The sequence below is a fragment of the Aegilops tauschii genome, chromosome 1, assembly GCF_002575655.3.
Source record: "Aegilops tauschii subsp. strangulata cultivar AL8/78 chromosome 1, Aet v6.0, whole genome shotgun sequence".
NCBI classification, from domain to species: domain Eukaryota; kingdom Viridiplantae; phylum Streptophyta; class Magnoliopsida; order Poales; family Poaceae; genus Aegilops; species Aegilops tauschii.
Window position 1 is genome coordinate 257,732,289 of NC_053035.3, and position 71,676 is coordinate 257,803,964.

At 44.8% G+C, this 71,676-nt stretch overlaps 5 protein-coding genes across 5 annotated transcripts; 2 read left to right on the forward strand and 3 right to left on the reverse strand.

Moving 5' to 3' along the window:
• Positions 1 to 15,915: 15,915 nt before the first annotated feature.
• LOC109768967 (putative ripening-related protein 5) lies at positions 15,916 to 16,446 on the forward strand. Its single transcript, XM_020327705.1, has one exon. It carries the CDS (start codon positions 15,916 to 15,918, stop codon positions 16,444 to 16,446), a length of 531 nt encoding a protein of 176 aa, XP_020183294.1.
• A 4,401-nt stretch (positions 16,447 to 20,847) lies between these two features.
• LOC109768960 (CDT1-like protein a, chloroplastic) lies at positions 20,848 to 25,795 on the reverse strand. The gene is made up of 8 exons (XM_020327697.4): positions 25,617 to 25,795; positions 23,955 to 24,307; positions 23,744 to 23,863; positions 23,435 to 23,663; positions 22,380 to 23,045; positions 21,597 to 21,774; positions 21,406 to 21,493; positions 20,848 to 21,296 (listed from the first exon to the last, which is right to left on the reverse strand). Exons 2-8 carry the CDS (start codon positions 24,290 to 24,292, stop codon positions 21,239 to 21,241), a joined length of 1,677 nt encoding a protein of 558 aa, XP_020183286.1. The 5' UTR covers positions 24,293 to 24,307; positions 25,617 to 25,795; the 3' UTR covers positions 20,848 to 21,238.
• Positions 25,796 to 25,865: 70 nt separating this feature from the next.
• LOC109768961 (uncharacterized) lies at positions 25,866 to 28,946 on the forward strand. Its single transcript, XM_020327698.4, has 3 exons — positions 25,866 to 26,906; positions 27,246 to 27,412; positions 28,485 to 28,946. The coding sequence occupies exons 1-3, from the start codon at positions 25,992 to 25,994 to the stop codon at positions 28,690 to 28,692; spliced, it is 1,290 nt and encodes a 429-aa protein (XP_020183287.1). The 5' UTR covers positions 25,866 to 25,991; the 3' UTR covers positions 28,693 to 28,946.
• Positions 28,947 to 29,746: 800 nt separating this feature from the next.
• LOC109768962 (uncharacterized) lies at positions 29,747 to 31,759 on the reverse strand. The gene is made up of 3 exons (XM_020327699.4): positions 31,521 to 31,759; positions 30,569 to 30,606; positions 29,747 to 30,090 (listed from the first exon to the last, which is right to left on the reverse strand). The coding sequence occupies exons 1-3, from the start codon at positions 31,594 to 31,596 to the stop codon at positions 29,977 to 29,979; spliced, it is 228 nt and encodes a 75-aa protein (XP_020183288.1). The 5' UTR covers positions 31,597 to 31,759; the 3' UTR covers positions 29,747 to 29,976.
• A 20,952-nt stretch (positions 31,760 to 52,711) lies between these two features.
• Positions 52,712 to 54,109, reverse strand: LOC109768964 (NDR1/HIN1-like protein 6). The gene has a single exon (XM_020327700.4). The coding sequence runs from the start codon at positions 53,771 to 53,773 to the stop codon at positions 52,973 to 52,975; it is 801 nt and encodes a 266-aa protein (XP_020183289.1). The 5' UTR covers positions 53,774 to 54,109; the 3' UTR covers positions 52,712 to 52,972.
• Between the last annotated feature and the right edge of the window lie 17,567 nt (positions 54,110 to 71,676).

Consider the following 71,676-nt stretch of genomic DNA (forward strand, 5'->3'; position numbering starts at 1 on the left):
GAAAAATCAAAAAAATTCACACAACACTCCTGTTGTTCTACGTTTACACGAGAAAAAAAATTTGAAAGCAATAAGAGGCAATGGATATCGTTTCGTCCCCAAAGGTGGGACGTCCCTACCGAAAACCATCATGCTTGTCGTGAGAAGCTCCGGTTTATGAGAAGCATATACCCATACCTGCCCCACATGGGACAAAATTGGTACCACGGCATGTTGATGCCGCTCCATGATAGCATGCCAAGTTTCTTGAATTTCAGGTGAGTTTCGGATTTACTAGAATTTAAAAACAAGGCATCTCAATGTTTTGCCGGCAATCAACGGTGCCCCGGTGTTTGAAATTCATTCCCATTTCTTGCATGGGACCTAAGCATGCACCCAAGGACAGAGATTTGATTTTTCAACCAATTTATATGCACTAGATCATGTGCATGTAGTTCAAATTTATATTATGCACATAAATGCATCGAAAACTCAGTTAATGCATAAAAATGTCCAAACGAACTCCGAAAAATCAAAAAAATTCAAACAACACTCCTGTTGTTCTATGTTGACACGAGAAGAAAAAATGAAAGCAATAAGAGGCAATGGATATCGTTTCGTCCCCAAAGGTGGACGTTCGGTACCGAAAACCATCATGCTTGTTGTGAGAAGCTCCGGTTTGTGAGAAGCGTATACCCAAACCTGCCCCAAATGGGACAAAATTTGTACCACGGCATGTTGATGCCGCTCCATGATAGCATGCCGAGTTTCATGAATTTCAGACGAGTTTTGGATTTACTAGAATTTAAAAACCAGGCATCTCAATGTTTTGCCGGCAATCATCGGTGCCCTGGTGTTTGAAATCTATTCCCATTTCTTCCATGGGACCTAAGCATGTACCCAAAGACACGGATTTGATTTTTCAACCAATTTATATGCACTGGAGCATGTGCATCTAGTTCAAATTTGAATTATGCACATAAATGCATTGAAAACTCAGTTAATGCGTAAAAATGTCCAAACAAACCCTGAAAAATCACAAAAATTCACACAACAGTCATGTTGTTCTATGTTGACACGACAAAAAGAAATTGAAAGCACTAAGAGGCAATGGATATCGTTTCGTCCCAAAGGTGGGACGTCCCTATCAAAAACCATCATGCTTGTTGTGAGAAGCTCCGGTTTGTGAGAAGCATATACCCAAACCTGCCCCAAATGGGACAAAATTTGTACCCGGAATGTTTATGCCGCGCCATGATAGCATGCCAAGTTTCATGAATTTCAGACGAGTTTTGGATTTACTAGAATTTAAAAACCAGGCATCTCAATGTTTTCCCGACAATCAACGGTGCCCTGGTGTTTCAAATTCATTCCCATTTCTTGCATGGGACCTAAGCATGCACCCAAGGACACATATTTGATTTTTCAACCAATTTATATGCACTGGAGCATGCGCATGTACTTCAAATTTGAATTGTCCACATAAATGCATTGAAAACTCAGTTAAGGCATAAAAATGTCCAAACGAACCCCGAAAAATCACAAAAATTCACACAACACTCCTGTTGTTCTATGTTGACACGAGAAAAAAAATTGAAAGCAATAAGAGGGAATGGATATCGTTTCGTCCACAAAGGTGGGACGTTCCCTACCGAAAACCATCATGCTTGTTGTGAGAAGCTCCGGTTTGTGAGAACCATATACCCAAACCTCCCCCAAATGGGACAAAATTTGTACCACGGCATGTTGATGCCACTCCATGATAGCATGCCAATTTTCATGAATTTCAGATGAGTTTTGGATTTACTAGAATTTAAAGACAAGGCATCTCAATGTTTTGCTGGCAATCAACGGTGCCCTAGTGTTTGAAATTCATTCCCATTTCTTGCATGGGACCTAAGCATGCACCCAAGGACACATATTTGATTTTTCAACCAATTTATATGGACTCGAGCATGTGCATGTAGTTCAAATTTGAATTATGCACATAAATGCATTGAAAACTCAGTTAATGCATAAAAATGTCCAAACGAACCACGAAAAATCAAAAAAATTCACACAACACTCCTGTTGTTCTACGTTTACACGAGAAAAAAAATTTGAAAGCAATAAGAGGCAATGGATATCGTTTCGTCCCCAAAGGTGGGACGTCCCTACCGAAAACCATCATGCTTGTCGTGAGAAGCTCCGGTTTATGAGAAGCATATACCCATACCTGCCCCACATGGGACAAAATTGGTACCACGGCATGTTGATGCCGCTCCATGATAGCATGCCAAGTTTCTTGAATTTCAGGTGAGTTTCGGATTTACTAGAATTTAAAAACAAGGCATCTCAATGTTTTGCCGGCAATCAACGGTGCCCCGGTGTTTGAAATTCATTCCCATTTCTTGCATGGGACCTAAGCATGCACCCAAGGACAGAGATTTGATTTTTCAACCAATTTATATGCACTAGATCATGTGCATGTAGTTCAAATTTATATTATGCACATAAATGCATCGAAAACTCAGTTAATGCATAAAAATGTCCAAACGAACTCCGAAAAATCAAAAAAATTCAAACAACACTCCTGTTGTTCTATGTTGACACGAGAAGAAAAAATGAAAGCAATAAGAGGCAATGGATATCGTTTCGTCCCCAAAGGTGGGACGTTCGGTACCGAAAACCATCATGCTTGTTGTGAGAAGCTCCGGTTTGTGAGAAGCGTATACCCAAACCTGCCCCAAATGGGACAAAATTTGTACCACGGCATGTTGATGCCGCTCCATGATAGCATGCCGAGTTTCATGAATTTCAGACGAGTTTTGGATTTACTAGAATTTAAAAACCAGGCATCTCAATGTTTTGCCGGCAATCATCGGTGCCCTGGTGTTTGAAATCTATTCCCATTTCTTCCATGGGACCTAAGCATGTACCCAAAGACACGGATTTGATTTTTCAACCAATTTATATGCACTGGAGCATGTGCATCTAGTTCAAATTTGAATTATGCACATAAATGCATTGAAAACTCAGTTAATGCGTAAAAATGTCCAAACAAACCCTGAAAAATCACAAAAATTCACACAACAGTCATGTTGTTCTATGTTGACACGACAAAAAGAAATTGAAAGCACTAAGAGGCAATGGATATCGTTTCGTCCCAAAGGTGGGACGTTCCCTATCAAAAACCATCATGCTTGTTGTGAGAAGCTCCGGTTTGTGAGAAGCATATACCCAAACCTGCCCCAAATGGGACAAAATTTGTACCCGGAATGTTTATGCCGCGCCATGATAGCATGCCAAGTTTCATGAATTTCAGACGAGTTTTGGATTTACTAGAATTTAAAAACCAGGCATCTCAATGTTTTGCTCGCAATCAACGGTGCCCTGGTGTTTCAAATTCATTCCCATTTCTTGCATGGGACCTAAGCATGCACCCAAGGACACGTATTTGATTTTTCAACCAATTTATATGCACTGGAGCATGCGCATGTACTTCAAATTTGAATTGTCCACATAAATGCATTGAAAACTCAGTTAAGGCATAAAAATGTCCAAACGAACCCCGAAAAATCACAAAAATTCACACAACACTCCTGTTGTTCTATGTTGACACGAGAAAAAAAATTGAAAGCAATAAGAGGAAATGGATATCGTTTCGTCCACAAAGATCCCTACCGAAAACCATCATGCTTGTTGTGAGAAGCTCCGGTTGTGAGAAGCATATACCCAACCTACACCAAATGTTGATGCCGCTCCATGATAGCATGCCTAGTTTCATGAATTTCAGACGAGTTCTGGATTTACTAGAATTTAAAAACCAGGCATCTCAATGTTTTGCAAGCAATCAACGGTGCCCTGTGTTTGAAATTTATTCCCATTTCTTTCATGGGACCTAAGCATGCACCCAAGGACACATATTTGATTTTTCAACCAATTTATATGCACTGTAGCATGTGCATGTAGTTCAAATTTGAATTATGCACATAAATGCATAGAAAACTCAGTTAATGCATAAAAATGTCCAAACGAGCCCCGACAAATCACAAAAATTCACACAACACTCCTGTTGTTCTATGTTGATACGAGAGAAAAAATTGAAAGCAATAAGAGGGAATGGATATCGTTTCGTCCCCAAATGTGGGACGTTCCCTACCGAAAACCATCATGCTTGTTGTGAGAAGCTCCGGTTTGTGAGAACCATATACCCAAACCTCCCCCAAATGGGACAAAATTTGTACCACGGCATGTTGATGCCACTCCATGATAGCATGCCAATTTTCATGAATTTCAGATGAGTTTTGGATTTACTAGAATTTAAAGACAAGGCATCTCAATGTTTTGCTGGCAATCAACGGTGCCCTAGTGTTTGAAATTCATTCCCATTTCTTGCATGGGACCTAAGCATGCACCCAAGGACACATATTTGATTTTTCAACCAATTTATATGGACTCGAGCATGTGCATGTAGTTCAAATTTGAATTATGCACATAAATGCATTGAAAACTCAGTTAATGCATAAAAATGTCCAAACGAACCACGAAAAATCAAAAAAATTCACACAACACTCCTGTTGTTCTACGTTTACACGAGAAAAAAAATTTGAAAGCAATAAGAGGCAATGGATATCGTTTCGTCCCCAAAGGTGGGACGTCCCTACCGAAAACCATCATGCTTGTTGTGAGAAGCTCCGGTTTATGAGAAGCATATACCCAAACCTGCCCCACATGGGACAAAATTTGTACCATGATATGTTGATGCCGTTCCATGATTGCATGCCAAGGTTCATGAATTTCAAATGAGTTTTGGATTTATTAGAATTTGAAAAAAAAGGCATCTCAATGTGTTGCTCGCAATCAACGGTGCCCTGGTGTTTGAAATTCATTCCCATTTCTTGCATGGGACCTAAGCATGCACCCAAGGACACAGATTTGATTTTTCAACCAATTTATATGGACTCGAGCATGTGCATGTAGTTCAAATTTGAATTATGCACATAAATGCATTGAAAACTCAGTTAATGCATAAAAATGTCCAAACGAACCCCGAAAAATCACAAAAATTCACACAACACTCCTGTTGTTCTACGTTTACACGAGAAAAAAAATTGAAAGCAATAAGAGGCAATGGATATCGTTTCGCCCCCAAAGGTGGGACGTTCCCTACCGAAAACCATCATGCTTGTTGTGAGAAGCTCCGGTTTGTGAGAAGCATATACCCAAACCTGCCCCAAATGGGACAAAATTTGTACCCGGAATGTTTATGCCGCGCCATGATAGCATGCCAAGTTTCATGAATTTCAGACGAGTTTTGGATTTACTAGAATTTAAAAACCAGGCATCTCAATGTTTTGCTCGCAATCAACGGTGCCCTGGTGTTTCAAATTCATTCCCATTTCTTGCATGGGACCTAAGCATGCACCCAAGGACACGTATTTGATTTTTCAACCAATTTATATGCACTGGAGCATGCGCATGTACTTCAAATTTGAATTGTCCACATAAATGCATTGAAAACTCAGTTAAGGCATAAAAATGTCCAAACGAACCCCGAAAAATCACAAAAATTCACACAACACTCCTGTTGTTCTATGTTGACACGAGAAAAAAAATTGAAAGCAATAAGAGGAAATGGATATCGTTTCGTCCACAAAGATCCCTACCGAAAACCATCATGCTTGTTGTGAGAAGCTCCGGTTGTGAGAAGCATATACCCAACCTACACCAAATGTTGATGCCGCTCCATGATAGCATGCCTAGTTTCATGAATTTCAGACGAGTTCTGGATTTACTAGAATTTAAAAACCAGGCATCTCAATGTTTTGCAAGCAATCAACGGTGCCCTGTGTTTGAAATTTATTCCCATTTCTTGCATGGGACCTAAGCATGCACCCAAGGACACATATTTGATTTTTCAACCAATTTATATGCACTGTAGCATGTGCATGTAGTTCAAATTTGAATTATGCACATAAATGCATAGAAAACTCAGTTAATGCATAAAAATGTCCAAACGAGCCCCGACAAATCACAAAAATTCACACAACACTCCTGTTGTTCTATGTTGATACGAGAGAAAAAATTGAAAGCAATAAGAGGGAATGGATATCGTTTCGTCCCCAAAGGTGGGACGTTCCCTACCGAAAACCATCATGCTTGTTGTGAGAAGCTCCGGTTTGTGAGAACCATATACCCAAACCTCCCCCAAATGGGACAAAATTTGTACCACGGCATGTTGATGCCACTCCATGATAGCATGCCAATTTTCATGAATTTCAGATGAGTTTTGGATTTACTAGAATTTAAAGACAAGGCATCTCAATGTTTTGCTGGCAATCAACGGTGCCCTAGTGTTTGAAATTCATTCCCATTTCTTGCATGGGACCTAAGCATGCACCCAAGGACACATATTTGATTTTTCAACCAATTTATATGGACTCGAGCATGTGCATGTAGTTCAAATTTGAATTATGCACATAAATGCATTGAAAACTCAGTTAATGCATAAAAATGTCCAAACGAACCACGAAAAATCAAAAAAATTCACACAACACTCCTGTTGTTCTACGTTTACACGAGAAAAAAATTTTGAAAGCAATAAGAGGCAATGGATATCGTTTCGTCCCCAAAGGTGGGACGTCCCTACCGAAAACCATCATGCTTGTCGTGAGAAGCTCCGGTTTATGAGAAGCATATACCCATACCTGCCCCACATGGGACAAAATTGGTACCACGGCATGTTGATGCCACTCCATGATAGCATGCCAAGTTTCTTGAATTTCAGGTGAGTTTCGGATTTACTAGAATTTAAAAACAAGGCATCTCAATGTTTTGCCGGCAATCAACGGTGCCCCGGTGTTTGAAATTCATTCCCATTTCTTGCATGGGACCTAAGCATGCACCCAAGGACAGAGATTTGATTTTTCAACCAATTTATATGCACTAGATCATGTGCATGTAGTTCAAATTTATATTATGCACATAAATGCATCGAAAACTCAGTTAATGCATAAAAATGTCCAAACGAACTCCGAAAAATCAAAAAAATTCAAACAACACTCCTGTTGTTCTATGTTGACACGAGAAGAAAAAATGAAAGCAATAAGAGGCAATGGATATCGTTTCGTCCCCAAAGGTGGGAGGTTCGCTACCGAAACCATCACCCTTGTTGTGAGAAGCTTTGGTTTGTGAGAAGCGTATACCCAAACCTGCCCCAAATGGGACAAAATTTGTACCACGGCATGTTGATGCCGCTCCATGATAGCATGCCGAGTTTCATGAATTTCAGACGAGTTTTGGATTTACTAGAATTTAAAAACCAGGCATCTGAATGTTTTGCCGGCAATCAACGGTGCCCTGGTGTTTGAAATCTATTCCCATTTCTTCCATGGGACCTAAGCATGTACCCAAAGACACGGATTTGATTTTTCAACCAATTTATATGCACTGGAGCATGTGCATCTAGTTCAAATTTGAATTATGCACATAAATGCATTGAAAACTCAGTTAATGCGTAAAAATGTCCAAACAAACCCTGAAAAATCACAAAAATTCACACAACAGTCATGTTGTTCTATGTTGACACGACAAAAAGAAATTGAAAGCACTAAGAGGCAATGGATATCGTTTCGTCTCAAAGGTGGGACGTTCCCTATCGAAAACCATCATGCTTGTTGTGAGAAGCTCCGGTTTGTGAGAAGCATATACCCAAACCTGCCCCAAATGGGACAAAATTTGTACCCGGAATGTTTATGCCGCGCCATGATAGCATGCCAAGTTTCATGAATTTCAGACGAGTTTTGGATTTACTAGAATTTAAAAACCAGGCATCTCAATGTTTTCCCGACAATCAACGGTGCCCTGGTGTTTCAAATTCATTCCCATTTCTTGCATGGGACCTAAGCATGCACCCAAGGACACATATTTGATTTTTCAACCAATTTATATGGACTCGAGCATGTGCATGTAGTTCAAATTTGAATTATGCACATAAATGCATTGAAAACTCAGTTAATGCATAAAAATGTCCAAACGAACCACGAAAAATCAAAAAAATTCACACAACACTCCTGTTGTTCTACGTTTACACGAGAAAAAAAAAATTGAAAGCAATAAGAGGCAATGGATATCGTTTCGTCCCCAAAGGTGGGACGTTCCCTACCGAAAACCATCATGCTTGTTGTGAGAAGCTCCGGTTTATGAGAAGCATATACCCAAACCTGCCCCACATGGGACAAAATTTGTACCACGATATGTTGATGCTGTTCCATGATTGCATGCCAAGGTTCATGAATTTCAAATGAGTTTTGGATTTATTAGAATTTGAAAAAAAAAAGGCATCTCAATGTGTTGCTCGCAATCAACGGTGCCCTGGTGTTTGAAATTCATTCCCATTTCTTGCATGGGACCTAAGCATGCACCCAAGGACACAGATTTGATTTTTCAACCAATTTATATGGACTCGAGCATGTGCATGTAGTTCAAATTTGAATTATGCACATAAATGCATTGAAAACTCAGTTAATGCATAAAAATGTCCAAACGAACCCCGAAAAATCACAAAAATTCACACAACACTCCTGTTGTTCTACGTTTACACGAGAAAAAAAATTGAAAGCAATAAGAGGCAATGGATATCGTTTCGTCCCCAAAGGTGGGACGTTCCCTACCGAAAACCATCATGCTTGTTGTGAGAAGCTCCGGTTTATGAGAAGCATATACCCAAACCTGCCCCAAATGGAAAAAAAATTGTACCACGATATGTTGATGCCGTTCCATGATTGCTTGCCAAGGTTCATGAATTTCAAATGAGTTTTGGATTTACTAAAATTTGAAAAAAGGCATCTCAATGTTTTGCTCGCAATCAACGGTGCCCTGGTGTTTCAAATTCATTCCCATTTCTTGCATGGGACCTAAGCATGCACCCAAGGACACATATTTGATTTTTCAACCAATTTATATGCACTGGAGCATGCGCATGTACTTCAAATTTGAATTGTCCACATACATGCATTGAAAACTCAGTTAAGGCACAAAAATGTCCAAACGAACCCCGAAAAATCACAAAAACTCACACAACACTCCTGTTTTTCTATGTTGACACGAGAAAAAAAATTGAAAGCAATAAGAGGCAATGGATATCGTTTCGTCCACAAAGATCCCTACCGAAAACCATCATGCTTGTTGTGAGAAGCTCCGGTTGTGAGAAGCATTTACCCAAACCTGTCCCAAATGGGACAAAATTTGTACCACGGCATGTTGATGCTGCTCCATGATAGCATGCCAAGTTTCATGAATTTCAGGCGATTTTCGGATTTATTAGAATTTAAAAACGAGGCATCTCAATGTTTTGTCGGCAATCAACGGTGCCCTGGTGTTTGAAATTCATTCCCATTTCTTGCATGGTACCTAAGCATGCACTCAAGGACACAGATTTGATTTTTCAACCAATTTATATGCACTGGAGCATGTGCATGTAGTTCAAATTTGAATTATGCACATAAATGCATGGAAAACTCAGCTAATGCATAAAAATGTCCAAACGAACCCCGAAAAATCACAAAAATTCACACAACACTCCTGTTGTTCTTTGCTGACACGAGAAAAAAAGTTCAAAGCAATAAGAGGCAATGGATATCGTTTCGTCCCCAAAGGTGGGACGTTCCCAACCGAAAACCATCATGCTTATTGTGAGAAGCTCCGGTTTGTGAGAAGCATATACCCAAACCTGCCCCAGATGGGACAAAATTTGTACCACGGCATGTTGATACCGCTCCATGATAGCATGCCAAGTTTCATGAATTTTAGACGAGTTTTGGATTTACTAGAATTTAAAAACCAGGCATCTCAATGTTTTGCCGGCAATCAACGGTGCCCTGGTGTTTGAAATTCATTCCCATTTCTTGCATGGGACCTAAGCATGCACCCAAGGACACGGATTTGATTTTTCAACCAATTTATATGCACTGGAGCATGTGCATGTAGTTCAAATTTAAATTGTGCACATAAATGCATTGAAAACTCAGTTAATGCGTATAAATGTCCAAACGAACCCTGAAAAATCACAAAAATTCACACAACACTCATGTTGTTCTATGTTGACACGAGAAAAATAAATTGAAAGCAATAAGAGGCAATGGATATCGTTTCGTCCCCAAAGGTGGGACGTTCCCTACCGAAAACCATCATGCTTGTTGTGAGAAGCTCCGATTTGTGAGAAGCATATACCCAAACCTGCCCCAAATGGGACAAAATTTGTACCCCGGAATGTTTATGCCGCGCCATGATAGCATGCCAAGTTTCATGAATTTCAGACGAGTTTTGGATTTACTAGAATTTAAAAACCAGGCATCTCAATGTTTTGCCGGCAATCAACGGTGCCCTGGTGTTTGAATTTATTCCCATTTCTTGCATGGGACCTAAGCATGCAATCAAGGACACAAATTTGATTTTTCAACCAATTTATATGCACCCGAGCATGTGCATGTAGTTAAAATTTGAATTATGCACATAAATGCATTGAAAACTCAGTTAATGCATAAAAATGTCCAAACGAACCCCGAAAAATCACAACAAAATCACACAACACTCTTGTTGTTCTATGTTGACACGAGAAAAAAAAATTGAAAGCAATAAGAGGCAATGGATATCGTTTCCTCCCCAAAGGTGGGACGTTCCCTACCGAAAACCATAATGCTTGTTGTGAGAAGCTCCGGTTTGTGAGAAGCATATACCCAACCTGCCCCAAATGGGACAAAATTTGTACCACGGCATGTTTATGCCGCTCCATGATAGCATGCCAAGTTTCATGAATTTCAGACGAGTTTTGGATTTACTAGAATTTAAAACCAGGCATCTCAATGTTTTGTCGGCATTCAACGGTGCCCTGGTGTTTGAATTCATTCCCATTTCTTGCATGGGACCTAAGCATGCACCCAAGGACACAGATTTGATTTTTCAACCAATTTATATGCATTGGAGCATGCGCATGTAGTTCAAATTTGAATTATGCACATAAATGCATTGAAAACTCAGTTAATGCATAAAAATGTCCAAACGAACCCTGAAAAATCACAAAAATTCACACAACACTCCCGTTGTTCTATGTTGACACGAGAAAAATAATTGAAAGCAATAAGAGGCAATGGATATTGTTTCGTCCCCAAAGGTGGGACGTTCCCTACCGAAAACCATCATGCTTGTTGTGAGAAGCTCCGGTTTGTGAGAAGCATATACCCAAACCTGCCCCAAATGGGACAAAATTTGTACCCCGGAATGTTGATGCCGCTCCATGATAGCATGCCAAGTTTCTTGAATTTCAGACAAGTTTTGGATTTACTAGAATTTAAAAACCAGGCATCTCAATGTTTTGTCGGCAATCAACGGTGCCCTGGTGTTTGAATTCATTCCCATTTCTTGCATGGGACCTAAGCATGCACCCAATAACACAGATTTGATCTTTCAACCAATTTATATGCACTGGAGCATGTGCATGTAGTTCAAATTTGAATTATCCACATAAATGCATTGAAAACTCAGTTAATGCATAAAAATGTCCAAACGAGCCCCGAAAAATCACAAAAATTCACACAACACTCCTGTTGTTCTATGTTGACACCAGAAAAAAAAATTGAAAGCAATAAGAGGCAATGAATATTGTTTCGTCCCCAAAGGTGGGACGTTCCCTATCGAAAACCATCATGCTTGTTGTGAGAAGCTCCGGTTTCTGAGACATATACCCAAACCTGCCCCAAATGGGACAAAATTTGTACCACGGCATGTTGATGCCGCTCCATGATAGCATGCCAAGTTTCATGAATTTCAGACGAGTTTTGGATTTACTAGAATTTAAAAACCAGGCATCTCAATGTTTTGCAGGCAATCAACGGTGCCGTGGTGTTCGAAATTCATTTGCATTTCTTGCATGGGACCTAAGCATGCACCCAAGGACACAAATTTGATTTTTCAACCAATTTATATGCACTGGAGCATGTGCATGTAGTTCAAATTTGAATTATGCACATAAATGCATTGAAAACTCACTTAATGCATAAAAATGTCCAAACGAACCGCGAAAAATGACAAAAATTCACACAACACTCCTGTTGTTCTATGTTGACACGAGAGAAAAATTGAAAGCAATAAGAGGCAATTGATATCGTTTCGTCCCCAAAGGTGGGACGTTCCCTACCGAAAACCATCATGCTTGTTGTGAGAAGCTCCGGTTTGTGAGAAGCATATACCCAAACCTGCCCCAAATGGGACAAAATTTGTACCACGGCATGTTGATGCCGCTCCATGATAGCATGCCAAGTTTCATGAATTTCATATGAGTTTTGGATTTACTAGAATTTAAAAACCAGGCATCTCAATGTTTTGCCGGCAATCAACGGTGCCCTGGTGTTTGAAATTCATTCCCATTTCTTGCATGGTACCTAAGCACGCACCCAAGGACACATATTTGATTTTTCAACCAATTTATATGCACTGGAGCATGTGCATGTACTTCAAATTTGAATTATGCACATAAATGCATTGAAAACTCAGTTAATGCATTAAAATGTACAAACGAACCCCGAAAATTCACAAAAATTCAGACAACACTCCTGTTGTTCTATGTTGACACGAGAAAAAAAATTGAAAGCAATAAGAGGCAATGGATATCGTTTCGTCCCCAAAGGTGGGACGTTCCCTACCGAAACCATCACCCTTGTTGTGAGAAGCTCTGGTTTGTGAGAAGCTTATACCCAAACCTGCCCCAAATGGGACAAATATTTTACCACGCATGTTGATGCCGCTACATGATAGCATGCCAAGTTTCATGAATTTCAGACGAGTTTTGGATTTACTAGAATTTAAAAACCAGGTATCTCAATGTTTGCGGCCGAGTGACGGTGGCAGGGTGTTTGAAATTCATTCCCATTTCTTGCATGGGACCTAAGCATGCAACCAAGGACACATATTTGATTTTTCAATAAGTTTATATGCACTAGAGCGTGTGCATGTTGTTTAAATTTGAATTATGCGCATAAAATGTCTGGAAAACCCAGTTAATGTATACAAATGTACAAACGAACCCTGAATAATTCCAATTTTTTTGACGACACACCTATAGTTGCATGTTCACTGCAGATAAAAGTTCTAACAATTTAAACACCATCCTTTGTAGCTGTGACCCCATTACGTAATTCAAATGATCAAGACGATAAATCAAGTAGATCGCACACAGTTTATTATCACCAACCGTGTGAGATGCAGCACAAAATATCTTGTAGCACCGTTGGTGTATAGTACCCAAATTATGCAATGACGTGGATGACCACTGTAACCAGGGAAATTCGAACCAAAATTTTTGATGTTCAAACTCAACACACACGGGTTAAGCTATCTGAATCGTTTGTGATGTTCACATATCGTACCCAGTTCTGAATAAGGGACCGTGTGTGATGACACTTTGTGCGCCAGTTTTTTGGCTGAAGCGATTCCAAATTTTTGGCTTCCGCGGAAATATCTACCTCCCCGCCCCCTCCCCCTTACCAATGTGAGGAATAAATTGAATTTGGCTGTAGTAAATACATGAGAAACAAATACAATTGCTACAATTGGCTGTAGTTAACTGTTTGGTTAACTGTCTGATCTTCTATTAGGAGTATGTTATATTGTGCAATGTGGTGCTCAGTTAATGTTTGGTTCATTTTTTGTGGTGTTAGTTAACTGCTTGGTTCAATTCTGCAATGCGATGTCCAATTGTCGTGGGTAGAATTTTGTATTGTTCTGCATGTGAGGAATAAATCAAATTTGGCTGCACTTAATACATGAGAAACATATACAAGTGCTGTATTTCCTAGTTCTTAATCATGCTTGGTTTGGATAAATGGGTTTTCCGTGTGGCTTCAATTAATCTGATGAATCTGCAATGTGATTATTTTTCATCAACATATTTTACTGACAGCATGCGAACCCTTACTTAACCTGATGACTAACTACCTTATATGTGTTGCAGGGAAACAATGGGAAGCACTGAGGTTTACAATCGAGGTTAGCACGTGCATGGTCCGTTGTCTAATAGCACATTATTGTGCAATTGTAGGAACCATTCTAATATTTAGGTTTTTAACAATTTGGTCTTGCACATGTAGGTCCTGCTGTCAGAGGTTTTGACCCACTGTTCGACCTTTTTGCATATGGGGAAATGAGTTGTCCATGAATATCAGTCAAGTCAAGAAACTCAGAAAGATTGTTAGGATAAAGAAATTAGCGACAAAAAATAATAAAATCTTTGTCTGCACAATGAAGTAGACATCAGTTCACTACAGGATGGTACTAACTATTATACCTTGCCTTTTTTATTCCTTTGCCCCATTTTCAATATAGAGAAGATATTTATGCACATCCTTGTTTTCAGGCCTTTCCAAAGCAGTTCACTGATGATTACCTCTCAAACCACTAGTATGGTCAAGAGGCGAGGAAGGTATTCATACAACACCCACGGTTCAATATTGAAGTGTTACTGAAGAGGACGAAGGATGGACGGTCAATCATCCACAGACACTGGCCTAAAGTTACAAAGACCTTCAACATCAATGAAGGCTCAATATTCGCCTTCTGCTTCAGCAGTTTCCCAGATGAGATACATCTATCTATGTACCGTCTATGATGCTAATTTCGAAAGGTTATAGATGTTGCATGTGAAACTTGGTCCCGGTGTAGTTGTGTAATGGGATAGCTGAGTGCTGAAGCTATATGATGTTGTACTCTGATGTATTTCAATTATGAAGATGAAATATATTGTGTGCTTAATATGAACTGTCAATTAGATTAATAAATGGATTATGAATATAATTAGCCTGCTAATTGGGTTTTGCTATTGCAAACGGTTGTTGAAAAAATACCGTGGGCGATGACCTCGGGCAATGCACATAGTTTATAGGAATAAACCGTGTTGGATCAATAAACAATCACACACGACTTTCTCTTGAAAACTGATTGCGTTAGGCCACCTTGCGCAAACGTTTACCACATGCAAACTGTGTGTGATGGACAGCCTTTGCCACACAGTTTCTTTCACGGACCGTGTGTGATATATTCAATAACGCAAGCGATTTAACGGGAAAAATTGTGTGTGATGTACCTGTGAAGGAAACGTTTTTCTTAGAGCGACTGTGTGGGATGTACATACGAACGAAAATATTTAACGGGGACTGATTGTGTGGGATGTACTTGCGAGCGGAAACAATTTTGTCGTATAAATGTATTTTTTAGCTCTACTGTATGTATTTCCGTATTTGAGCGCTCGCCGGTCGCACACGACCTCATTTTGCTGAACGTGTGTATCAGGAGGGCATTTCTCCGACAGTTTCTGGGTCGTGTGGGAAGGACCCCCCTATCGCCCACATTCACTTGGCGACGGTTTCAAATGCCGTCGCGGAAAGGGGTTAAAAACCGTTTGTTTAGGAGCTCGTTGTATTAGTGTTGATAGATCTTTTGAGGAGCTCAGTTTTAGTAGAAGGACCAGAGATGCTCGTACTGTTACTCTGTTAGTCTCGACCGGAAGCACCAGGGAAAGGGTGGAAGAATGTTGCTACCAATTCACTCAGCTCCTTAACCTATTCTGCAGTATTTTATCATTGGCCCAATCATGTCTTCCCGACGGGTAACATTGAGACACAGAATATGTCCGTCCTATTTATCAACTCATTTGCTACGTTGCAGACTGACATGTATGAACTTATCAACGATTTGCTGTGGAGAACATGCAGCTATTTTGTATTCATAACTGAACTGGCAGATGCAGCAACAGGGAGATCACTATATAAAGTCGACCCTGCAGCTCTCTAACCACGCAATCAATCAAGAGGCAAACAAACCAGCGTAGTAGCAACGGAGAATAAGAGGGTTACAGTTCAAGAGTTTTCAGTAGCTAAGATGGTTACCGCAAGCGCTCTGGCCACCATGGCAATCTTCCTGCTGGTGGCCCTCTCCACCTCCCATATCGCGTCCTCACTCCGCTCGGGTGTCGGTGTCTGCCGTGCAAATGGCTATCTTCCAGGAAAGTCGGGCAACTGTGAGAAGAGCAAAAACCCGGACTGTTGTGAGGATGGCAAGAGATACCCGCAGTACCACTGCTCACCCCCGGTCACCGTGGCCACCAAGGCCATCCTGATGCTGAACAGCTTCGAGAAGGGCAAAGATGGTGGCGGCCCATCGGAGTGTGACAATGCCTACCAGAGCGATGAGGAGCTATCCACCGGCTGGTTCAAGAGCATGGCCCGTCGCGGGCACCGTATCAAGATCACCGCCAATGGCAACTCCGTGTACTCCAAGGTGGTGGACGAATGCGGCTCCGTGTATGGCTGTAACGACTATCACAATTACGAACCACCATGTGCCAACAACATAGTCAACGCCTCTCTAGGAGTGTGGAACGTGTTGGGGCTCGACCAGAACGTCAGCATGGAGGGCATCACCTGGTCTAACGAGTGAGCACTTCGTTCTCAAAACAAACATGGGCGCAGGTTGCTGGCTGAGCTCGTACCACTTTGCCGGTCGAGTGTCATGTAATATAAATTTGGGAAAATTGAATTTATACCCTTAGTTGGGTCACCCTCGACTGATTTGCCCCTAATTTCGCAAAACACGCGGTCTTGCCCAGCTCACATCGCTTTGCTTGCGTTTTTGCCCTTCCGGCACATCTCCGTCCAGTCAGCGCCGTTTGACCGCAAATGACGCATTACTGTGGACATTTTTGCCCCTGTCGGTTCTATACTTAATACCCCTTCGTCCTCAATGTGCTAGCGCAAGGAAACAGAGCAGAATGAGAAACCCGGCGAGGAAAAAAGAGTGGGAGGCAAGGCGTGGTGCGGTAGAGCAAGGAGCGGCAGCGCATGGCGAGCTCGGGCTCTTCCATCTCCTCGCCGGTGGTCGGAGAGGTAAGTAAAACTCCGGCAACGCTTCTTCCTCCCCCCTAATGCATTCTAGGGTTTGTAATAATTGGGGAAATTTCTGATTTAGGTTGATGGGGTCGGGATTGTGGAGCATGTCTCTGAGTTCTATCTTCCAGATGAAATTTATTGCGGATTGGAGCATTTATCAAAGCATCGCTGCTCTGGACATGGCCTTGTTCCTGCCCGGCGTGTTGCGTGGGGAGGAGCTAACACTGGCCGCCGTTTTTTAGGGTGTCCTCTAGATGTAAGATCTTGTGAATTATACCATATTTTAGATGGTGTTTATGCAATCTCTAATGTTTTGTTAATGTGATGTTCAAGCAGTTACCACATGAGTGTCACTGGGTGGTTTGGGTTGATCCTCCTCCTCCATTGTGTGCTGCCCTTAATTTTGAAGACCTGCACGCAGAGCTAGAGCAAAGCTGGATCAGAAGCCACAAAATGCAGAAGCAAAATATGGAGTTGTCAAAGAAAAATCTTGCTTTGAAGAAGACAGTGAGAGAGAGAGAGAGAGAGAGAGAGATGAGATGCTGCTAGTTCTGGCATTGTTGTTTGTAGGAATGTGTGTTGTTGTGTTTTTTGTGTTGTAGTTTGTAGCAGTTGTTGAAGAAAGTGTGTGTGAGAGAGATGTATTGAATGTTGTTTATGATGCACTATTGTATGCTAAATTTGAATATCATTATTCACTGCTGATGCTTGTGACATTGTACCAAATACATATTTATTCCATATCATAGTGCCAAATTCAGCAAACTCACATTGAACAAAATATATCAACCTGATAGAGCACACAATGTAGCAAATAGAGAAACACACACTAGCAAAAAGAGCAACCAATTTTACCAAATAGAGCACATATTGTACCAAATAGAGCAACCTGATAGAGAAAAGTGCATGGATGCATGGTTTACCAGTGATCTGCCATTGTCTCAACTGCAAGACCAATGTTCTAAGTCAACAGGATACCTCCATTCTCTTTTCTCACTATCAGTAGCAGTCACCTCTTCCTCTGTTGGGTTGCTCCTCACTATACTCATTTGCAAACCTTTTGTTTTCTCCATTAACACCTTCATTACTGCTGGTATGATGTAGTGCCCAATGAAATGGTTAGAGGCAATTATGTTTCTTAAGTCAAATTTCTCCATGATATACTGCCTTATCCTGTCTAGCAGATCAACTATGTGCAGGCTCTTGTATTTTTTGATTCTGGAGTTGAATGACTCAGCTAGGTTGTTATTGACATAGTCAACTTTGCTCATCTCATTGAAATCAGCTCTCGCCCATATTTTTGTGTGGTGTTCCTCTAGATATTCCTTTACTTTGGGCTTGATTTTCAACCGGTTCAAGTGATAGTTGTGTTTCTTGATGCTACAAGTTAGTGAGCATGGCCACAAATTATCATCATAAAACTTCCCCTTGAATTTCTTGTTGAAATTTTGGGCCAAGTGCCTCATGCACTCCATGTGCTCCACTCCAGGCTAAACATCCTCAACAGCACTTTCCAATCCCTTGCAAGCATCAATATGTATCACTAAACCTTCTGGATGACCTATTACTTTCTTTAGGTTTCTAAAAAACCAAGTCCAACTCTCAATTGACTCCACTTCCAGAACACCATATGCAACAGGAAACAACCAGTTGTGTCCATCTAGAGCACATGCTGCCACAAGTTGCCCTCTAAACCTACCAGTCAGTGCAGTAGCATCTATAGCTAGGTATGGCCTACACCCCTCCAGAAAACCCTTTTGACATGCTTTGAAGCACACAAACACCCTTCTAAAGCACTCCTTGTAGACCTTCTTGTTATTTATCTTGTACTCAACTATGTGCTTGTCAATGTCCACAATACTGCCTGGTGATGTCCTCTCTACTTCAGCTTTGAAAGTATATAGCAGCTGAAAGCTATCACTATACTTTCCATACAGTTTGTCAAGTGCAATCTCTTTTACCATGGTAGCATCTGTCATATGGCACCTCCACACCATATTTCTCTAACAACCTGCTCTGAATTTCCTTACGACCAATTCCTGGATTTGCTCTGATCCATGCCATAGAAGCATCTGCTATCCATCTTCTTTTTGCAGCTCTCAAGCTCTGAGATCTATTCACACTAGGACATGTATGCTGATATGGGTTGACTTTAATCTGAAACAAACCAAAAAAAACAATGAGATTAGTATAGAAAATGCAATACCTGAAAATAAACTAAAACAAAAATATAATACCTAAAACAGTGTGCTCTTCCTCATTAAAGAGGCATGCAGTCTCCACTTGCATCTCTCATAAGCACATTTGACAGTAAACCTTGTTGGATCACTTTTCAGAGTAAGGAACTCAGTTTCAGACTTGATTGAGAAGCTTGAAACTGCATTTCTGCAGTCAACTGCACTAGGGAAGACCACACCTTCATCAATACATGGATTTTCCCTGTCATACATCTTTACAGGTTTGTCCTCTTCTGCATCTTCAAAAACTCCCATCTCAACATCCTCTTGCTTCTCATCATCATCTGCATCTGAAAATTCTGCAGGAATGTACTCTTTATCTGTTGCGTCTCCATCATTATTGTGCTGGACATATCCAGGATATAGAACCTCATCCTCCACACCAGGTGCATCAGCCAATGCCTCCTCCACAACAGGATCAAGTGCCTTCTTTTGGTGTTCTTGGCTTTCATTGACACTTGCAGTTGCATAAGCACTTGGTGTTCTAGGAGCACTTGGTGTTCTACTACTAGCCCTAGTTCTGGATGCAGATGGCCTGGAACTAGATGTGTTCACACATCTCTGACCTCTAGTTCTTTGTATAACTGTGATTTCCAAATTGCATGACATAGTTGCTGCATTACTTGCAAACATTAGACCTAACTCTGCATCAGACTACACAGGGACCCAACAAAGTTTGGAACTATCCCAATATCTGATCTCCACAGAATCAAACAAGCCCCATGGATACTTGGCACAAATTGCAGCCCTAAAATTAGTATATGAACTAGTGATGTCCACAACTAAAGGAAATGTGAATCCACAATCTTTTCCTTTTGTACCAGCAGAAACTAGAACAGTGGTCTCCATTCTAACTGAAAGAAAGAACGCTGTAGCTGGATCCATCCTATCATATAACACACAATATCCAGTGAGAAAACGCACAAACTCTAGCCTAAACCCTAAATCCAAGCAAATGTCCTATGAAAAAACTGAGCAAATCAGGTCCGATACTAACCCTGGGGGAATTTGCCGTGCAGATCCGCCCCCGCTTGTCGCCGTTGGTGCAGATCCACCACAGGAGCTTCCCTCGTCGCCGTTGGTGCCGCCGCAGCCGCCACCGCCGACGCTTTCTCCACTCTCCCCCATCACCTTGCAATGGATCTGGCCGCCGGTCGGCGCCACAATTTAGGGATCGTGAGAGGGAAAGAAAGAGAGAGCAAGAGTGGGGAATGAGAGAGTGTAAGTGAGCACGGGGGCAAGCAGTTCTCCCCCATCACCTTGCAATGGATCTGGCCGCCGGTCGGCGCCACAATTTAGGGATCGTGAGAGGGAAAGAAAGAGAGAGCAAGAGTGGGGAATGAGAGAGTGTAAGTGAGCACGGGGGCAAGCAGTGTCCAAAGTAACACGTCTTTTGCGGTCAAACAGTGCTGACTGGACGAAGACGTGCCGAAAGGGCAAAAGCGCAAGCAAAGTGACTTGACCTGGGCAAGACCGCATGTTTTGATAAATTAGGGGCAAATCAGTTGAGGGTGACCCAACTAAGGGCACAGAAATAATTATCCCTATAAATTTCATTGTCAGATTATGTCTTATACGATTGCGTGATTTTATAAAATAAACAGTGCAGCCTATGGTTTAGCACGCATGAGAAGCTCTTGTGCGTGACCTTCAAGCATATAATAGTGAGCAGTGTGGTGCATAAAGAATTTGGTAACACAAAACATGCGAGAAGCTTGAGAAAGTTTATGATCATTTCCAAGGGATGCTGAACAAGTATAACAAACACAACATTCACATTTGCACGAGTAACTTAAGTGGTCACAGAGCAGATACCAAAGACAGTTAACACCATAGAAAACATTTTGTCGAATTCTACAGAGCGTGCAAGAGATTCTCTTGCACGGTTGCATCTAAGTTACAGCATTCAGCAAATGGTAAGCAACCAGAGTTCAGTGCTCCATTCAGCAAAAGCATGAAGAAATTATCCGCGCTTGTTGATGCTTAGTATTTCAGTAAAGCACTCGATGTGCAATCCAGATGATTCCATATGCTGGTCAAATCCCGAGAAATCAGCACATACAGCTTTTTTTGGGGGTTCTTCGGCTTTGCACAGATTGTCTCATCTCAAATGACTTCTGTGAGTCTTTCCCGAACTGACTTCTGATCTGGTATTTGCTTAATGCTGACATGGGTAAAAAACGGTGTCAATACTTAATGCCTTCAATAAAATATTTATAACTACAGAACACATAAAATTATGCTAACAAACAAAACATCAGATGGGGCTTTGCCTGTAAAGAATTTCTCCACCACGTAGCTCCTTTGATATCCAATCAGGAGAGAGATCTTCTAAGATATGCAACTGTTCTTCAATCTCTCCTGTTAAGTGACAGGCCAGATATGGGAAAGAGAAAGGACAATGAGTACAGCTTTGAGAAAGATTGAGTACAGAAAGGTTGGAGCAGCTAGATCAGCTATGTACCTGTCTCTTCTATCTCCAAGTTATTAGCAAGAATATTGTGAAAGAGTTCCTGTTTAGTGATTAGTGAATTCTTGGTAGATCCAGAGATGCCACAGACTATGTCGAATGTGACACGTAAAGAATCTAGCTTTTCCTGGGAATTCATTGAGGATACTTGATTGGTTTTGTTATCATTTTCCTGCAAGTAAGGTGCTAGGTAAGTACATGAAATATGGAAAATGAAGACAATAACCAACGATGACTAGGTAAGTACTCCCTCCGTGAACTAATATAAGAGCGTTTAGATAACTATTTTAGTGATCTAAACACTCTTATATTAGTTTACAGAGGGAGTACATTCTTTCTTATACAGTGCATTTTCACCCTGCAGTGTGCCTCAGCTCAAGTTATGATATCACAAGATAATTGGCATTTTACTGCTAGTTACCAGTACTCTAATATGCTGACTAATTTCGAAGCATAAATTTTTAAATCAAATGAATATACCTTTCGGCATTACTTCAACAACAACAAAATTACTGCAGAATTGTTTAGTACACTGCCAGCCTTCTTACTCGCTAAGAGGTTTATTCGATACAATTTATACTAGAATCATGTTTATGAGAACAAAATGACATATATGATGCATTGCACAGTCAAAAATTTAAATGAATGAGATTGCAGCAAACATATCTGTTATGTAGTTATGCAATTCCTGATGGCATTTAAGAAATTCATCTTCCAGTATGCATTAACCCATATGCGAAAACACATATATCCAGGCATAAGAATAAAGTCACATACCACGGTAAAAGTAAATGCTTCTTCTGGGAAAAGGCATTTTCCAGTTGTGACCTCAGGTTCTGTGATAGAAGTCACCCCATCCTTGTCAAGTTTTGAAGTGTCAGGATCATGATCAGAAGGGCTTTCAACAAACTTTGATGGTGAGAACATTATTAGTGATCTGCGGGCTGAATTGGTAGATCGTGGTTCAGAGCCAGGTCTAGTTGAGGTTTCATGTTTCGCAACTGGAGTGGGCAATGGCCTTTTTGGTGTCTGCATTGCCGGTGTTTCAGCCATCGATGGTGAATTTGAGATGCCTTGCTTTGGTGTACTGTTTTCACAGAAAGAGATCGAACGGCGGCTTGGAGTATCAGAAATATTGGTACTGACTGGAACCGAGACATGCTTGTTAGAGCTTCTATCTGGACCTCCGGTATCATCAGCACCCAGGGAGGCCACTTCTACTGGATCAGAAAGTAGTCGAGTCTTTTCAGTAACTTTAGTAATACTCTTCTGGGACATAAGTTTTTGAAAAGATTGTGGGAAGTGAGAAGCATTTGAAAATCCATTTTCCGAGGAAAATTCAAGAACTCCTTCAGCAGAATGGCCATTATGCAGTGCATCAAGATATAGCTCCTCCCTTAAATTAAAGGGTTCTGGTAGTGTGGCCTCAGGAATATCGATATCCTGCATACATAAAAATTCCAACAAGAATGCTAAGAAAATTATCATGACCATAAAAAGGGTTATTAGAGAAGAAAAATAAGGAACTAGAGTTGAGAGGCTTGGGGGTGCTCCAAGCATGTTACAGGACATGTCATACAGCGAAAACTATTAAAGATGAAAAATAAGGAACTGCGGTTCAGAGGTCTTGAGGTGCTCCAAGCAAGTTACAGGACATGTCATACAGCGAAAACTATTAGAGATAAAAATAAGGAACCAAGTAAGTTTGAGGATGAAACAGACGATGAAGCTGTTGGGAACTGCGATTGAGAGGTCTTGAGGTGCTCCAAGCAAGTTACAGAGTGTGTCATACAAAAACAAAGGAAAACTAGCAGTTGAACTAAGTTTAGTACCTTATGATGAGATCCCAAGAAGCATAAAAGCTTTGAGCGAAAAGCCTCACAAATTGCAATGGCTGGAGACTCTTGAGGATTACTACATTCCACAGCGTCCTTCAGAAGTGTAATTTCCATGTCAGCATACATGCATAGGCTTTTCAGATCATGCAAGAGTATCCTATTTATCTGGATTGCTTCTGGGAATAAATGCTTCATCTGGGCCAAATGAGAGTACAAGAACTTTCTGCAATGAAGAACAAACGTATCAGACTCCAATATATGGATAATGATTTACAGACAGACATTTCTCGTTGTCATTAATACCTCTTAGTGAGTACTTCCACCTGGGTTGCAATGTTGGTAAATGTAGTCATCTTCTTCCTCAGGCGCAGCAACCTCATAGAACTCTCCATCCGGTTGAAAAGAGTAAGCAAATTCTTGTGTCTGACATTGTTAGAAAAAGAACGATGGACAATCAAGGCTAGGCAGCAAAAGGATGCATCATATATGAGATGAAAATAGAAAAATGTCTCACTTCTCAAGAAGTTCATTTGAAACTGGTGATTGGCTGCCATCAGGCAAAGCAAATTCATTATCATCTTCATCGTCTGTTTCATCCTCATTTCCCAACAGCTTCTCAGCTAATCTGTCCTTGTACCTCTCTGAAAGTAAATTAGTTTCCAATGAGCTGACAACAATCTCCTCCCTTCCAGACTCAGGCTTCTCTGGAGTTGGTGATTCAGTTCTTCTCCCAGAATCATCCATATCAGGTTTCATCTTCTGCATAGTTGCAGGGCTAGTTGAATTGCTATCATTATGCATTTGATTAAGTCCTTTTTCGAGGTCAACTTGAACACTTTTCCCCTCGACCATTCTCAGCTCCAAGCACTACAATAATCGACTAATGATGTATTAGACATCTTTCTTACAGTAATGTGTTCTAAAATCAAACAGAGCACAAATGGGGCTTGCATACAAGTACATCGGTAAGTTGCAATAAAAGGTAGAGTATAGCACTATGAGAACATAGAAAAATAGCCATATCAACCTCTTTAGTCATAGTATCTGCCAGGTTTACTAAATTACTGGTGACACACCGATAAGAACTAGTCCTCATGTCTCCAACACAAACCATCTTTACAAACAAAAATGCAGAATTTCAGATGCAAAGTCTCTACTTGTGTAAATATATCTGAAATGTAAACTAGCACCAAATTATGCTAGCCCCAACTGCAGCAAGGATGGGAGAGAGGAACTTGGGGTTTGGTATAAGTTCTACAAAAACTAGGGGTTTGGTTTTGCTGTGCGCTTAACAGGGAACTCTGAAGCAGAGAGGAGAGGATAGAAGAGGGCTGTGACTATGGAGTGACAGAGAACAGAGGTGGCGGCTGTGCAAAGAAATAAAAGGAGGGGAACCCTAAACTTCCCCTTCTGTGGTCTGTGGGGTGAGCCAAACCTTGCACGCATTCTGGCAAGTAGTTCTAGCCTAGGAGGTTCCAAACTCCTGGTTAACACCCAACAAATATGATAATTGCAAGTAGTGCCCAAGTTCTATTGGTACCAAATTTTGCGATGGCTTGCGAGGTTAGCCACAGGATAGAAAAATATGTGCATATCTGCTACGAACTACTTCCTCCGTTCCTAAATGTAAGTCTTTGGAGAGATTTCACTATGAACCATATACGGAGCAAAATGAATGAATCTACACTCTAAAATGCATCTATATACATCCGTATGTGGTCCATAGTGAAATCTCTACAAAGACCTATATTTAGGAACGGAGGGAGTACTACTTTATCAGACAAAAACATCACTAGACGAACAACCAGAGCTGAACAATAGAGAGAGAAAATATCAACAACTACCTGTTGCTCCCCCAGAGTAAGATTCAAAAGTTAGACAGGGAAATTTTGCGCAGCACTCCAATTTTAAACAGAATCTGACAAATACCACAAACCCTAGGCGTTTCTCCACGGCTCGTGACAGCATAGCCTGAGCAATGGCCGGACGAATCACCGCGCGACTCCGGCCACCACAAGGCATGGGCGCTCGGATGCAAAACATACCACCCCGCAGAACGCACGAAACAGAAACGACGGGATACACCGAATCGACGAGACGAAGCACACATCGACAGTGGCGGCACCAAATCGGGATGTGCGAAACCAAGGAGAGGGGTAGATCTAGAGAAACGTACCGGCGAACCGAGATCCGGAAGCCCGTGCGGTCTCGGATCTAGCGAGGTACGGCGCTTCGGGCGGGCTAGCTCGCCGTGGGAGCGGCCGGCGGCGGCGGGAGTTCGTCGTTTGGGGGGTGGGAATTGGAGAAGAGGGGAGGCGGCCGAAAGAGACCAAATGCCACGGCACGGTTCAAAATGACCCCAGCCCAACGGTTACATTTCTGGCCTTCTTATACGTCAAACCGGACGACTCTTTTGGGCCAGTCGGCAACTAGGTCCAAGGCCTCCTCCGCAACTGGGCCGGCCCGCCTCGACCCACGCCAGGTTCTTCCCCAACTCGACGCGAATCCGGCCGGCTCCTGGTTCCTGGAGCAGAGGAGCGGCGCAGCGAAAATGGCCGAGCCTCCCGCCGCCGCCTGCCCCACCGAGCTGGAGCTCGCGCGGGCGCAGTGCCGCTCTCTGCACGATCGCCTCGCCGCGTCGCCGTCCCTGCCGCGCCACCCCGCTCTGCGCTCCCTCCTCCGCCTCGTCGCCGCCGAGCTGCGCTTCCTTGCCTCGAGTAGCCACCCCGACCCCGCCAGGCCGCTCTCCTCCAACCTGCCCCACCTCGGGGCGCTCCACCTCCTCCTCACCCACCCCGCCGTGCGCTCGCCCTCCCGCCTCTCGCCCCTCCCGGGCGTGGACTTCGCCTGCGCCTTCCGCTCCCGCCCCGCGTGGGTGCTCCTCTCCGCGCGCAACCCTTCAGGCTTCCAGTGGGTACCCCGCAAGGGCATCAGCTCCCGCGTCGCCGCCGTGCTGGATGCCGCGCGCTCCGCTCCGCCGGCAACCCACCCCGAGAAGCTGCTACTCGCCTTCGCCCGTGGCGTCAGCGCGGACATCGTGTTGGGGCTCGCCGATGAGTTCGGGGCCGTGGAGGTCGACTTGCTAGCGGAATTCGTTGGCGAGTCCGAGGACGTCGAGGAGGAGGATGGCTGGGTTAGCGTCAGCTTCCACCCCAATGAGGAGATGAGGAGCTTCAGGGCGTTCGAGATTGAAGTGCTGGATGGCGGTGGTGAAGTGTTGTTACCGCCACCGTGCCGCGGCGTGGAGGAGGTGGAGGAGGGGAGCGGTGACCAATTGGGGGGTTGGTTTGCTGACTTCATGGGGAAGATGAGGATGAACTCCATGGAGATGGTGAATCTAGACACAACTGCTCTTATTGCGATAGTATCAGGTATCAGCAATGGAGGGGTGGGGAAGCTGATGGGTGCACCAGAGGCGGAGAGCAGGGCCAGGTTCAAGTGCAACTACAAGTTCGTCATGGATCAGGTGCTTTGGGAATATTTGATTTTCAACCTAGAAGAGTGTGTTCATAAATAATCTAGTTCATCTAGTTAATTGACTTCGAGTTTCTAATGCTGTTTGATAAATCTTGAATGTATATATCGACAATATTAAAGTTCAAACTATTACATATTTACAAATTTCTACAAAATATGTTTATATAGTCCAAGAAACATGATAAATCAGAATTCAGAAGAACATATTATCCATTGCCATCAGTGAAACCTGTTTTCTCAAAACACAAGTAGAGGACTATGTTGCCAACAAGAGCTGTAAATCTTGTGTCAAACTTATAGGATGTATTGTATTCATACTTTCTTGCAGGCGCAATCCGAGCTCCAGTCTCCAATATTTGTTGAACTGGGGAAAGCGGTGGACGGAAAGAAGTGTATCATATGTGAAGCGGTTAACTCAGAGTTCAACGAAATTGTTTCAATGTGTGGCGGGCCAGAGGAGAAAACCAGAGCAAGTCAATTACTGAAACAACTTACGTGAGCATAAAACCTTTATATTTCATAATTCTAATGGGCCTTTATTCTCCAGTATTAACTCTAGTTTTCAATGTTTATACATGACTTACCTTTATCTGGTCAAGTTAATGTAACGACCTACATTTGCAATCAGAGGGAGTATAACACTAATGGCCCTAGTATAAACTCTAGTTTTCAGTTTTGGTTCCATAGCCTGCCTTTGTTTCTACAGCAGATTTACTTGGTAGTTTCTTTATGTTTCTAATTTTGTAGTTATTTTTCTTTCTTATCTTTAAGGGAAAAACTGTAGTGCGGAATTGATCCAGACACTTTGCAAGTGTGACAGAACTAGGAGAAAAAATGTGTGGGAGAGATATTTGCTGAACATAAAGGGTGTTCCATGTATACAGAAAGTTTAATCTGAACTCTAATTCACTAATTCATTATCAACTTCCAGTTTCATGACCAATTCATTTTTAGTCTTTAGTCTGTTACACTTGCTTAGAGATGCTGAAGAAAAGTGTTAACTTCATTACTTCACTTCACGTAAAGGGGACCTATTCCGATCTATTTGTATCAAATGTTTTGGTGTCGACAAACTCGCTTCTTACACTGTTTTCTTGGTTGATGACTAGGCCCTTTCTTTTCCTACCTTTACTTTTATTTCTGTGTCACTATATGTAAGCTAGAGGGCAATGTATAAATAGCATTGTGAAACCCTACATTATCAGATGGGTATTTCCATTCTCCATTTCAATCCCGTCATTGTGCTGTGATACTTGAAGAAGGATATGTTCAGTGTGTTCACCCTTTTATCTCACTGTTGGTCATTTCACTCTGCTTACTGTTAGTATTCATGTAGCCTTGGTTGGTATTCTAGTCTCATTGTTGGCTTGTTGATTAACTAAGCTTTCTCTTTGGTGGTCAACAAATATGCAGCATATAGCATTATCTTGCTCAACTAAGAAATTGTATGTCTCTGTTTACTGTTTATTGTCACTTACAGTAATTTTATGCATGTGAATGGTCTTGAATTCTGTTTGCCCCGGTCAGTCATCTACCGCATACTTAGCCAGTGCTTTTGGACCTGCAGAATTGTCCCAGACAGTCCTTCAGCACGTATGATGGATCTTCCAACAACAAGGAAACTTGCCATGAAAAACAAAGTTGTTTTTGGTACAGGTGACCACTGGCGTGCTCCCACTTTGACTGCTAACATGGGGTTCGTAAGAGCTGTTTCACAGTCTGGTATGCCCTTGATGACCATCGAGCACAGACCTCGTGCCCTGATCGGCTTGTGAAGGCAGATAACCCCATAGTCTAAGTATTCCAAACTGAATGTAAGAGTCCTGAAGTTGTAACCAGCAAGTGTGTTGTAGTCTTAGTTCAGTCGATCCCATATTTTTGAAACGGCAGATAATAAGACATAATGGATATCTCATCTCTGTACATAAGATTGTACTACTAGTAGTACGTAAAATCGATAGGCTCAAACAGTGATGTGTGTATATTACTTTAGTTTGCTGGTTCGTCAAAATAAACAATCTTGACGCTAGCTTCCACGTGGATGCTGGATCCACGATACTCTTAAAGGGCGTTCGCTGCGGGCTCGAACTTCTATGTGGAACATGCTATGGATGCCCCGGCCATGGAGGCATTTGCCTATTGAAGGGGGGCTCCAGCTTGCGAATGATCTGAAAATTTTCTCCTTGTGATCGAATGTGATTCAACAGAAATCGTGCAAGCAATCTTGAACCCCTCAGATTACTGTGCGACAGGAGGAGCTGTGGTTACCAACGATCAAAGCATTGTGTCCCGGAAGTAAATGGAGTCACACATGAGCCTGATCCCATCCTGATTTCCTTTTTCCCCTGTCTTGTACTCCCTCCGTTCCAAATTACTCGTCATGGTTTTAGTTCAAATTTAAACTAAAACAATGACGAGTAATTTGGAACGGAGGGAGTATAGCAGACAATTTGTTTAATTATATAAGTAAACGCCAAAGTTCAAAAGAAGAACCAGGCCTCTAGAACAAGGCGCGCGGCTAAGGATGAGTGAAATTTCACGTTCTGTAAAAACGCTATCTAGAGCCAGGCAGGCGCTGAAGGCTGAACAAAGAACTTGCACATTCAACTGGTCTCTTTCCAAAACTGTTGTCTGGATTTAGTACTCCCTCCATATACATGTTTTAGTGTTTTTTGGCATGTATGTAGTCCATATTGAAATATCCAGAATATCTTAGGAGTATTTGTAAACAGAGGAGTAGCTGATATACACAACATCAACAAAACGCCAGCTGCCCCTCACCCGGTTCAATGTCAGGAGAAAATCTTTTATCAAGAACGACAAAGTGACTTTAATACAACAATACGTTTTTTTCTCATGAATCCTGCTTTCACCACTTAATTCTCATACAGATGATGAAAGATTTTATTTCCACATCAACAGTAGGGCAAACATATCAAAAACCAGGACCGAGTAAATAGTAGCAGAACTCCACTGTTCCTTCAAGACCAAACAAATGTTTTACCTAAGATAAGACAATCCTTTAAAACCTAGTAAAACCAGAGGTAACTTGACGAGAACTAGTAATTTTTCCCGCAGTGTATCAAACTCCCAGCTCCCAAGAAAAGCCCGAATACCGCAGCGCTGCCAACGGTGGCTTGTCCGATGTGTCTGATCTTCAGCAGCCCAGGGACCTGAAACGAAATCAGATCACACCGGTGAGCACTCACAAATTCAATGACACATTTGCTTGTAGATCAAATTAAATCAGCTAAAACAATGCAGGTGAATTGATGTGTTTCATACAGCAAATTATAACCTGGTAAATTTAATGCTTACTTTGCCTTTTTTTTCAGGATTATGATGTAAGTTTTGCTTTCAGTGTGTTATGCGTTGAATAGTAGCATGTTTAATTAAAGAAAGCTTTGAAGATTCAAATACTAACTGTTGACTTGCGCAGGCAGTTTGAAGTTAATCATTTAAAAAAGATATGGAGTGGCTGAGGTGGAGAGATAAGAGTTATGATTATAAAAGATAAAGAGCAGAACAGTCGCTAAACTACTAATTTAGTGATTTTGAGCACCATATAAACTAGTAGTTTCTGAATTAACACATCAAGTATGGCATGCTACCACAAAGTAGCTCAGGTATTAAAAAGCAAAAAAAGATTACCCTCAATCTGATAGCGGCATAAGTCCCATACACAGCACCTGCACAAAAAGGGGGGAAACATGCCCATTAATTCCATGACATTAATTTCATATCCTACGCCAGCACTTGAAGTTCCGAAAACTAAGAAGAAAACACAAACCAAAAAACAACAATAAGCAGCTCCCTCATAATTGCATTAAGAGATTGCTAGTAGGCGAGTAGCTCTAGAATTGTTAAGCTGAAGGAGCAAACTAAGAAAAATGAGAGCATCCATAAGAGTGCTAATTGTTCAGCAGAAACAGCCAGTTATGCCTCCAATGTCCAAAAGCATGACTAAGCAGCATATCTAACCTGTTGTGTTTCCACGAGCATTGTTAAACAGCAGGAGTGGAGCTATTACTACTTGTCAACGTCAGTTGCCAAGATACACCATCCAAACAACATCAAAAGTCTTTAACTTGTTGTTATCACTTATCAAGCCCAGAACTGTAACTAAGGCCAGAAACTGAATATTATAATCTGTCACGCATTTCACCTTAGCATTACTCGTCAAAAAGTAACCAAGAAGATCTAGTCATCTTCTCTCACCACACTGGCCCGAATTCCTAACCACCACCACCAGTCGAACACCTATGACAGGGGTCGACAATAAAAGCCCAGCACTTGAGCGAGCAGCCTTCAGATGTTCAGCATCAAGTCGTCACAGACGTCTGCTTCCACCGCGAGGAAATCTCCCACCGTGGCATACAACAAGATTTCCTACCAAACGCAACCGAATAATGAGCACAGCTCATGCGCCCACATCACAGCCCGAACCTACTAGGCGGAAGTCACAGATCAGCAACTGACCCCCCGAATCAATCGTGGTGCTGAACGAAATTTGACCAAACTCTTGAAGCGAAATCGGACCGGCGCCGGGCGGATTGGCACAGGGCCAGCTAGGGTTTAGGGTTTTAGTGAGGGAGGAGCTTACCGACGGCTCCGCCGACCGCGCCGCCGATGGCGACTCCGGCGCCGATGCGCGCCAAGCAGCTATCTCTCCTCGCCATCGCTTCTCCTCCCTTGCCGCCGCCGCCGCTCTCCTCCGTTCCCCACGGCCCCTTCTGTTTCTAGCTTGGTTAATCTGACTCGACGCAGCGTCTGCTTATGGGCTGCTTGCCTTGCGCGTCGTCCTCGCTGTTCGGGCTACCTCTGGCCTTGGTTTTATTTCAGTAGGATTGGGCCCGTGTTTGAGATACGGACCGTCCGTGAAGTTGAGTTTTCTTGGAGCGAAACTAAACCAAAATGTTTTCTTGGAGGAGATAAATATTTTTTTTCTTGGAGTATAAGTTTTCTTGGAATCAAAGTATTCACCAGTAATGTGTAGCACAATGAATTGAAACTTGTCTCATTTTTTTCCCAATCATCATGGCTTTGGATTTATATTTTTTGAGATATCGAGGAAAAAGTATTTTTTTTTCCTTATTAGAAACTAAACAAAGTCCTCCAACTACTTATAGGATTTCATATGACAGACTGCATTTTTGTATCCTTTTTACCATTAGCAAAATGATGGATGTCAATACACATACCACGTTTCCTGGGGGTAAACCAAGCGAACTGTGGTTCCCCCAGCCGGGTAGGAACGAACAAATTGTTTTAGTTTGCTAAAAAAATCACTCTCTGCGAATGTTACAGAACTGTCACGCGAAAATAGGTTAATTTGCCATGTTGTTGTATAAGGATTTACCATGTTCTAAGTAAAAAAAATACATGATGTATAAAAAGTTTGTCACAAAACTGCCATCATTTTCAGAGATTTGTCATAATTACAACATGGAGAATTGCCGCCCTAAAAATATAAAATGATAAAATTGTCATGATCAGGATATGCCATACTTGCTGAAGGAAATTGTCATGTTACATCAACGGGGAAAAGTGAAAGTTAGCAAGCTCTAAAAACAGAAATTGTCATCCCGAATGTGTTCGCTGAGATTGCCATCCTGAGCAAAGCATTCTTATGCCGTCGGCTCGTAGTTCGCTCGGAGGGGTGTGAGGGCCGAACGCTCTAGGATTTGTGTGCGGGACCCGACGTGCCTGAGGGCCTTTGCTCTGGAATCATTAAACAAATTTTTAACATTACAGAAAATGTTTCTTTCTATAATGCACTATTTTTCCCATTCTTGCCCAATGGTATCTTTGTATTGCCACATGTTGATCGACACTATTATTTAGTATTTATTAAAGGGGGTTTGATGGTGGTATGTTTATGTCATCCAATTCCCTCTTTGGTCCCTGCATGTAGTATGGTAAAAAGGCCAAGACAAACCAGCTCAAGCCTACGGACATCCACGCGCAAGTGAAACCTTTCAAAACCGCACACCTCTCTTCTCGTCATCTTTCCTTTTGTCCTGGTGCAATTCCGTGTGTTATGGGGAAGAAAACATGCTCGCCTGCTCTTCCACTACCGCCTAGGACCGCGTCACCCACGCTCCTTCTCCTATGCTCCCCTTCCCCACCCCCTCCCCGCCCATGTACCTTGGCGGATTCCTTGTGGAAGCTCCTCCTCCATGTGGACCCTATCAATCGTGATGGAGACACCGCTGACTAGCCGCATCTGCCTTGAATAGCCACCATGACCAATCGAGTAAATACTTTATCATCACGGTTGCGTGTCATTATAACCAACATAGTCATAGTTTTTTCAAACCATAACGGTGGTGGTACAAACAATGATTAACATCATCATCACAATTGTTACTGATGACACATCATCATTGTTCATATCCTTTTACCTAACGTTATGCTAAATATACCATTACTATTGTGGTAAAACCCTTTTTATAAAAGCAAAAACAAGTTAATGTGTGTACGTTGTAGCACCTTCATATAGCTTTTTACTTAGAGTAACTCTAGCCGAGTTGTCATATGTGTGGTTGTTATATGAGATATGTAGCATACATATGGATACAGAGGCCGCGACGGTTGTGCGCAAACACAAAGTCGCCAAAAAGGCAACCTTCAGATTTTTCTTACATGTGTGTCTCACTTTTCATAGACTATAACGGTTCTTCTCCAAAACTTCAGTTTAATTTCACTCCCCACCTCAACAAAGCGAGTTTTTCAGTACAAGATGAAATGTCAATTTCAACATGGATTTACAAAATGGGTTTCAAGAAGGATTACGACGATTCTCCGCTAATTTATGGGTTCTTCCTCCTCTTCGAAGTGACCTCGCATGCGGGGGAGGCTTCGGTTATCACGACTCCGTCGACCATGCAGTTAATGAACGCATGTGTGTCCTAGATGCGGATAAGGCCACAGTCTTGAGGGCCGATGAGCGCGGCAACCATTTATGTGGCGACATCCATCAAAATTCGGTCAAAGTACACGAGGGCGGTCGGAAGGCGGGCGCGGCGACAGCTGATTCATAAGGTTGTGCATCGTCATCAAACTAGTCTAAGTACTATCATGCCCTCTCCGAGAACACTTTATTGGCGCGGTACTCTTTGGTCTCGTCGGAGAAATGGTCTGCTGGGAGGACGTGACGGCACTGACATGGTAATGGGAGAAGAGAAGGTGTCGTCCAACGAAGGGGCTGATGGGGGTGAGTGTCCCGACAACGGAGATGGGGGAAGAGGTGAAGGAAATATGCCCTAGAGGCAATAATAAAGTTGTTATTTATATTTCCTTATATAATGATAAATGTTTATTATTCATGCTAGAATTGTATTAACTGGAAACTTGATACATGTGTGAATACATAGACAAAACAAAGTGTCCCTAGTATGCCTCTACTTGACTAGCTCATTAATCAAAGATGGTTAAGTTTCCGGACCATAGACATGTGTTGTCATTTGATGAACGGGATCACATCATTAGGAGAATGATGTGATGGACAAGACCCATCCGTTAGCTTAGCATAATGATCGTTAAGTTTTATTGCTATTGCTTTCTTCATGACTTGTACATATTCCTTTGACTATGAGATTATGCAACTCCCGAATACCGGAGGAACACCTTGTGTGCTATCAAACATCACAACGTAACTGGGTGATTATAAAGATGCTCTACAGGTGTCTCCGAAGGTGTTTGTTGGGTTGGCATAGATCGAGATTAGGATTTGTCACTCCGAGTATCGGAGAGGTATCTCTGGGCCCTCTCGGTAATGCACATCACAATTAGCCTTGCAAGCAATGTGACTAATGAGTTAGTTATGGGATGATGCATTACGGAACGAGTAAAGAGACTTGCCGGTAATGAGATTGAACTAGGTATGAGGATACCGATGATCGAATCTCGGGCAAGTAACATACCGATGACAAAGGAAATAACGTATGTTGTCATTGCAGTTTGACCGATAAAGATCTTCGTAGGATATCTAGGAACCAATATGAGCATCCAGGTTCTGTTGTTGGTTATTGATCGGAGATATGTCTCAGTCATGTCTACATAGTTCTCGAACCCGTAGGGTCCGCACGCTTAACATTTGATGACGATTTGTATTATGAGTTATGTGTTTTGGTGACCGAAGATTGTTCGGAGTCCCGGATGAGATCACGGACATGACGAGGAGTCTCGAAATGGTCGGGAGGTAAAGATTGATATATGGGACGATAGTATTTGGACACCGGAATGGTTTCGGGAAGTTTTGGATATTTATCGGAGTACCAAGGGATTATCGGAACCCCCCCCCCCCCCCGGGGAAGTAATGGGCCAACATGGGCCATAGGGGAGAGAGAGGGGAGCCCACAAGGGGTGGCGCCCCCCCCATGGGCTGTCCGAATTGGACAAGGGCAAGGGGGCACGCCCCCCCTTTCCTTTCCCCCTCTCCCTTTCCTTCCCTCTTTCCCCCCTAGAGAGAATGAAATTATTGAAACTGATAATATTGATGAAAGTGATGATGAAGATTCTCCCCCTAGATATGAATTGCCTGTTGTGCCTGAGGGTTATGTTATGGATGAAGAAACCGCTAGAGACTTTCTTGCTTGCAATGATAGGAATGATCTTAAGAAATTATTAGCTAAGCTGAAGGAAAAGTCTTTGAATGCTAGAATGAAATATGACCCTGCTTTTGCTACTTCACCTATCTTTGTAACTGATAAGGATTGTGATTTCTCTGTTGATCCTGAGATAATTACTTTGGTTGAATCTGATCCTTTTTATGGCTATGAATCTGAAACTGTTGTGGCACATCTTACTAAATTAAATGATATAGCCACCCTATTCACTAATGATGAGAAAACTCGCTACTACTATATCCTTAAATTATTTCCATTCTCATTAAAGGGTTATGCTAAAACATGGTTTAATTCTCTTGATCCTGGTTGTGTGCGTAGTCCCCAAGATATGATTTATTACTTCTCTGCTAAATATTTCCCCGCTCATAAGAAACAAGCTGCCTTAAGGGAAATATATAATTTTGTGCAAATTGAAGAAGAGAGTCTCCCACAAGCTTGGGGGAGGCTTCTCCAATTACTTAATGCTTTGCCTGATCATCCTCTCAAGAAAAATGAAATACTTGATATCTTTTATAATGGACTAACCGATGCTTCCAGAGACCACCTGGATAGTTGTGTTGGTTGTGTTTTCAGGGAAAGAACAGTTGATCAAGCTGAATTGCTATTGAATAATATGTTGACTAATGAAAATAATTGGACACTTCCTGAACTAACTCCTAAGCCAACTCCGAAGAAAAGGGGTATTCTATTTCTCAGTCCTGAAGATATGCAAGAGGCAGAGAAATCTATGAAAGAAAAAGGTATTAAAACTGAAGATGTTAAGAATTTACCTCCTATTGAAGAAATACATGGTCTTAATTTGCCGCTTGTTGAAGAAATACATGGTCTTGATAACCCGACACAGGTAGTAAAGGTAAATTCTCTCTGTAGATTTGATAAAGGTGATATTCCTCGTTATAAGTCTGCTAGTCAATGCTTAGATGAGTTTGATAATTTTATTGTTAAACAAGAAAACTTCAATGCTTATGTTGGTAGACAATTGAAACGAAATGCTTATATGATTGAACACTTGAGTGATTATATGTCTAGAGTTAAAGGTGAACTTAAACTCATTAGTAAACATGCTTCTATGCTTACCACTCAAGTAGAACAAGTGCTTAAAGCTCAAAATAATTTGCTCAGTGAATTAAATAGTAAGAAGAATGATAATGCTGTTAGAGTTATGACTAGAGGGGACAAAATGACTCAGGAACCTTTGTATCCTCAAGGTCATCCTAAAAGAATTGAGCAAGATTCTCAGAGAACTAATGTTGATGCACCTAGTCCTTCTAAAAAGAAGAAAAAGAAAAATGATAAGAGTTTGCATGCTTCTACTGAACCTGTTGTTGGCACACTTGAGAATCCCAATGATATTTCTACCTCTGATGCTGAAACGCAATCTGGTGATGAACATGAACCTAGTGATAATGTTAATGATAATGTTCATGTTGATGCTCAACCTAGTAATGACAATGATGTAGAAATTGAACCTGTTGTTGATCTTGATAACCCACAATCAAAGAATCAACGTTATGATAAGAGAGACTTCATTGCTGGGAAGCACGGTAAAGAAAGAGAACCATGGGTTCAGAAACCCATGCCTTTTCCTCCTAAACCATCCAAGAAAAAGGATGATGAGGATTTTGAGCGCTTTGCTGAAATGATTCGACCTATCTTTTTGCGTATGCGTTTTACTGATATGCTTAAAATGAATCCTTATGCTAAGTACATGAAGGAAATTGTTACAAATAAGAGAAAGATACCAGAAGCTGAAATTTCCATCATGCTTGCTAATTATACTTTTAAGGGTGGAATACCTAAGAAATTAGGAGATCCAGGAGTACCAACTACACCATGCTCCATTAAAAGAAACTATGTTAGAACTGCTTTATGTGATCTTGGAGCCGGTGTTAGTGTTATGCCTCTCTCTTTATATCGTAAACTTGATTTGAATAAGTTGACACCTACTGAAATATCCTTGCAAATGGTTGATAAATCAACTGCTATACCTGTCGGTATTTGTGAGGATGTGCATGTTGTGGTTGCAAATGTAACTATTTTAACAGACTTTGTTATTCTTGATATTCCCGAGGACGATAGTATGTCGATTATCCTTGGTAGACCCTTTTTGAATACTGCAGGGGCTGTTATTGATTGCAACAAAGGCAATGTCACTTTTCATGTTAATGGTAATGAGCATACGGTACACTTTCTGAGGAAACAACCTCAAGTCCATGGTATCAATTCTATTGGAAAATTTTCATCAATTATTATTGGAGGTTTTGAATTTCCTCTTCCTACTGTCAAGAAGAGATATGATATTCTTATTGTTGGGGATGTGCATATCCCCGTTGAGGTAACTGTTGGAAATATGCCCTAGAGGCAATAATAAATGGTTATTATTATATTTCTTTGTTCATGGTAATTGTCTATTGTTCATGCTATAATTGTATTGTCCGGAAATCGTAATACATGTGTGAATACATAGACCACAAAGTGTCCCTAGTAAGCCTCTAGTTGACTAGCTCGTTGATCAACAGATAGTCATGGTTTCCTGACTATGGACATTGGATGTCATTGATAACGGGATCACATCATTAGGAGAATGATGTGATGGACAAGACCCAATCCTAAGCATAGCATAAAAGATCGTGTAGTTTTGTTTGCTAGAGCTTTTCCAATGTCAAGTATCTTTTCCTTAGACCATGAGATCGTGCAACTCCCGAATACCGTAGGAGTGCTTTGGGTGTGCCAAACGTCACAACGTAACTGGGTGACTATAAAGGTGCATTACGGGTATCTCCGAAAGTGTCTGTTGGGTTGGCACGGATCGAGACTGGGATTTGTCACTCCGTGTGACGGAGAGGTATCTCTGGGCCCACTCGGTAATGCATCATCATAATGAGCTCAATGTGACTAAGGTGTTAGTCACGGGATCATGCATTGCGGTACGAGTAAAGAGACTTTCCGGTAACGAGATTGAACAAGGTATTGGGATACCGACGATCGAATCTCGGGCAAGTAACATACCGATTGACAAAGGGAATTGCATACGGATTGATTGAATCCTCGACACCGTGGTTCATCCGATGAGATCATCGTGGAACATGTGGGAGCCAACATGGGTATCCAGATCCCCCTGTTGGTTATTGACCGGAGAGGCGTCTCGGTCATGTCTGCATGTCTCCCGAACCCGTAGGGTCTACACACTTAAGGTCCGGTGACGCTAGGGTTGTAGAGATATATGTATGCGGAAACCCGAAAGTTGTTAGGAGTCCCGGATGAGATCCCGGACGTCACGAGAGGTTCCGGAATGGTCCGGAGGTGAAGAATTATATATAGGAAGTCAAGTTTCGGCCACCGGGAAAGTTTCGGGGGTTACCGGTATTGTACCGGGACCACCGGAAGGGTCCTGGGGGTCCACCGGGTGGGGCCACCTATCCCGGAGGGCCCCGTGGGCTGAAAGTGGAAGGGAACCAGCCCTTAGTGGGCTGGGGCGCCCCCCTTGGGCCTCCCCCCATGCGCCTAGGGTTGGGAACCCTAGGGGGGAGCTTCCCCCTTGCCTTGGGGGGCAAGGCAACCCTTTCCCCCCCTTGGCCGCCGCCCCCCCCTTGGAGATCCCATCTCCCTGGGCCGGCGCCCCCCAGGGGGCCTATATAAAGGGGGGAGGGAGGGCAGCAACCTACAGCCTTGGGCGCCTCCCTCCTCCCCTGCAACACCTCTCTCTCTCTCGCAGAAGCTCGGCGAAGCCCTGCCGGAGACCCGCTACATCCACCACCACGCCGTCGTGCTGCTGGATCTCCATCAACCTCTCCTTCTCCCTTGCTGGATCAAGAAGGAGGAGACGTCGCTGCACCGTACGTGTGTTGAACGCGGAGGTGCCGTTCGTTCGGCACTCGGTCATCGGTGATTTGGATCACGGCGAGTACGACTCCGTCATCCACGTTCATTGGAACGCTTCCGCTCGCGATCTACAAGGGTATGTAGATGCACTCCCTTCCCCTCGTTGCTAGTACACTCCATAGATGCATCTTGGTGAGCGTGGGAAAATTTTAAATTATGCTACGATTCCCAACAGTAACATAGTGTTATTCGAAATTTCTCCGGTTCCATGTTATTCGGAATGAGTTTGTTAACAAGACTTGATCAACCTTGTTAGTGGATTCCTTTTGATGAGCATGAGATGGATGAAGTTAGAAAGCACAACTCTCTGTACCCTCCTTTGACTTTCTATTATTTAGATTAAATAAAGCAAAAATAGATTTTTTTTGTCTGTTTTCTGAATTATCCATGCAATAAAAAATACCCCGAAAATAAAAGTTCTCCAAATGCCCTGAAAATGAAACATGATTTTTTCTAGAATATTCGAGAATATCTGGCAGTGAGAACACATCAGGGGGAGCAAGCACCTGGCCACGAGGGTCCAGGGCGTGCCCCCTGCCTCATGGGCCCCTGGTGGCTCCCCTCCACTTATTCCAGCCACCACACACTCCTTCTTCCTCCCAAAAAAATCACCAACCAGCTCAAGCACGAGTTCTAGCTCATTTTGCTGCCATTTTCGATCTCCTTGCTCAAATCTCCACTCACAAAACTGCTTTGGGGGATTGTTCTTCGGTATGTGACTCCTCCAATGGTCCAATTAGTTTTTGTTCTAGTGCTTTATTCATTACAAATTTTTGTTGCCTAGGTGACCCTGTTCTTGAGCTTGCATGTCAAATTTATATGGTCCCAAGTAGTTCTAATGCATGATATAGTCTCTAGGCACTTGTAGGAGTAGTTGCTATCAATTTTGTTGAGTTTGGTTCACTTTTATTTTAAGTTACTAAAAATTTCAGAAATTTTCGAAAAATGATGAAGAGATTTTTGAGGGGCTCTTCGAGCCGAAGCTTGAAGGACAAGCAAAGTGAAGAGGATAAGAGGCCCAAATATAATCTCCCTCGCACCACGGAAGTTCGGCCGTGTGAATGGCCTTGTGATGAGTTCTTAACAGCAGCCGGGATTCATGATGATTTTTATTCTTTGGTTGAGAATGCGGGCCTCACCGACTTCCTCCGCGACCAGCGCGAACAGTATATCTTACTCACTAATATTTTCGTGCAAAATTTTCATTTCCATGCTAGGAGATCAGCACCTTCAGTGGAATTTTATTTATATGATGAGCATAAGGAGATGTCCCTTTTTGATTTCTGCCGGGTCTATAAGATACCCTTTACGGGCAGCATAGAGGAACCACATCGTAATGATGTGGAAGGGTTTATTGATATGATTGCTGTAGGGGAAACGAGGAAAGTTTCTGATGCAATAATTACTAGCATACACTTCCCTGTTCTGCGTTACTTTGCAATATTTGCTAGTAGGTGCTTAATTGGTCGTGGAAACTGTGGAAACCTTAGTGCCCCTGATATTGTTATTTTGTGCCATGCCCTGTTTCTTGATAACACTTTTAGTCTAGGCGCTATTATTGCCAAGCGGTTAAATTTGAACCGTACAAAGGGTCCCATTTTGGGAGGTATCTTCGCCTCGCGCCTCGCTGCATACTTTAACATACCTATTAGGCTTTATAAGAAAGAAGAAAAGCTGTTGCCTCCTGTTTTTCTAGATTATAAGAGTATGGTAGCACATGACTTTATTGTTAAGAATAAGAAAAGGATGCTTAACTACAGACTTTTATTCGATAAAAATCACCCTGAGACTATTACTTTGCCTGCTCCTTCTTTGTTTAACTTATCTTCAGGCAAGTATCTTGTTCTGCCGGAGGCATTTCATGCCTACCAGAACCTCACATCAGCTCCAGAGCCAGAGTCGGAGCCACAACCTGATTCTCCCCGTCAGTCTGTTTATCAGTGGGATCCGGAGGAGATCGCCAATCAGTGGTACCCCGAGGCTCCGTCTCAGTATGACCCCAGCTACAACTTTGGACATCTGCCAGGCCAGCCGTGGCCCTAGACCAACTTAGGCCAAAAGCCTAAGCTTGGGGGAGTACGTATTTCTCACTGACATTACATTCATGTTCACACACTCATTCTAGTTGTCGGTGCTCATACTTTTTCACTGTACTACCCATGCTAGTTTATTTTCCTTTTTCTTACTTTCTTCTTGTGTGTTTGATAAACCTTAAGAAAAACCAAAAAATAATTAGTTGTAGCTTTTAGCTAGTTTACTTTCCATGCCTATAGTAGTAATAATTAAAAAGAAAACCCAAAAGGATTTCTTGTTCTTCTTTTACTTGTTGGGAGCTTTTCCGTGTAAATAGTTTTATTTTTTTTCTTTTCTTTGGGGTCGAGAGGAGAAGACCATAATGAAAATGTTGAAGTGGCTCTTATATGCATTACTTTTGATTTAACCAAGAGCCATATTACCTTGTCTTCTCCTTTGTATTGAATGCCTGCAGATTCCAGCTTAGTCCAATGCACGTGCACTATTATTATTATCCACACCGTTCGGTCGTGCAAGCGAAAGGCAATAATGACGATATATGATAGACTGATTGAGATGAGAAAAGCTGGTATGAACTCGACCTCTCTTGTTTTTGTAAATATGATTAGTTCATCGTTCCTGATTCAGTCTATTATGAATGAAACATGTTTGCAATGACAATTAGAGACTATAGTTGCTTATGCCATGCTTAATTAGCTAGGAGTTTATAATGGTTTACCTTGCGTGTCAACATGCTATTAAAATGGTTGTGATGTGGTATGATAGGGTGGTATTCTCCTTTGAACGATTCAAGTGACTTGACTTGGCACATGTTCACGCATGTAGTTGAAACAAAATCAACATAGCCTTCACGATATTTATGTTCATGGTGGATTATATCCTACTCATGCTTGCACTCAATGTTTATTAATTTTAATGCATGTTCATGACTGCTGTCGCTCTCTAGTTGGTCCCTCCCCAGTCTTTTTCTAGCCTTCACTTGTACTAAGCGGGGATACTGCTTGTGCATCCACTTCCATAAACCCCAAAGTTATTCCATATGATTCCACTATACCTTCCTATATGCGGTATCTACCTGTCGTTCCAAGTAAATTTGTATGTGCCAAACTCTAAACCTTCAAATGAAATTCTATTTTGTATGCTCGAATAGCTCATGTATCAACTAGGGATGTCTGTATCTTCCATGCTAGGCGGGTTATTCTCAAGAGGAGTGGACTTCGCTCCTCACTCACGAGAAAATGGTTGGTCACCGGGATGCCCAGTCCCATGCTCTAAGCAAATCAAATCGAAATAATTGCAAACAAAACTCCCCCAGGGTTGTTGCTAGTTGGAGGCACTCGTTGTTTCGAGCAAGCCATGGATTGATGCTTGTTGGTGGTGGGGGAGTATAAACTTTACCATTCTGCTTGGGAACCGCCTATAATGTGTGTAGCATGGAAGATATCGAGATCTCTCGGTTGTTATGTTGACAATGAAAGTATGCCGCCCAAAATATTATTCATCTCTGCTTTAAAATCAAGCTCTGGCACCTCTACAAATCCCTGCTTCCCTCTGCGAAGGGCCTACCTATTTACTTTTATGTTGAGTCATCACCCTCTTATTAAAAGGCACCAGCTGGAGAGCACCGCTGTCATTTGCATCCATTACTATTAGTTTATATTGGATATGACTATGACTGGATCTCTTTTACCATGAGTTACAATGTTTAGTCAGTCCTTGATCTTCAGAGGTGCTCTGCATTTATGTTTTGCGGTCTCAGAAAGGGCTAGCGAGATACCATCTTGTTATATCATATGATGATTGTTTTGAGAAAGTGTTGTCATCCGAGATTTATTATTATTGCTCGCTAGTTGATTATGCCATTGATGTGAGTAAATATGAGACCTAAATGTTATTGTGAATATGGTTAGTTCATAATCTTTGCTAAAAACTTGAATGCTGGCTTTACATATTTACAACAACAAGAGCAAACAGAGTTTGTAAAAAAAAATTCTTTATCACTTTCAGTTTATCAACTGAATTGCTTGAGGAAAAGACAAAGGTTTAAGCTTGGGGGAGTTGATACGTCTCCAACGTATCTACTTTTCCAAACACTTTTGCCCTTGTTTTGGACTCTAACTTGCATGATTTGAATGGAACTAACCCGGACTGACGTTGTTTTCAGCAGAATTGCCATGGTGTTATTTTTGTGCAGAAACAAAAGTTCTCGGAATGACCTGAAACTTCACGGAGAATATTTTTGGAATTAATAAAAAATACTGGTGAAAGAATCAAGGACAGGGGGCCCACACCCTGTCCACGAGGGTGGGGGCGCGCCCCCCTGCCTCGTGGGCCCCCTGGTGCTCCACCGACCTCAACTCCAACTCTATATATTCACGTTCGGGGAGAAAAAATCAGAGAGAAGGATTTATCGCATTTTACGATACGGAGCCTCCGCCAAGCCCTAATCTCTCTCGGGAGGGCTGATCTGGAGTCCATTCGGGGCTCCGGAGAGGGGAATCCGTCGCCATCGTCATCATCAACCTTCCTCCATCACCAATTTCATGATGCTCACCGCCGTGCGTGAGTAATTCCATCGTAGGCTTGCTGGACGGTGATGGGTTGGATGAGATTTACCATGTAATCGAGTTAGTTTTGTTAGGGTTTGATCCCTAGTATCCACTATGTTCTGAGATTGATGTTACTATGACTTTGCTATGCTTAATGCTTGTCACTAGGGCCCGAGTGCCATGATTTCAGATCTGAACCTATTATGTTTTCATGAATATATTTGAGTTCCTGATCCTATCTTGCAAGTCTATAGTCACCTACTATGTGTTATGATCCGGCAGCCCTGAAGTGACAATAATCGGGACCACTCCCGGTGATGACCTTAGTTTGAGGAGTTCATGTATTCACTATGTGTTAATGCTTTGGTCCGGTACTCTATTAAAAGGAGGCATTAATATCCCTTAGTTTCCATTAGGACCCCGCTGCCACGGGAGGGTAGGACAAAAGATGTCATGCAAGTTCTTTTCCATAAGCACGTATGACTATATTCGGAATACATGCCTACATTTCATTGATGAATTGGAGCTAGTTCTGTGTCATCCTATGTTATAACTATTGCATGAGGAATCGCATCCGGCATAATTCTCCATCACCGATCCAATGCCTACGAGCTTTTCACATATTGCTCTTTGCTTAGTTACTTTTCCGTTGCCACTGTTACAATTACTACAAAGCTGCTAATGTTACTTTTGCCACCGTTACCGTTACTTCCATACTACTTTGCTACTAAATACTTTGCTGCTGATATTAAGTTATCCAGGTGTGGTTGAATTGACAACTCAACTGCTAATACTTGAGAATATTCTTTGGCTCCCCTTGTGTCGAATCAATAAATTTGGGTTCAATACTCTACCCTCGAAAACTGTTGCGATCCCCTATACTTGTGGGTTATCAGGTGGCACCAGTGGATGAGGGAGATGAGGGTTATATACTCGTGAATGGGCATGCTCCGATGGTAATTGGTGGTGGGATATGCCACATTCAAGTGGCAAACCGGGTGCAAAACGCGTCAGCAACCATTAATTGGCTTCCCGTTCTGTATGTAGCTGAGGTTGGCAGGGGCGGAGGCGGCACCGGTATGGACATGCACCCAATGATGGCGCTGCGTGCGGGAGGGGGGAGGTCGGGCTGAAACTCCCCTCCCCTGTGCCAGCGGTTGGAGGCCGCTCACTATCAATGCCTCTAGATTCCAAGAATGGATGCTCGAGGACTGGATATGGAGGACGCTCGATACATTATGCAGCGAGGGGCGAATAGCGACTATGCTAGAGTGGTCTTTTCGGCAAAAAAAATGTTATATTGATGGTTATTATGCCGACCGGACTGATATGGCAACTTTGTCGGAGTTGCTGTGATAAAATCGTTATATTGACGGTAATTTTAAAGGAAAAAATCGGTGCCATGTACCAATATTAATGTATGGATCTAGTTTGAAGACCGATCGTAGTTGGGTTAACGTTTGAGAACTGAAAGTAGGCAAAAAAGTCCATCGCAACATGTTGGAAAGTAAGACAATTTCATGAATAATTTAAAAAAAATCATGACTAAAATAACTATTAGCATGTATATCTCAAGCATATTAGTTAAAATTAAACAACATGAACAACAGCATCAGACACATAGCAACGACTATAATTATAGAGTAGATCAAACACGCCACACACATTGATCATTTGTAGGTAAAGTGTAACGCCCTGGACGACCCGCCGGTTACTGGTCGTTACTCCTGACAGGATCTAGACTGGCCCCACGGATCAAAACCAATCTTTCCTGTGCACTTTTTCCTCACTCGTGCGTACCTGGGACCAACTTCCCAGTCGGTCACCTATCCTAAAATTGCTCCAAGCTGAGCACGCTTAACTTTGGAGTTCTTTTTGAATGAGCTCCCGGAAAATAAAGAATTCCTTGTTGATATGAGTAGTCTATCATATCTAATAAAGTAACTATGACTTTTGCAGACGTGATGTTGTTGACAACAACATTGGCGAAGAACGGCGGGAGCATATGATGACGGAAATGCTAAAATGTGTTGCCGCTTGACTTGAAAGGAAGTCTGTGATGACAAACATGAGCAGTCGCGCATAGCGCTTCCCAGAAAATCTAATTGGACATTCTGTTGCTAGATCATAAGGGCAAGAGATTCCGAAGACTTGCTCTTCCTCTCACTGGTGCATGCCAATGTTTTGGGGTGGAGTAGACTACGATGACGGTGCAAACAACGAAATGAGGCAAAAACTATACCTTGATTTGATGACGATGACCGTGGCCAATAGGTCATATATATAATGAGAAACAAATGATCTCAATCCAAATCGAATAGGCTTCCAACTCGTAAATTTGTCGGTTAAGAAATCAAAAAATAAAACGATAAAGAAAGTTCTGCACCTGCAAGTCCAGCTTTGACGCCCCCGGCTCGAGCTCAGCAAGGCAAGCACATGCGTCTAATATTTTTCCCGACTATGCTAGAGTGGTCTTTTCGGCAAAAAAAAAATGTTATATTGATGGTTATTATGCCGACCGGACTGATATGGCAACTTTGTCGGAGTTGCTGTGATAAAATCGTTATATTGACGGTAATTTTAAAGGAAAAAATCGGTGCCATGTACCAATATTAATGTATGGATCTAGTTTGAAGACCGATCGTAGTTGGGTTAACGTTTGAGAACTGAAAGTAGGCAAAAAAGGCCATCGCAACATGTTGGAAAGTAAGACAATTTCATGAATAATTTTAAAAAAAAATCATGACTAAAATAACTATTAGCATGTATATCTCAAGCATATTAGTTAAAATTAAACAACATGAACAACAGCATCAGACACATAGCAACGACTATAATTATAGAGTAGATCAAACACGCCACACACATTGATCATTTGTAGGTAAAGTGTAACGCCCTGGACGACCCGTCGGTTACTGGTCGTTACTCCTGACAGGATCTAGACTGGCCCCACGGATCAAAACTAATCTTTCCTGTGCACTTTTTCCTCACTCGTGCGTACCTGGGACCAACTTCCCAGTCGGTCACCTATCCTAAAACTGCTCCAAGCTGAGCACGCTTAACTTTGGAGTTCTTTTCGAATGAGCTCCCGGAAAATAAAGAATTCCTTGTTGATATGAGTAGTCTATCATATCTAATAAAGTAACTATGACTTTTGCAAACGTGATGTTGACAACAACATTGGCGAAGAACGGCGGGAGCATATGATGACGGAAATGCTAAAATGTGTTGCCGCTTGACTTGAAAGGAAGTCTGTGATGACAAACATGAGCAGTCGCGCATAGCGCTTCCCAGAAAATCTAATTGGACATTCTGTTGCTGGATCATAAGGGCAAGAGATTCCGAAGACTTGCTCTTCCTCTCACTGGTGCATGCCAATGTTTTGGGGTGGAGTAGACTACGATGACGGTGCAAACAACGAAATGAGGCAAAAACTATACCTTGATTTGATGACGATGACCGTGGCCAATAGGTCATATATATAATGAGAAACAAATGATCTCAATCCAAATCGAATAGGCTTCCAACTCGTAAATTTGTCGGTTAAGAAAACAAAAAATAAAACGATAAAGAAAGTTCTGCACCTGCAAGTCCAGCTTTGACGCCCCCGGCTCGAGCTCAGCAAGGCAAGCACATGCGTCTAATATTTTTCCTTTTTTCATCATACCTATAAGTTAATAAGGTGGAGAACTTCACCATATAATCACACGCAAAAAAAGAGACTTCACCATATAAATTTGTCTCACTCCACCTCCATGGGATGAGACTAAAGATCCTGCACCTCTTGCAATCCTTGAACGGTTGGAATTTATTAGGAGTTACTCCCTCCGCCCGACATCCGCCAGTTTCGTCCAATCACAGTCATCAACGTGATTTTCCGGATTCTGGCAAAAGGGTACGCCAATAGGGTGACCCTCCTCGCTGACCACGTTACCCACCCCAACCAGTCCGCCTTCATTCAAGGGTGGTATATCCTGGATGGGGTGCTTGTTCTTCATGAAGTCCTCCATGAGGTTCGGTCTAAACACCTCAAGGCGGTTTTCTTGAAGATTGATTTCCATAAGGCCTACGACACTATTAGTTGGCCCTTCCTTCGGGAAGTTTTGCTCCGGAAGGGCTTTGACGACCGTTGGATCACCAGAGTAATGCAGATGGTCTCTTGCGGTCGCACTGCCGTGAACATCAATGGGGAGATCGGCCCTTACTTCCCCACCCTCTGTGGGGTTAGACAAGGCGATCCCTTCTCCCCTTTCCTATTCAATATGGTGGTGGACGCGCTTGCCGCCATCCTGGATAAGGCTAAGGCTGCTGGCCATATTCGTGGGATCACTCCCCACTTGGCTGGCGGCTCCGGGATCTCCCTCCTCCAGTATGCCGACGACACCATCATCATGGTCAAAGGCTCGGAGTCAGACATCTCCAATCTTAAGTTCCTTCTCCTCTGCTTCCAACAAATGTCTGGCCTTAAGATAAACTTCGACAAGAGTGATGTGATGGTGATGGGCTACTCTCCGGCCGAGTCCCTTGCCACTGCCAACCGGCTCAACTGCCGCCTCGGCTCCTTTCCCACGACCTACTTGGGAACGCCCATTAGCGACTCTCGGCTCACCGTCGCGGACCTACGCCCGACCGTGACCAAGCTTCAAACGCGCATTGAGCCTTGGCAGGGTAGATGGTTGTCAAAGGCGGCTCGGACTATTCTCATTAATTCATCCCTCTCCAGCCTCCTCTTGTTCCTCATGAGCTTTTACAGCCTTCACGAGACTCTGCACCATGAGATCGCCAAAGTCCAGTCTCGTTTTTATTGGGCAGGCGACAACAATAAGCAAAAATACCATATGGTCAGCTGGCCTGACATTTGCAAGCCCAGGGAACAAGGCGGCCTCGGTATCATGTGCTCCAAGCGCATGAATATCGCCCTCCTATCCCGCTGGCTCTGGCGCATCTCGCAAGGCCATGGTGGCCTCTGGCTCGACATCATCCGGAACAAGTACCTGCGTGGACAGCCCCTTGCCTTTTGTCAGAGATCTGGCGGCTCGCAGTTCTGGCAGTCGGTCGTCCAGCTTCTCCCTATCCTTCGCATCGGGACTTCCATCTCGGTGGGGTCCGGAACGGCGACTTTGTTCTGGTTTGACCGGTGGGCTGGAGACACCCCCTTCGCCGCGCGCTTCCCCGACCTTTTCTCCATCGCTGTAGACCCCTTGATCTCAGTTGAGAGGGCCCTTATTGACTTAGGGCGCCTTGCTTTCCGGAGGCCATTTGCCCCCCCCCCAGAGTCCGCTGCTTGGTGTGAATTACTGGATTGCGTTGCTCTCCATGAGCCTGTGGTGGACGGTGGCCCGGACCAGGTGAGATGGCGGCTCGAGCCATCGGGCCAATTCTCCACCAAGTCTCTCTACCAAGCCATCGCCCCCTCCTCCGCCCCTCCCCCCTTTCGACGGTGTGGTCCATTCGCCTGCCTCTGAAAATCCGGATCTTCATGTGGCAGTGGATTCGCGGTCGGATCCCGTCTGGCGTCGAGGTTCGCAAGCGCAATGGTCCGGGCACCGGCCTTTGCCCGCTTTGCGGTATCCCCGAAGACTCGAATCACATCTTCTTCTCCCGCGTGTCCGCGCAATTCGTGTGGAGCTGCTTCCGCTAGGTGGTGGGTGGAAATTGGTGCCACACCAACTTCCCCGACCTGTATGCCGAGCTCCAGACCTCCCCCTTGCCTTCTCGCCAGATTAGGTGGCTTGAGATTGGGGTCATCGCTTGGACCCTCTGGACGATCCGTAACAAGCTTGTGATCCAGCGCGCCCCTCTGCGACGGGCTACTGACGCTATCTTCAAATTGTCTGGTTTCTTGCAGCTTTGGCGGCCGCTTAGCCGCCCTCAGGACCGTGACGCCATCTCTGCCTTCATCGCTGACCTCCACTCGATGGCCGTCCGTCTGTCTCCGCCGCCCCCGCCGCCTCCGCCGGAACCCGACTAGGCGCATGTCTAGCTCTACGGCGCTTTTCCTTTAATTTTTTTTGGGCTTGTAGAGCTGTGCCCTCAGCAGAACCTTCGTACTTGTCTGTGAGACTTGGGTGTGTGTGTTCGAACTAGTCCTTGTATGTGTGCTCTATGGCGGTTTGCTTTATTTATAAAGCGGGGCGAAAGCCTTTTTCGATAATATAATATAAGATCGTTTTTTACACTACTCCCTCCGTCAATGAATAAGTGTATGTTTGACGTTTAAAATTTGTCCATCTTTTCAATGCACTTTAAAGTAGAAAAAATATATTTCTCTCTCATCACATGGTAATCAAGACCAATAAGATTCAACACATGGTCTCCTTACTTTCTACATGCACTTAGCTTATTGGAGGTGGGGTAATTAAAGAAGAGAAAGATGATGGTTTGCACATTCCCAATGCATTTTTACTCCAATCCATAATCTACCCTAAAATTTCTATATGTGCACTTATTCATGGACGGAGGGAGTAGTATCAAAACCGCTTTTATATTATGAAACGGAGAAAGTAATTAACTGGCAGGCATAGCCAAGCCCAAAACTCTAGCACAACAAACCGTCAACGGAAGATGAATTACAAATCAAGTAAATGTTTGAGAATTATAATGTTTTAAATTTCTTTGTTACAGATGATCTTGATGATACATCATTTTTGTCTTGTGTGCATGCAAGTATATTCTTTTTCTTAATCCATGCCTTGTCAATCGTGGTGTAGCGTCCCAAGCCTATGGCGCGGCTTCGCGTATACTATGCCGACTTTCACGTGTTAGGCTTGTTCTATTTTTACCGGTTGTCATATGACAGATTAGATATTATCATTTATCTCTGAGAAATTTTTGCCCCCACTTTATATAAGTAAAGTCAAACGATATAAGGTTTTTTGAGGAAGCCCTCAAAAGCTGATCAAATAAAAGACACGACAAAACAAAGCCAAAAACGCTAGAAACGCACAACCGTGCACTGCTAGACGCTGCCAACAAGCTGCCGAGAACAAACCCATGAGCCTCTCCAGTGTTTTTGACCATTTCCTTGAATGTTCAAAGTCCACGGGGCCAATAATAGGTTTTGGGCCCGAATTTGACCGTCAACTAGCATTGATCGTGCTGCGATGGAAGAAGAAAGAAATGTGCCAACCGATGTATTAGCAAATGGACGAAGACTAATCTTCTATAGATGGCAGAATAGGATTTCAACAAGTGGTTCAAACAGTTCCGTCATTTGATTCACGGTGCGATTGATAACGTGCCAACTGCTAGGATTTAGGGTTTATATAAAATCCCTGCAGCAGCCGGTCCTAGTCCTACGACTTTCAGGGGGATTTAGGGCTGCACGATTGTCCTTGTGGATTAGGTAAACATGCCAGCGAGTTAATTTAATCCCTTCCACTTTTAGGTATAGCAGTTAAACAGTTGGTGTACTTTCTTTCGTGCATAGATCCTGGTAGGCTATTTCAAATGTACTGTCCTGGTAGGCTATTTCAAATGTACTGTTTAGACCGCCTTAAAAGAAATTTACTCATGAACTTGAAGTTCATCTCTTTTTTGCGAGAGAGTGAGAACTTGGTTTGGAATGTCGACACAACTCGAGATAATACAAGTATTTGTGAAAAATCAATGGTGCTCTTGCAGGTCTTTTCAAATAAAATGTCGGTGAGAAGCAAGATATTTGAAGCAAAATGCATCCAATTGAAATAAAAATGTGATATTCTTGCTTCATTATCCTCTCCGTGTCGAGCTCAAAAAATAAAAACAATCAGTGTACGATTTAAGTAGGTCTAACCATGTGATGAAAACCCACGGTTTAAGTACTAGACCTGACACTAATGTTCATATTTTTCATATTTATTTAAGACTTTACAATGATGCATGTTAAGCGGGAGGAGACGTTCCCGATGTAGAGCAGTGCCTGCTATTCCATGTACCCGGAGTACTACTCAAACAAAACATACTACTCCTTTCGTCTAGGTGTGTAAGTCACCTTACGAAAACCAAATAATCACAAAACACTTAGGCACGGTACATTAACTCCCTTCTCGTTTCTTGTTTCGTGACATATCAACCAATAAGAGATGTGGGCCGTGCATTCTCTCAATGAGTACCAAACATGACATGCAGTGGTTAATTTATTGTATGCAATGACATTAACTAGCAAAAAAACATTAAGTTCTCTCGTTTTTCCCTCCGCCTTTGTCGCCATGCATAACCTAAGATGACTTATACACCTAGACGGAGGGAGTACAAATCTTGGTAGTACTTGTTATGTCAATCTTTCTTTTTACATGAAAATAATGGTGAAAATCTGGAAGTAGAGTATCTGCTCCTCCTGAACTCAAATGCTCCTGATAAACAGTAAAATCAAAAATATATTAGAAAACTTCAAAAAGTTTCTGACTTTACTTGATAATTTTGACAAATGCTTCATATGCTTGCAAAATTCAGCACAAAATAACATTCCCACTTTTCCTTTGATGAAATGCGAACACAAACTTCTGAAAGTCGTGAAAAAGAAACAAAATTGACTGTCCAAAAATTCTAGTTTGAAAACATTTTGGAGTGCTGGTTTTGATTTTTTACCGTGACTTCCAGGAATGTCATTTCATGCTGAAATTTTTTGTCAAAGTTCTCCACACAAAAAATTCAGAATTTGTTTTTTTTTTTACTTTTTTTTTAATATTTTGCATTTGAGCTCGGGATCAGAATAAGACTTTCATGAAAAATCTAGGGATGCTTATTATTACTCCTCTCTAACAGCAAGGTAATATCAACTCTACTACACAAGATGTACATGCACGGAGCTACTGGAGAAGACATGCTAGGGGGCGGGAGCGCACCGATGCAAACACGGCACGGCTCTCTGCTGCCAAAAGAATCCACCGCGCCCACAAGGCGAAGAACTCGATCGATCGATCCCCAGAACGAACCACCCAAAGAATTACACTACACCATGAAAGAAGGACAAGGGCCGATCACAGCTTTAAGCTGAACTTGCAGTTGCTGGCCTTGATCTTGATCTGGCTGCTGGCGTTGAGGAGGCTGTCGACGACGAGGTCGCAGCGCACCCTGGACGTGACCGTCCACAGCTTGAGGCTGCCCAGCTCCACCCGCACGGGCACGTCGGCGCGGAACACCAGCGGCACGGCGCCCGTCTGCTGCTCGTCGCGCAGCGCCGCCACCACCGCGCTGCCCAGCTGCGCCTGCCCGGCCATCACCACGCCCAGCACCGTCGTGTTGCGCCGGCCCTGGTAGAAGGCCGGGAGCGCGCCCTGGGCCAGCCGGTGGGTGTGGTACCACACGCTCAGGCTGGACCCGCGCTCGTAGAAGATGCCGATGCGGCCGTTCGGGTTGGCCGCCGTCACCGTGACGTCGAACCGCGCGCTCGCCGTGAGGGTCGGGTCCACCTGGAACTGCGACACCGACAGCCGGTCCACCGAGTACCGCGGCGCCTTGGGCTGGAACACCAGGTAGAGCGCGCCCAGGGCTGCCGCGGCGAGGACGGCGAGCAGGAGGACGGTCACCACGGCGCAGCAGAGGAAGCGGCAGCAGCAGCCCCTGCGTCGCTTCGGCGGCGGCAGTGGCAGAGGTGCGGCTACGCGGCGCGGCGGCGGCGGCAGCGGCTGGCGGTGCGGCGGCCTCCTGTCCGCGGCCGCGGCCGGGTCGCCCTTGTCGGACCGGAACGAGCTCCCCGGCGGCACCAGCGGCGTCGTCGGCCTAGGATGCCCCGCCTCCAGGTCCACCGGGTGGATCCTCTGCCTCTGGTGATCCGCCATGGCCGACCAGCTAGCTAGCCAAGAAGTGCAGTGCACGCAAGAACAGTATATGAACAGAAGTCTGCTACGCTAGCTAACTAAAGAGAAGCCTTGCCGTTGCCGGGATTGCAGTTTCAACCTTGCGAACCTCTGCCTCCTCTTTGTCGTGGCAGCAAAGGAATGCCTGTGCGGCTCTATATACTGGCGTTGCGCCAGGAAGGAGGCGACGGCGAGGGGGCGGAGGAGGTGGAAAGGCGGTTGACTTGCGGTGCAGCGGGGATGGGAGGGAGGCTTGGACGCGAAGGGAGAGCGGAGCAGGAGAGCGACCTATGCGTGGGTGCGCGCGTGTCGATGTGCGGCGTGTCGCGGGGGCGTGAAGTCTCCACCTGCCCCAACGGCACACGGCCATTGCGCGTCGATTGTGTGTGCGCCGCGGCTGCCCGCGGCTTTCCGCACGGGTTCGGTGAGCGGCGCCGCGCGGCAGGATATATTTTTTTGAAACTATGATATTTTTATAGCAAATTCAGAAACTATACGCCCTAATGCATAAAAATCGAAACTATGCCCCCGTCGGCCTTCTGTTGGCCGCAGAGGGACTTTTCGGCCTACCGTTGGCCGAAGTGGGCCCAGCTGGGCCGAAGAGCACTTTTCGGCTTCCCGTTGGCCGAAAAGTGTCAGGGGCACAAAACGTAATTAATATGGACTCAAATGAAAAAGTTATCAACATGAAAAATCTTCGTCTCATCGAAACGGTTGATTTTGATATAAAAATCGTTTTAATCCGACGTCGTATGCAACCTGTAGAGCCAAAACAAGGTAAGGGGCAGACGCTGCAGAGTTACTTCAGACAGACCGAATGGATGTCAGAAAATTTGTCACGGGACACCCGGTGCACTCGGTGAGACCGTGTAAAATACAAAAGAGTACACAAGTTTGGTCATGTTAACTCGGTAAGACCGAACCAAACCACTCGGAGGCTCCCAAAAATTGCCAAAGATTTTTGGATAGAATTTTTAGCCCTTTTATTGTACGGGAAGTCCAGCCGCCTCATAAATCGATGTGGGCATTGTTCGTCTGCACCGGGAAGACACATGCCGGCATTGAAGAAATGTCTCTGTTGCGATGGCAGGAATTGAGTCGAAAACTTTCGGCGGTGGCGTCATCCACCATGCAAAGTAGAGGCAATGGTCACCTCTCAGGCCCGTCACCGTGCACCCTCGACGCCGGGGGTGATGCACACAAAAACGTCACCGTGTACCCTCGACGCTGGGGTGATGCACCGTAGCTCACGTCGAAGGAGACCCGGCCGGAAGCGCAGTACGCAAGTAGTCTTCCCGGTGCAGACGAACAATTTTTCGGATCAAAAATCCTAACTTTAACTCGGACAGGAATCTTTAGTAATTTTTCGGATCCATTCGGAGCCTCCGAGTGGTTTGGTTCGGTCTCACAGAGTGAACGTGACCAAACTTGTGTACTCTTCTATATTTCACACGGTCTCATCGAGTGCACCGGGTGTCCCGTGACAAAATTTCTGACATCCATTCGGTCTGTCCGAAGTAACTCTGCAGCTTCTGCCCCTGACCTTGTTTTGGCTCTATAGGTTGCATACGACCTCGGATTAAGACGATTTTTATATCAAAATCAACCGTTTCGACAAGACGAAGATTTTTCATGCATATAACTTTTTCATTTCATGCCATCTTAATTATGTTTTGTGCCCTTGACACTTTTCGGCCAACGGGAAGCCGGAAAGTGCTCTTCGACCCGGCTGGGCCCACTTCGGCCAACGGTAGGCCGAAGAGTTCCTCTTCGGCCAACGGTAGGCCGAAAAGTCCCTCTTCGGCCAACAGAAGGCCGACGGGGTCATAATTTTGATTTTTATGCATTAGAGCGTATAGTTTTCGAATTTGCTAAAAAAACATCATAGTTTTTCAAAAAAAAAATCGCGCGGCAGAGCGTGGGCGCCTGTGCATGGTTGGTGCGATGGCGCGTGGAAGGGAGTGAGCGAAAGCAAGCGGCTGCCCGCGTTTTCCTTTCTCTTGGAGCGAGGAGTGTCGGGGATGCACATGGGGCGCACGAACAACTCGCGGAAACGGGTCGTCGTCACGAGGGGATTCATGTCGGGAGCGCGTGGCCCTAGTAGATTCGGACGCGCCTACTGCCGCGCTCCGCACACGCGATCTTATCATTGCATCTACAGCGCGGATCCTTGAACCCGGCATGCATTTCACACTGTATGGTTCGGTCCCCGCAAGCGGTCTTGGATTTGTTTGTGGACCAGTCTGGACTTCATATTTTCATTGTATGAGACTATGATTGCATGATGTATTGCTCTTCGTGCATAGACATGTATATATGATGTACAAAGCTAGGCCACGGACCTTAACTATACAAGGAACTAGAAGGCGGGCCCAATACACAATATGCACATAACACATATACTCAACACCCTCGCAGTCGAAGCGGCATCGCGGCTGACGCAAAGACTGGACCGGAACTCCTCAAATGACGCCGTAGGCAAGCCCTTGATCATGATATCGGTAAATTGTTGGGAAGTAGGGACATGTAAAACACGAATATGGCCAAGAGCCACCTGTTCCCGAACAAAATGAATATCCAACTCAATATGCTTGGTCCGTCGATGATGCACCGGGTTAGCGAAGAGGTAGACCGCCGAGACGTTGTCGCAGTAGACCACCGTGGCACGGTCAATAGGGAAAGAGAGCTCCTGAAGCAGCTGGCGAAGCCACGAACACTCGGCGACGGCGTTGGCCACCGCACGATACATAGCCTCAGCACTGGAACGAGAGACCGTAGGCTGCCGCTTGGACGACCATGAGATGAGTGAGGGTCCAGATAGACACAATAGCCCGAAGTGGAGCGACGAGTGTCAGGGCAGCCCGTCCAGTCTGCATCGGAGTAGGCGGTGAGGGCGGTGTCGGCGGAGGCGTGAAGCGTGACGCCAAGATCCATAGTGCCATAGATATAGCGGAGAATCCGCTTGATGGCAGCCCAGTGAACGTCTCGAGGAGCATGCATATGAAGACACACCTGCTGCACGGCATACTGGATCTCCGGCCGAGTTAGAGTGAGGTACTGGAGAGCACCAAAGATAGACCGATAGGAAGCAGCATCCGAAGCAGGAGAACCATCCGTGGCAGAAAGTTTGGCCTTCGTATCAATAGGCGTAGCGGTGGGCTTGATATTAAGCATGCCGGCGCGCTCCAGGAGCTCGTGAGCGTACTTCCGCTGATGAAGAAAAAAGTCATCCGGACGTCGCACCACCTCGACACCAAGGAAGTAGTGCAAAGGACCCAAGTCCTTGATGGTGAACTCAGCGCGAAGACGAGCCGTGAGCTGACTGAGGAGACCAGCCGTACATGCCGTCAGGATGATGTCGTCGACATAGAGCAGCAAGTAGGCCGTGTTAGAGCCCTAATGATAGACGAAGAATGAGGCGTCCGAGCGGGTAGAGCGGAACCCAAGCTGGTGGAGAAACGCCGCGATGCGCTGGTACCAAGCGCGCAGAGCCTGCGTAAAGGACCGCGAAAGCAGGCACACGTGGTCGGGAAGCGCTGGGTCAACAAACCCTGTGGGTTGCTGGCAGAAGGCCTGCTCCTCGAGGTGACCATGGAGGAAGGCGTTGGAGACGTCCATCTGGTGCACCGGCCAAGCACGGGAGACCGCAAGGTGGAGAACCGTGCGTATCGTGCCGGGCTTGATGACCGGAGCGAAGGTGTCGGTGAAGTCGATGCCAGCACGCTGTCGGAAGCCACGAACGACCCAACGCGCTTTGTAGCGATCAAGGGTACCATCAGGATGGAGCTTGTGTTTAAAGACCCACTTCCCGATAATCACGTTGGCGTGTCGGGGACGGGGAACAAGTTGCCACGTCCGGTTGCGCAACAGGGCGTCAAACCCCTCTTGCATCGCAGCCATCCAGAGCGGGTCACGAAGAGCGGCTCAAATGGAGGACGGCAATGACGACGACTCAGAGGTGGACGCCGCATGGACGTAGTCATCCGAGGCGTAGCGCGAGCTCGGGCGAAAAATGCCCGTACGGGCGCGGGTGACCGGACCGGCCACAGGCGCCGGGGGGGGGGGGGGGGGCGCCGAGGGGGCCGCGGGCACCGGGGGTGCTGGGGGGGCCGCGGGCGCCGAGGGGGCCGCGTGCGCCAACGTCGAGGGCGCCGGAGGAGCCGCGGGGGCCGCGGGCGCCAACGTCGGGGGCGCCGAGGGCACCAGCGCCGTGGCTGTAGGAGGCGCCGCATGCGGGGGGCGCGCCTCAAAGCCAGGGGGCGGGACAAGAGAGGCGCGCGAGCGCCCTGTGAGAAGCGTCGAGGAGCCCGCGTCACTAGTGGTGGGAGGAACAGCGGGGGGTACCTGGTGAAACGGAAATACATGCTCATCAAAGTAAACGTGCCGGGAGGTGAACACACGGTGGGAGACGGGATCGTAGCACCGATATCCCTTGGAGTTGGAGGGGTAGCCGATGAAGATGCAAGCGACAGATCGAGGTGCAAACTTGTGAGAAGCAGTGTCGGCAATGCTGGGATAGCAAAGGCACCCAAAAATACGCAAGTCGCCATAAGACGGGGGCGTACCAAAGAGAAGATGGCAAGGTGCGTAGTTCCACCATGGGCGGCAGGGTCTAATGTTAAGAAGTGATGCAGTGGCGAGTGCGTCCGACCAGAAACGAGGCGGCACGTTGGCATGAAACAGGAGCATGCGAACGCAGTCATTCAGAGTGCGAAGGATGCGTTCGGCTTGACCGTTCTGCTGTGAAGTGTACGGGCATGTGAGGCGGAAAACTGTGCCGTGATGCGACAAAAAGGTGCAAAAAGCGAGGTTGTCGAACTCTTTTCCATTGTACGTCTGAAGCGCAAGGATGGGACACCCAAACTGCGTGCGTGTTGGGGAACATAGTAATTTCAAAAATTATCCTACGCACACGCAAGATCATGGTGATGCATAGCAACGAGAGGGGAGAGTGTAGTCCACGTACCCGCGTAGACCATAAGCGGAAGCGTTATGACAACGTGGTTGATGTAGTCGTACGTCTTCACGATCGACCGATCCTAGTACCGAAAGTACGGCACCTCCGCGATCTGCACACGTTCGGCTCGGTGATGTCCCACGAACTCACGATCCAGCACAGTGTCGAGGGAGAGCTTCGTCAGCACGGTGGCGTGATGACGGTGATGATGAAGCTACCGGTGCAGGGCTTCGCCTAAGCGCTACGACGATATGACAGAGGTGGATTATGGTGGAGAGGGGCACTACACACGGCTAAGAGATCAATGATCAACTTGTGTTGTGCCTTTGGGGTGTCCCCTGCCCACGTATATAAAGGAGGGAGGAGGAGGAGGCCGGCCCTCATAGGGCGCGCCCAAAGTGTGGAGTCCTATTAGGACTCCCTAGTCATAGTAGGATTCCACCTCCTACATGGAATAGGAAAAAGGAAAGGGAGAAGGAGAAGGAAGGAAGGGGGCGCCCCCTTTCCCTTGTCCAATTCGGACCAGTCCATGAGGAAGGGGTGCGGCCACCCTTGAGGCCTTTCTCTCCTTTTCCGTATGGCCCATTAAGGCCCAATACGAATTCCCGTAACTCTTCGGTACTCCGAAAAATATCCGAATCACTCGGAACCTTTCCGATGTCCGAATATAGCCTTCCAATATATCGATCTTTACGTCTCGACCATTTTGAGACTCCTCGTCATGTCCCCGATCTCATCCGGGACTGCGAACAAACTTCGGTCATCAAATCACATAACTCATAATACAAATCGTCATAGAACGTTAAGCGTGCGGACCCTACGGGTTCGACAACTATGTAGACATGACCGAGACTCATCTCCAGTTAATAACCAATAGCGGAACCTGGATGCTCATATTGGTTCCTACATATTCTACAAAGATCTTTATCGGTCAAACCGCATAACAACACACGTTGTTCCCTTTGTCATCGGTATGTTACTTGCCCAAGATTCGATCGTCGGTATCTCAATACCTAGTTCAATCTCGTACCGGCAAGTCTCTTTACTCGTTCCATAATGCATCATCCCGCAACTAACTCATTAGTCACAATGCTTGCAAGGCTTATAGTGATGTGCATTACCGAGAGGGCCCAGAGATACCTCTCCGATATACGGAGTGACAAATCCTAATCTCGATCTATGCCAACTCAAGAAACACCATCGGAGACACTTGTAGAGCATCTTTATAATCACCCAGTTACGTTGTGACGTTTGATAGCACACAAGGTGTTCCTCCGGTATTCGGGAGTTGCATAATCTCATAGTCTGAGGAACATGTATAAGTCATGAAGAAAGCAGTAGCAATGAAACTGTAACGATCATAATGCTAAGCTAACGAATGGGTCTTGTCCATCACATCATTCTCCTAATGATGTGACCCCGTTCATCAAATGACAACACATGTCTATGGTTAGGAAACATAACCATCTTTGATAAACGAGCTAGTCAAGTAGAGGCATACTAGGGACACTTTGTTTTGTCTATGTATTCACACATGTACTAAGTTTCCGGTTAATACAATTCTAGCATGAATAATAAACATTTATCATGAAATAAGGAAATATATAATAACTTTATTATTGCCTCTAGGGCATATTTCCTTTAGTCTCCCACTTGCACTAGAGTCAATAATCTAGTTCACATCGCCATGTGATTTAACACAAATAGTTCACATCACCATGTGATTAACACCCATAGTTCACATCGCCATGTGACCAACACTCAAAGGGTTTACTAGAGTCAGCAATCTTAGTTCACATCGCCATGTGATTAACACCCAAAGAGTACTAAGGTGTGATCATGTTTTGCTTGTGAGAGAAGTTTAGTCAACGGGTCTGCCATATTCAGATCTGTATGCATTTTGCAAATTTCTATGTCAACAATGCTCTGCACGGAGCTACTCTAGCTATTTGCTCCCACTTTCAATATGTATCCAGATTGAGACTTAGAGTCATCTGGATCAGTGTCAAAACTTGCATCGACGTAACCCTTTACAACGAACCTTTTGTCACCTCCATAATCGAGAAACATATCCTTAGTCCACTAAGGATAATTTTGACTGCTGTCCAGTGATCTACTCCTAGATCACTATTGTACTCCCTTGCCAAACTCACTGTAGGGTTTACAATAGATCTGGTACACAACATGGCATACTTTATAGAACCCATGACTGAGGCATGGGGAATGACTTTTCATTCTCTTTCTATTTTCTGCCGTGGCCGGGTTTTGAGTCTTACTCAATTTCATACCTTGCAATACAGGCAAGAACTCCTTCTTTGACTGTTCCATTTTGAACTACTTCAAAAATTTGTCAAGGTATGTACTCATTGAAAAAACGTATCAAGTGTCTTGATCTATCTCTATAGATCTTGATGCTCAATATGTAAGCAGCTTCATCGAGGTCTTTCTTTGAAAAACTCCTTTCAAACACTCCTTTTATGCTTTCCAGAAAATTCTACATCATTTCCGATCAACAATATGTCATTCACATATACTTATCAGAAAGGTTGTAGTGCTCCCACTCACTTTCTTGTAAATACAGGCTTCATCGCAAGTCTGTATAAAACTGTCGGCGTTCTGGGAACGGGGGTCCCCAGACTTGCCTGCCTGCGGCCCACGGCGTGGCTAAACAAGCAGGCCGTACAACCCATCTTCATCAACAAGGCATCCAAGACCCTCGCGAGGCGGACGACGCAAGACCTCCTCTGGAGTAGCCTAGCCAGGCAGGCTCACGAGGAGCGGAGATATCAAGGCGGGGCAAAACCTCACGAGGCTCTCGTGACGTGAGCCATGACGAACGACACCAGGAGGGCGCCAAGCGGGTGCCAGCGCGCGCAGCGTCCTTATTTCCTCTTTGGTGCTAAGGAGGCCAGCGCAAGCGAAGAGTACCGAGGCATCAGGCAAAGGTTGCTATATTGGTGCAACGAGACCAAGACCAGGAGGACGGCAAGACGGAGGTCATCGTGGAGCCCAAGACGGCGTCACCACCAGAGCTTTTCGCAGGCGAAGACCACTTTTGTCAGGATAGCTTGTACTAGCTGTCCCCCTTTAAATTTGCCCGCCGTTGTTGGCTCCCTTCCCGCTCGATATTTGGGAAGAGGACCAGGGCCTATATAAGTAGAGCTAGCCACCAAAGTAGAGGCATCTGATCTGATCTGATCTTAGCTTGATCCAACCCGATCGAGAGCCTACCCTAGCCACAAGAACACCTCAACCTCAGGAGGCTGTTCTTCCCTTGTACTGTTCATCATCAGCCCTAGAGGCAATCCACCACCACCACACTGGAGTAGGGTATTACACCACAATGGTGGCCCGAACCAGTATAAACCTCGTGTCTTTCTGTGTTGCGAGTTCGTCGAGTTCGTCCGCGAGATCTTAGTGAGCTAGGGCATAGATCGGTAGGAGGGAAAGACTTCGCGCGCACCCCAGTGTTCGAACCTTAAGGGTTTGCCGGAACCCCACATCCGACATTTGGCGCGCCAGGTAGGGGTGCGCCGTAGCTTCCCTTCCATCAGTTCGTCTCTCCGTCGCTCCGTCGTCTCCATGGCGGACGCTCGCCGTGCTCGAGTTGAGCGTCGGGCTGCCCTCACCGCCCGCGTCGCTCAGAAGGCTCCCGTTGGCGGGCCACCTCGTCGTTCTCCGTCTCCCGCCGCCAACGCTGCAACCGGCCTGGCGGGGAACGAGCAGCAGGCGTCCTTGCTACATCCTTCGGTGCGGCAGGACGGCCGCACCGCTACTCCATCACCGACCCCTGCCGGTTCTTCGTCTCACGCGCGCCGCGCTCCCATGGAGGCACGGGCCGCGCTCCTTGCGGCGAACGAACTCCTGCGCTACCGCCCCATCGACAACCTCTATGAGGAGTGGCTCGACCGCGTCGTCGATCTCGTCCGCGCCGCAGGGGGCTCTCCAGCGCCGTCCCTCTCTCTGCCTCCCCCTCAACCAGCCATGGACGATGAGGCTCATGGCCTGCCTCCACCACCTCTGCCCCAAGACGACGCCTTGGCACCAAGGCGCGCGGCTCCACGGCATGATCCGCCACGCCCGATGCCCGCGCGCGAAGAGAGAAGCTGCCAAGAAATCCCGCGGCCGCGAGAAGCTGCACCTGCGCTCCCCGCGCCGCCTCGTCAAGACCGCGCACCGCCCGCAGCGGCGCAGCGCGGACCTCGTCAAGACCAAGCTCCACCTCCGAAGCGGGCCCCAGCAACCACGGCCGGCTGCCGCGCCTTCACCCCGAGCTGCGTAGCGTCGCCTAGCCAGGCAAGTTCAAGCCGGATCTGCCTCCTCGCTACGACGGCACACCGACCCCGTGGAGTTCCTGCAGCTCTATGAGCTGAGCATCGAAGCGGCCAACGGCGATGAAAAAGTCATGGCGAACTGGTTTCCCATGGCTCTCAAGGATGGAGCTCGCTCCTGGCTCCTGAACCTGCAGCACGGCTCGATCTCTTCCTGGGATGAGATGCGCGACCACTTCGTCGCCAACTTCCTGGGCACTCGCGACCGCCCACCGGCCGCGGGTGATCTACGCTGCATCAAGCAGCAACCAGGAGAGACCCTCCAGAAATACATCCAGCGCGCCTTTCAAGCCGCAGCAATCGACGACCCCGACAGCAGAAGTGAAGGCCCTCCGGAGGCCATCCCCAAGAAGAAGCAGCCGCGCCGCGTAGGACCTCAGGAGGATGGCGTCGCAGCAGGGGCCTCATCAGGATCGACGCCAGTCTCAGGGGCGCCTCCCTCCGTCGCATAGGAAAGCGCACCCGGCGCCCTCCTCGGGCAGGGCTCGGGGGCTCTCTCCTGGAGGGCCTCTGACCTTGCCAACCTCATGAGGGAGGCGCTTGGGCACCACTTGGAAGCGTGCTTTGCGGCACATGTTCCTCAGGAGAGCATAGGGCAGGGAGTGCCCACCACTCAGGAGTTCGTCACCAAGACCACCCAGGAACTGCAAGACACAAGAGCCATGCGCGGCGACCGTCGTTCACGAGGCGCAGCTCCCCATCCTGGCGAGGATGCTGGGCTGCGTGTCTGCATCGACGTCCCAGGGCTCAACAGGGCCGCATCTCAGGAGCGCTTCTGGCCATCGCGTGTGGGCTGCTGCGAGGGCCCACCACACAACTACGTTCGCATGCCCTTTGGCTTGCCGAGTGTGGCGTCAGCCTATCAACACGACCTACGGTGTGTCCTGGCGGCTCAGGAGGCCAGGTACCACGCCGTCCTGGAGGAGATGGAGACGGTCTTCAGGGAACCTCCCGAGCCCCCAGAGCCTCCCGAGGCTCAGGGTCCTGGTGGCTCATGAGGAGTCATTTCTTCGACACACGCCTTCAGCTGCACCAACTCTACTTCGTCTACAGAACCAGGTGACATCTTCCAAGCTCGTTTAGCTGGGAGCGCCCCTCGGGCTGCATTATTCCTAGGCCACGTGGGTCCGTCCCTGTGGCATGTATCCCTTTTGCTTATGTCTTTAGCTTACCTTGCTGGGGGCGCCCCTCGGGTTGCATCATCCCCAAGCCGCTCGGGCCGGACCCAGTGGCATGTATCTTCCTGCATTTACCTAAGCTGATCTGCTCTCCATGCTTGGCCTGCTCATGGCTATCGCCTGCTCGATCGCCGCCCGCCACGGGTCTGTTCATCCTATGCACTTCGCTTGCACGTTAAAAGGGGGGCTCCTGAGCATCGCGACTTAGGAGCTCTTACTGGCTCTCCAGCCCTCACCCCCTGGCCTTGACCACGGCATCGCGACCTGGCATACCAGCGGCAGCTGAGCTCGCTCGAGGGCCGGGACCTGAGGACGTAGAGTGCTTGCATCTAACCGCCTTGCAGGAACATACAGTCACCAAGACTCAAGACCAGGCGCAACCCGCCTTGAGGTAGGGCCTTGTGAGTCCCGCGCTGGCTCACGGGTGCCTAGATACACCTCGCAGCCCTGCCGTGCAAGCCACGTGTCAGGGCGGGGTTGTACATGCCCCGGGGCTCCTCCCACTTTCAATATGTATCCAGATTGAGACTTAGAGTCAACGGGTCTGCCAAATTCAGATCCGTATGTATTTTGCAAAATTCTATGTCTACAATGCTCTGCACGGGGCTACTCTAGCTAATTGCTCCCACTTTCAATATGTATCCAGATTGAGACTTAGAGTCATCTGGATTAGTGTCAAAACTTGCATCGACGTAACCCTTTACGACGAACCTTTTTGTCACCTCCATAATCGAGAAACATATCCTTATTCCACTAAGGATAATTTGACCGCTGTCCAGTGATCTACTCCTAGATCACTATTGTACTCCCTTGCCAAAATCAGTGTAGGGTATACAATAGATCTAGTACACAGCATGGCATACTTTATAGAACCTATGGCTGAGGCATAGGGAATGACTTTCATTCTCTTTCTATCTTCTGCCGTGGTCGGGCTTTGAGTCTTACTCAATTTCACACCTTGTAACACATGCAAGAACTCTTTCTTTGACTGTTCCATTTTGAACTACTTCAAAATCTTGTCAAGGTATGTACTCACTGAAAAAACTTATCAAGCGTCTTGATCTATCTCTATAGATCTTGATGCTCAATATGTAAGCAGCTTCACCGAGGTCTTTCTTTGAAAAACTCCTTTCAAACACTCCTTTATGCTTTGCAGAATAATTCTACATTATTTCCGATCAACAATATGTCATTCACATATACTTATCAGAAATTTTGTAGTGCTCCCACTCACTTTCTTGTAAATACAGGCTTCACCACAAGTCTGTATAAAACTATATCCTTTGATCAACTTATCAAAGCACATATTCCAACTCCGAGATGCTTGCACCAGTCCATAGATGGATCACTGGAGCTTGCATATTTTGTTAGCACCTTTAGGATTGACAAAACCTTCTGGTTGCATCATATACAACTCTTCTTTAATAAATCCATTAAGGAATGCAGTTTTGTTCATCCATTTTCCAGATTCAATAAAATGCGGCAATTGCTAACATGATTCGGACAGACTTAAGCATAGATACGAGTGAGAAACTCTCATCGTAGTCAACACCTTGAACTTGTCGAAAACCTTTCGCAACAAGTCGAGCTTTGTAGACAGTAACATTACCATCAGCGCCAGTCTTCTTCTTGAAGATCCATTTATTCTCAATTGCTTGCCGATCATCGGGCAAGTCAACTAAAGTCCACACTTTGTTCTCATACATGGATCCCATCTCAGATTTCATGGCCTCAAGCCATTTTGCGGAATCTGGGCTCACCATCGCTTCTTCATAGTTCGTAGGTTCATCATGGTCTAGTAACATGACTTCCAGAACAGGATTACCGTACCACTTTGGTGCGGATCTTACTCTGGTTGATCTACGAGGTTCAGTAACAACTTGATCTGAAGTTCCATGATCATCATCATTAACTTCCCCACTAATTGGTGTCACAGGAACAGATTTCTGTGATGAGCTACTTTCCAATAAGGGAGCAGGTACAGTTACCTCATCAAGTTCTACTTTCCTCCCACTCACTTCTTTCGAGAGAAACTCCTTCTCTAGAAAGGATCCATTATAAGCAACGAATGTCTTGCCTTAAGATCTGTGATAGAAGGTGTACCCAACAGTCTCCTTTGGGTATCCTATGAAGACATATTTCTCCGATTTGGTTTTGAGCTTATCAGGATGAAACTTTTTCATATAAGCATCACAACCCCAAACTTTAAGAAACCACAGTTCAGATTGTGTCGTCTCAACGGACTTAGATGGTGCCCTTTTTAACGTGAATGCAGCTGTCTTTAATGCATAACCCCAAAACGATAGTGGTAAACCGGTAAGAAACATCATAGATTGCACTATATCCAATAAAGTACGGTTATGACGTTCGGACACACCATTACGCTGTGGTGTTCCGGGTGGCGTGAGTTGCAAAACTATTCCGCATTGTTTCAAATGTACACCAAACTCGTAACTCAAATATTCTCCTCCACGATCAGATCGTAGAAACTTTATTTTGTGGTTATGATGATTTTCAACTTCACTCTGAAATTCTTTGAACTTTTCAAATGTTTCAGACTTATGTTTCATTAAGTAGATATACCCATATCTACTCAAATCATCTGTGAAGGTCAGAAAATAATGATACCCGCTGCAAGCCTTAATATTCATCGGGCCACATACATCAGTATGTATGATTTCCAACAAATCTGTTGCTTGCTTCATTGTTCCGGAGAACGGCGTTTTAGTCATCTTGCCCAAGAGGCATGGTTCGCAAGCATCAAGTGATTCATAATCAAGTGATTCCAAAATCCCATCAGCATGGAGTTTCTTCATGCGCTTTACACCAATATGACTTCAACGGCAGTGCCACAAATAAGTTGCACTATCATTACTATCTTTGCATCTTTTGGCTTCAGTATTATGAATATGTGTATCACTACGATCGAGATCCAACAAACCATTTTCGTTGGTGTGTATGACCATAGAAGGTTTTATTCATGTAAACAGAACAACAATTGTTCTCTAACTTAAATGAATAACTATATTGCAATAATCATGATCAAATCATATTCATGCTCAACGCAAACACCAAATAACACTTATTTAGTTTCAACACTAATCCCGAAAGTATAGGGAGAGTGCGATGATGATCATATCAATCTTGGAACTACTTCCAACACACATCGTCACCTCGACTTTTACTAGTTTCTGTTTATTCTGCAACTCCCATTTCGAGTTACTACTCTTAGCAACTGAACCAGTATCAAATGTCGAGGGGTTGCTATAAACACTAGTAAAGTACACATCAATAACATGTATATCCAATATACCTTTGTTCACTTTGCCATCCTTCTTATCCGCCAAATACTTGGGGCAGTTCCGCTTCCAGTGACCAGTCCCTTTGCAGTAGAAGCACTTAGTCTCAGGCTTAGGACCAGACTTGGGCTTCTTCACTTGAGCAGCAACTTGCTTGCCGTTCTTCTTGAAGTTCCCCTTCTTCCCTTTGCCGTTTTCTTGAAACTAGTCGTCTCGTCAACCATCAACACTTGATGTTTTTCTTGATTTCTACCTTCGTCGATTTTAGCATCACGAAGAGCTTGGGAATTGTATCCGTTATCCCTTGCATATTATAGTTCATCACGAAGTTCTACTAACTTGGTGATGGTGACTAGAGAATTCTGTCAATCACTATCTTATCTGGAAGATTAACTCCCACTTGATTCAAGCGATTGTAGTACCCAGACAATCTGAGCACATGCTCACTGCTTGAGCGATTCTCCTCCATCTTTTAGCTATAGAACTTGTTGGAGACTTCATATCTCTCAACTCGGGTATTTGCTTGAAATATTAACTTCAACTCCTGGAACATCTCATATGGTCCATGACGTTCAAAACATCTTTGAAGTCCCGATTCTAAGCCGTTAAGCATGGTGCACTAAACTATCAAGTAGTCATCATATTGAGCTAGCCAAACGTTCATAACGTCTGCATCTGCTCCTGCAATAGGTCTGCCACCTAGCGGTGCATCAAGGACATAATTCTTCTGTGCAGCAATGAGGATAAACCTCAGATCACGGATCCAATCCGCATCTTTGCTACTAACATCTTTCAACTTAGTTTTCTCTAGGAACATATCAAAAATAGAACAGGGAGCTAAACGCGACCTATTGATCTACAACATAGATATGCAAATACTATCAGGACTAAGTTCATGATAAATTAAAGTTCAGTTAATCATATTACTTAAGAACTCCCACTTAGATAGATATCCCTCTAGTCATCTAAATGATCACGTGATCCAAATCAACTAAACCATGTCCGATCATCACGTGAGATGGAGTAGTTTTCAATGGTGAACATCACTATGTTGATCATATCTACTATATGATTCACGCTCGACCTTTCGGTCTCCAGTGTTCCGAGGCCATATCTGCATATGCTAGGCTCGTCAAGTTTAACCCGAGTATTCTGCGTGTGCAAAACTGGCTTGCACCCGTTGTATTTGAACGTAGAGCCTATCACACCCGATCATCACGTGGTGTCTCAGCATGAAGAACTTTCGCAACGGTGCATACTCAGGGAGAACACTTATATATTTAGTGAGAGATCATCTTATAAAGCTACCGTCAATCAAAGCAAGATAAGATGCATAAAAGATAAACATCACATGCAATCAATATATGTGACATGATATGGCCATGATCATCTTGCGCCTTTGATCTCCATCTCCAAAGTACCGTCATGATCTCTATCGTCACCGACATGACACCATGATCTCCATCATCTTGATCTATATCAATGTGTCATCACAGGGTCGTCTCGCCAACTATTGCTCTTGCAACTATTGCTATCGCATAGCGATAAAGTAAAGCAATTATTTGGCGCTTGCAACTTATGCAATAAAAAGACAACCATAAGGCTTCTGCCAGTTGCCGATAACTTCAACAAAACATGATCATCTTATACAAAAACTTATATCTCATCACATCTTGACCATATCACATCACAACATGCCCTGCAAAAACAAGTTAGACATCCTCTACTTTGTTGTTGCAAGTTTTACGTGGCTGCTACGGGCTTAGCAAGAACCGTTCTTACCTACGCATCAAACCACAACGATAGTTTGTCAAGTTGGTGCTGTTTTAACCTTCGCAAGGACCGGGCGTAGCCACACTCGGTTCAACTAAAGTTGGAGAAACTGACACCCGCCAGCCACCTGTGTGCAAAGCACGTCGGTAGAACCAGTCTCGCGTAAGCGTACGCGTAATGTCGGCCCGGGCCGCTTCATCCAACAATACCGCCGAACCAAAGTGTGACATGCTGGTAAGCAGTATGACTTATATCACCCACAACTCACTTGTGTTCTACTCGTGCATATGACATCTACGCATAAAACCAAGCTCGGATGCCACTGTTGGGGAACGTAGTAATTTCAAAAAAATTCCTACGCACACGCAAGATCATGGTGATGCATAGCAACGAGAGGGGAGAGTGTTGTCTACGTACCCTCGTAGACCGAAAGCGGAAGCGTTATGACAACGCGATTGATGTAGTCGTACGTCTTCACGGCCCGACCGATCAAGCACCGAAACTACGGCACCTCCGAGTTCTAGCACACGTTCAGCTCGATGACGATCCCCGGACTCTGATCCAGCAAAGTGTCGGGGAAGAGTTCCGTCAGCACGACGGCGTGGTGACGATCTTGATGTTCTACTGTCGCAGGGCTTCGCCTAAGCACCGCTACAATATTATCGAGGATTATGGTGGAGGGGGGCACCGCACACGGCTAAGAGATCAATGATCAATTTTTGTGTCTATGGGGTGCCCCCCTCCTCCGTATATAAAGGGGGGGAGGAGGAGAGGGCCGGCCAAGGGGAGGAGGCGTGCCCAAGGGGGGGCAATCCTACTCCAAGTAGGTTTTGCCCCCCCTTTCCTATTCCAACTAGGAGAAGGGGGAAGGAGGAGGTGGAGAGAAGGAAGGAGAAGGGGGGCCGCCGCCCCTTCTCTTGTCCAATTCAGATTGGGGCAAGGGGGGCCGCGCGCCACCTCCTGGCCTCCCTCTCTCCTTTCCACTAAGGCCCATAAGGCCCAATAGCTTCCGGGGGGGGTTCCGGTAACCCCCGGAACTCCGGTTTTATCCGAAACTTCTCCGGAACACTTCCGGTGTCCGAATATAGTCATCCAATATATCAATCTTTATGTCTTGACCATTTCGAGACTCCTTGTCATGTCCGTGATCACATCCAGGACTCCGAAGAACCTTCGGTACATCAAAACATATAAACTCATAATGAAACTATCATCGTAAGCGTGCGGACCCTACGGGTTCGAGAACAATGTAGACATGACCGAGACACGTCTCCGGTCAATAACCAATAGCGGAACCTGGATGCTCATATTGGCTCCCACATATTCAGATCTTTATTGGTCAGACCGCATAACAACATACGTTGTTCCCTTTGTCATCGGTATGTTACTTGCCCGAGATTCGATCGTCGGTATCTCAATACCTAGTTCAATCTCATTACCAGCAAGTCTCTTTACTCATTCTCTAATACATCATCTCGCAACTAACTCATTAGTTGCAATGCTTGCAAGGCTTAAGTGATGTGCATTACCGAGAGGGCCCAGAGATACCTCTCCAACAATCAGAGTGACAAATCCTAATCTCGAAATACGCCAACCCAACAAGTACCTTCGGAGACACCTGTAGAGCACCTTTATAATCACCCAGTTACGTTGTGACGTTTGGTAGCACACAAAGTGTTCCTCTGGTAAACGGGAGTTGCATAATCTCATAGTCATAGGAACATGTATAAGTCATGAAGATAACAATAGCAATATACTAAACGATCGAGTGCTAAGCTAACGGAATGGGTCAAGTCAATAACGTCATTCTCCTAATGATGTGATCCCGTTAATCAAATGACAACCCATGTCTATGGTTAGGAAACTTAACCATCTTTGATCAACGAGATAGTCAAGTAGAGGCATACTAGTGACACTGTTTGTCTATGTATTCACACATGTATTATGTTTCCGGTTAATACAATTCTTGCATGAATAATAAACATTTATCATGATATAAGGAAATAAATAATAACTTTATTATTGCCTCTAGGGCATATTTCCTTCACCCTCTCCCCTTGGTAGGCGTCGGCCTCGGCATCATCAGGAAGGGCGCGGAGAATCTCGGCCTTGCTCAGAGGGGAAGTCTCCCCCACCTCTTCCAGAGTCTTCTCCGAGTCCACCTCCTCTTCCCCCTCTCCGCGGGACTTGCCGGAAGACACCTCCACTGGTTTCTGTGCCGTAGGAGCTCCCGGAAGCGCCGGTGGCACCAGCCCGCACGCATCAAAAGTCGGCCTGGAGGCGACGAATTCCTCCCGGTCCCTGCGTTGGAACAGGGGAACGAAGGCGCTAGGCGGGTACTCCTGGT

Coding starts and splice junctions, on each gene's coding strand:
- LOC109768960 (XM_020327697.4), bottom strand. CDS start 24,292: ATGGTCGAGGGGAAAAGTGTTCAAGTTGACCTCGAAAAAGGACTTAAT. Junction 23,046..23,434: donor TCTTGGGATCTCATCATAAG/GTACTAAACTTA, acceptor TTATGTATGCAG/GATATCGATATTCCTGAGGC. Junction 21,297..21,405: donor GGTGGAGAAATTCTTTACAG/GCAAAGCCCCAT, acceptor TACCCATGTCAG/CATTAAGCAAATACCAGATC.
- LOC109768961 (XM_020327698.4), top strand. CDS start 25,992: ATGGCCGAGCCTCCCGCCGCCGCCTGCCCCACCGAGCTGGAGCTCGCG. Junction 26,907..27,245: donor ACAAGTTCGTCATGGATCAG/GTGCTTTGGGAA, acceptor ACTTTCTTGCAG/GCGCAATCCGAGCTCCAGTC. Junction 27,413..28,484: donor CAATTACTGAAACAACTTAC/GTGAGCATAAAA, acceptor TTGGACCTGCAG/AATTGTCCCAGACAGTCCTT.
- LOC109768962 (XM_020327699.4), bottom strand. CDS start 31,596: ATGGCGAGGAGAGATAGCTGCTTGGCGCGCATCGGCGCCGGAGTCGCC. Junction 30,607..31,520: donor CGCGGTCGGCGGAGCCGTCG/GTAAGCTCCTCC, acceptor CTTTTTGTGCAG/GTGCTGTGTATGGGACTTAT. Junction 30,091..30,568: donor ATGCCGCTATCAGATTGAGG/GTAATCTTTTTT, acceptor ATTTCGTTTCAG/GTCCCTGGGCTGCTGAAGAT.
- LOC109768967 (XM_020327705.1), top strand. CDS start 15,916: ATGGCAATCTTCCTGCTGGTGGCCCTCTCCACCTCCCATATCGCGTCC.
- LOC109768964 (XM_020327700.4), bottom strand. CDS start 53,773: ATGGCGGATCACCAGAGGCAGAGGATCCACCCGGTGGACCTGGAGGCG.